We start from the raw sequence: 72,089 nt of genomic DNA, 5'->3' as shown, positions 1-72,089 counted from the left end.
TTACATGAGAACTTTCAAGTTCTGTACAGTGATGGAGACCAGGGAGTTATAAAAACAGGGACTCAGTTAGGGTAGTCTATCACCTTAATGTACAATAGAACCCAAAAGGCGTACAAAGGAGTTTGTTTTGGGGATGCTCCTTCTAAAACACACTATTAATTCACTTTCCTAACTTGCCAGGTTCTGCGTTCCAGTGATAAGTGCCCTGTTTGTGCTAGCTTAATATGTTCTCAAAACTGACGGGAATTAATTTCTGTAATTGGCATGTTTTAAATAGAGCTGCTTTGTTTTAGAAACGAAACCAGCATAAAATTCAGGAGGATAGAAACAAAAGAAGTGACAGAACAAGAGTTAGACTTGGAGATTTTAGTTTATCTTCACAATTCCCAACATGGCATTTTTGGCACACAAGAGTTAGGTAGCTCAAAGGCTGATATAAGTGTGGGAAAGTTCGTGAAATTCACACTAGTGTCTTCGACACACTGAACCTAAGTTTAAATTGTAGGTAGCTCAGTCAAGTTATAAACAATTACAAAGTTATAAAGACTTTTTTTTTCAGGCGGGGGGAGGATACCAAATGTACTTTCCAGGCGACAAAGTTGCAGTTGTTTTTTAATCTTTATTATTATTATTATTATTATTATTATTATTATTATTATTATTATTATTATTTGTAAAATGGTTTTGGGGCTTTCTAAGGTTATTCAAAGGATATATCACAACTTAATGTTTTGCATGTGCGTGATCCCTGCAGCCACATCTCACCTTAACAAGGTTCATACATTATTCTAAATGTCTGCACTCGCCTAAACAAGGTTCAAATGTTATTCTAAATGTCTGCATTCTTTATCAGTGAGCAAAACAGATGTCATGCTCGCATGTCAGGAGCTGTTTTCTTAATTAGTACATTTCCAGAAGCTCACTTTCAAGAGTTGTGCATGCCTTTCCTATCTCATGTACATCATTAAAACTGGTGGTATAGCTGCATTAACAACAATGAAAGAATAAATGGCCACCTGTGTGCTCCTGGGCAGCAAAGAGCAACGCTCATGCATTCTATCATTGATGTGCTGATCAATGGATGTGAACCCTGCCAAATGTAAAAGGGCTCTGCAAATTATTTCTGTGGCGTGTGAACTCTGTGGCATATTTGTCATGTAGCCGCCCTTGAATTGGTTTGTGATATGGCTACAGAAGCCATCAAGCTTGCTGTGTGCTGAAAACAGTCGATCACATTGGGCCCCTTCTCTTCTTTCTTGTGCAAAAATGCACAAATATGACATTATTTCGTTATTTATTCTTCTCTGTTGTGATCACCTTGGCGTGCATATTGCTGCCCATCTCATTTTTTTTGCACGGTCACTGTGCCACCACATCAGTGGCACTACTGAGATGCCCATCAGCTTCCAGGCAACAAATTCCTTGCTGACAGCTCTATTCATTTGAGTGAATGCAGCACTCTTTCAAGGCCTAATGCTTGAAAAATGAGCTGCAGTGAGGCGCAGTGATGTAGTTCTGCCTAGATTGCAACATATTTGGGCTAAGCCTGACAGTGACTGCACAATAGAGCAGGTTGGTCATCATTCAGCACCTTGCCTATCTAAGCCTCTCATCTTAACGGCAGCAGCCCTGGCTGCTTCCACACATGTGGAAAGATAGCATGAACACAGTATATACATCTGCATCTATACATGCAGCATGCACATCGTCACTGGAGCAGCCGTTTAGTGTGCGGCTAGCACAATGGAAGCACCACATTAATCCACACTCAATTTTACATTATCTCAAGCTGTGCCGTGGAAGATGAGACATGGCACGATTACTGTATCTGTGATGCCGCATGGCACGTCCTTATAGTAGTCATGCACATGTCATCTTCGACATGATGTCCCTTATGAATGAAGCATCAGCATAACCACTGCCTCGCACCATAGCATAGGGACACTAAAGAGCAATACTAAGTCATCTTAGACTGACTTACGTTGACTTTTACTGCAGAATATAAGGCCAAATGGTTTTTTTTCTTTTTTAATGTCGTACTGGTGCATCAATGTGGTAGTATGAAAGATTTCAGTGTGTTCCCTCATATTCAAGATATTCATATTCATATTCAGGGGAAGTACTTAAAAGTTCCTAAGGTTATTCTTTCGCTTCTTTACAATGATGTCATTCTTGACCAGATAAACAAGTAGACCCGAGTAGGTCTTGTCAAAATTCAAGACATCACAGTGAGCCTGGTGCTAGAACTTCACCGCAGCACTACCACTTATCTTCCAATTTTGTTTCTTCTCGGACTTGCCAAGCTGCCTCTTATGTGAACAGTGGCCCTTTTGCTATTGCAGTGCAGAATTTACTAATACAGCCTAACTTGGTAGTCCCCTTTAGCACACCTATAATGTAAAGTGTAAAATTGCTGTTACAGTTGAGCCTTATCTGAGGTGAGTTAATGGTTATGAAAACAGATACCAGAACCATGCGAACTGCCCTGTGTGCATTGGGATGGTAGATAATGACTATTTGGTTAGAGTGAATGTACTAGCCACTTTGGCTTGGACTTCTCAGGTCTAGTTACATAATATATGATATACTATGTTAGTAGAATTACAAAAAGACAAGCTTCCTTGTGGGGGCACGTGGAAGCAATAAAAGAACAAAAATTGTGCGTATGCGTAATTGACTGCTTGAAGTTTGGCATCATTTCCTTTGCCTATGTAGAGGGGCTGTATTGGAGACATGATAGCATTGTTTATTATAGAAACGAGCATGCAAACAAAGAAGACTGATAAAGAAGCAAGGAGAAGCACTGACTCGCAATTGAGGTTTTTATAGATGTTGTGTATAGTGAGATATACAACAAACATAAAAACGACAACACACTACTAGCTTCAAAATAAAAAGCACAACCATTTATGCACTTAAGAACGTCTTTTTCATTCAATGAAATGGAAGGATAACTGCTGCGCATTTCATCAAATCTGGTGTGGTACATGTCTGTAATTTTCTGCGGGGTGAAGTTGCGTATTGCTGTGATGGATGATTCCCTAAACGAACATGTGGCTGCACTGTTGATAACTGACCCCTATGTGGTTTTTCGTTGGCTTTATTTTATGCTCCTGCAATGTTACATCAATGCAACTTCGTGTTTCTCCTGTATTAGTGGGCCCATATTACAAATTTTGCCTCTAGCTCTTCAAGTGGCTGCAGATATGCGTTGCAACACTGCATTTTTTCTTAATGGAGCATTAGTTATTTACAGCAGGGCAAGATTTTTAAACTAATTTTTTTATTGCATGACAGAATTACGACTTGGAACTTGCACTGCACCACCACATTCAGTACGGGATATGGCATGTGCCTGTGGTGCTATGGTAGCTGTCTCCATTTTCTTTTATACCCCATGCATATGCTCCCTGCCAGTTTGAGCTTTCATGGAAAATCACTTTCTGGAAAGTTTATTTGTCAGAATAAGATTTTTATCATTAGTGTTTTACCTGCTGAAAGCCTCATCGCATCATGAATAACTCGAACATAAAAAGAAGGGCCTAAGGCCAGCTGGAAATACTCATTCGTTAAACAATATAAACATCACGTGCTACCTATATTAAATAATTGAAAATAGGATGTTTATATCGTAACAAACAAGTACACTAAGGACAGCATAGGGTAAATTACATGTACGTATTAATTGAAGCAGGAAGTGATAAATTAATGGAAATGAAAGTGGATGAAAAAACTACTGGCCGCAGGTGAGGCACGAAGCCACGTCTTCACATTACGCGTGCAATGCTCTTAGCATTTCAGCTACCGCAGCACCGTTTTCCCATCCGCTTTCTGGGGTACTAAGGTTTTATCTACTGGAACTAAAGCTGGGAGTGTTAGCCAGCGCACCTCAGGGCCTTGACGGCAGATGTGGAACATCCTTTTTTTCTCGCAAACCTCACATTGTGTGATGTGTACCGACGTATCAAAGCTTGGTGATGCAAATAAAATGCATTGAAGTGATTAATGTATAAGCATGCCATCGGTCGCTCTGCTGAAGAAATAAGTAATGCATGTGCCAAAACAGAGAGACTGGACATGTATATGAATAAAAATGACATCTTCAAGGTTTAGCCAGAAAAGGAAATGGTGTACAAAAATAAACAATTGTGAGTCTGCAACTTACTTCACCTGTCCCTATATCTTCCAATTACATATCTTGTGTTTATAAGTGCTGCTAGTAGCGTGCATTGCCATGAAGTGTCGTCAACTAGCCTGGCTTATGCATTTCTACTTTACTGGTTCCAAAATGCTGCAGTCTCATGGTTACGAAAACAGACACCAGAACCATGAGAATTTTCCAGTGTGCATTGGCATGGGAGATAATGATGATTTGGTTAGAGTGAATGCAATGGCCACTTGGGCTTACACTTCTTAGGTCTAGTTACAATCACTACCACAAAGTGTATGTTAATTGCAAGCACCTACTGCACATCCTTCAAGCAACTAGTAGCAGGATTCTCACACATAACTGCTACACTGTAAACAGTTTAGAATGTATGCATAAGTAAGAACAGCTGATGGTTTGGTGTGGTAATTAACATGATGAAACAGCACTGAAGATGAACACAAGAAGAAACAGATAATGCTGTGAGCTTTGGAGACTGTTGCACAGAAACAACATATCAGACAAGCAGGCACAACCATGCCGACACCTTTTGCAAGGCTAACATCGTCTTTGTATACTAATAAAACACTGACTCACACTAACACTCGCTCGCACATGCAGCATTGCACAATCTGCCATCTAGCTCACCGTATCCACAGCAAAGTTAATTTCAAAATGTTTTATCACTACCACAAAGTGTATGTTAATTGCAAACACCTACTGCACTTCCTTCAAGCAACTGATAGCAGGATTCTCACACATAACTTCTACACTGTAAACAGTTTAGAATTTATACATAAGTAGGAACAGCTGATGGTTTGGTGTTGTAATTAACATGATGAAACAGTACTGAAGACGAACACTAAAGAAGAAACAGATAATGCAGTGACTATAAACTAAAGTTTATTAGAAATGTGTGTGCCGTTTCATCATGTTACCACACAAACTTTCCAGTTGTCATTAGTTTTGCAGATTTTAAGCTGCTTGCAGTGCTAAAGTTGAATGCCACACAAAGAAACAACAAGCTTTTAAGAAACTGTAGCTCACATAAAAGGGCATTTAGAAACCTAGTTGGTGCATATGAAACATGATTTTAAAAACCTTTGCCCCCCCCCCCAAAAAAAAAGCAGACATGGCACGAAAGAAAGAGTAGACAATGGACAAGCGCTTTGAGGGTTCAGAGTTGTGACTACGTCATATGTGTTAGATGGTGCAACATTTAGGAAAAAGGCCTTCTGATATATAATTGCCATGGAAGTTTACATTGATTTTCGGTATGGATAACACTGAAAATACTACTCGATCCTACCAGCAGTGGTCACAATGCAATGAACGTGGGCAAAATGCAAAATAATGCTTGTGTATAATGCACTTTGGCTTCATGTTGGACTTCCAGGAGGGCGAAATGAATCCAGTTTCTTCCACCACACCATTATAACAGCTACATACGCACTTGTTGCTTAGGGACATCAAACCCCATGAATGAAATCTTTTTATACAAAGCATTTGGTCACTTGTATGAGCTGTTATTATTGTGCACAGTGTAATGGATGACTGTGGCATTTTTAATGATATTCAAAAGTCTGTGATGACACATGAGTATGTGTATGTTTCGTGTTATATATGTTTTGTTGCCATAGAAGCTTCTAACATGTTTTAATCCAGGCACTTTAGCCTCACCCTCACTTCACCAATGCTGCTATATAGTCGCCTGTTACTTTTACTAGTTAACTTTTGTTGAATGCACGGAGAGAACCATGACCACGAATATGTAAGCAAATTTGCAATAAATATGGTAAATAGCCGCCTTTAGAAAAATAATTGTCTCTCACTTGTGTGGATGCACAAGATCAAAAACCTCAGTTCCTTAACCATCCTGAGTTGTGTATAACGTAAGTGCTAAATTGCTATATAACAAGATAAACTAAAACAAATTAATAAAGTTATAGTAGAGTGAGTACATCCCTTCAACTCAAGGGTGGGTCCAAGGCAGCTTCACGGGGAGGGAGACGAAAATTATCAAAGACAGGGGGCGGCCTATACTGCAAGCTCACCCTCCGCTGAGAACAAAATAACTTATTAGTCACGGCTAGGTTGCGTGTGCCGCCGCCCGATTTAAAGGGTGCAGCCTTATCCACCCATCCATCCACACTTTTGTGAGCATGTCTCGGAAGTCCCCGATCGCGGGATCGAATCCCTGCCACGGCGGCCCATTTTTATGGGGGCAAAATGCTAAAACACCCGTGCACGTTAAAGAACCCCAGGTGGTCCAAATTACCGGAGTCCCTCATAATCGGCGTGCCTCATAATCAGATCGTGGTTTTGGCACGTAAAACCCCATAATTGAAGTCCCCGAGAAATGCTAGCACTTCAGCGGCATTCCTCCTAATCACCGCAGATTAATTGGGGTGAAAACGCATGGAATTACAAACGTTAAACGTGCATTAATAAGCAACTTAAAAAAAAAGAGTTAGGATTCGAACACGCGTCTTATCGAGAATGGTGATAAGGTAACCGCACCCCACGCACTCGACCACAAACACTAATTAGCCGATAGTGGTATTTAACGTTGTAATATATATATATATATATTTCTTTTTTCATCGGTTTACTTGGGTTTACAGAATCAGTCACGCTTAAACGTCTCTTTAAGGTTCTATTAGATAAGAAAGACATAACATCGACATGCCGTCGACACCAATGATCGAGTCGAGTGCCTTTTCTGCCGACGGCGCCAAGAAAAGGACTTTGCTATTCCTGCACGTCAGGTCATCGGCTGTCGTGCGAAAACTTCGAAGCATATATCATTCTAGCGAACATTGAAAGGTCTCACTGCTTTGTTTGCTTCTGCCCAAAGCGACGCGAAACAAATTTTGAGTGCTTATGTACACGCTTCAAGCACTCGGCAACCGCCCTTACATGCAGACACTTGCGATTACTGTACTACGTAATCCTCTGACCGTAATGCAAGCATACGTTCCTTGTAATTAATTTTTACCATAAGGTCATTCACAAACTATTGCTTAATTATCATGTGTGGAGCACACTTAAGCGGCAGGCGCCAGTATATACCCGTGCCCTGCTGTGAACAACCCGCGGTCTGTCACAGCAAGTCGATCAGCCCGTTCCCCGTGACAGATAAGCATATAAGCGAAGCTGTTATTAAATCTGAACGAAAGTATAGTATCGTCAAGCGAATTCTAATTAATTAACCAACGTGGTATCCGCTCTGTTGAAGGGGTCACAGCTTGCAAACGTATTTCTGGTTCCTGCGCAGTGTGCCTGTGATCAGTGCATTAGTCTTTCAAACATGCTATTTAACCTTAGCAAGTCGTACCAGAAAGTATTAAAAATTGATGAGGCGCAAATTGGCTTATTACGGACCAATGTAGCCCAGAGAAAGCCAACTTAGTAACCCATGTTGGCAAGTCCACATGAAAGTTGGTCCAATAATTCCCGCCTTGTTGAATGGACGAGCTAATATTGTTTACTGAATGTGTAATGCGGGCCAGCGTTGGATCTCTATCAGAATGGTACAGCCTATATTCGCGCCACACTGTTAATCTTAGGCCATCATTCGGCCAGGAATTAGAATGGCCCAGCCCATATTGGAACCACGCTGTTATCCTTAGGCCATCACTCGGCCAGGAAGTGCCAATACGTATCCAACGTTGGTCCGAGCTGACGTGCCGCCTGGGGTACTACACCAACCAAGTATGCCAGCGACCTTTCCTGGACCATCGGCGTGACACCCCGAGAACTGGCTAGAGGTATTTGACCGAGTGTCTACGTTCAACAACTGGAACTTAAAATACAAGCTACGACATGAATATTTTAATAGGGAGACGCCGCCAATGGTGGCTTTGCCAGAAAAGGTTGTCGGGGAGAAGGGTAAGGGGGCTGAAACATACATTTAGCCCGGCATAGCTTTGGACTGTCTCTCAACTCGTTATAAAATGTCGGCGCTTTTAGCCCACCTCACTGTTTTCGTCTGTATACAATCATCATGGTTATGATCACTAGAGACCGTATTTTAGGCAAATGCCTTTTTTTTTGTTCCTTGCGCTCCTATCGCCCCACTTTGATATATGAGCATGAATTAGAGGTTAAGAAGGGCTTTTATAGTGTTTTTATAGTGCCTATAAATGCCTCTTTTGGCGTTTGTGACTAAATGCCTATAAATGCCTATAAATGCCTATTTTCAATATCGGCGCCTATATGAACACTATTTAGCCTCAAGTTTCCCTTTCCAGTGCAGTTAGAGACCGTTAATAATGTTACTGGGCAACATTGACTGAATAGTAAAAACCAGTCAAAAGACGAAGGACAAAGAAGAGACGTGGCACACACGACGGGGTTCTATGGGGTTCAACTCTATGGGGTTCAACCTAGTCCTTGATTTATTTCAACCAACTCCCGGAAAACAACTGCTAGCAGCGTTGAAATGAGACGCGGCAGCCAGCATACGCCAACGCGCTGACATTGCGCGAGCGGGTCGTGAATGCGAAACCGCGGAGAGCCGTCAGGGGAAAGGAGAGTTAAGAGCGAAAGAAAGAAAAATGTGATATGCACGCGGCTTTTGTTTTGCTTGTAATTTACTTTTTAAGGTGTTCACCGCCGTCGGGCGTTCCTTCTCAGCGTACGAGATCATTCTCAGTGACAAGAGGCACAATTTTGAATCCGAAAATCTGGAGATGGTGGTAGTTTGCTATTGTTTCCCCAATCTTCACAATGATTCTTCGACTACGTTCCGCGTGCTCTGCAAACGTATTTCTTCAAACACGTGCACTTCAAATGGAAGAAAGTGTATTTGGCAGTGTTGGGACGTCTGGCCTGTACAATTCGGATAATGTCGGTGTATATGATAAAATTGCGAAGAGTTGTACCTAACAGTCCTCATGTAAGAATATGCTAATTTCTTAATAAATAGTAGTCTCTCGCATTTGTTATTTGTCTGTTTTTCGTGTGTCTTAATTTAATTGCGTCAGGCAGACGTAAAAGTATCGGTTTTTTTAATCAGTATTCCCAGCTTTCAAGTATTCTTTTTCATGTCTGTTTTACTATATGCGACGCTCGAGTACACTGGCCATTGAACATGAATATGAGCAGTGTGCTTATTGAATGAAGCCAATTGATCGTCATTAGTCCAGCAGTATTATGGGACAATTGCACGGCTATGTTCAACTGTTGGCGCCTTTGTGCCATCATAGACAATAACATTTCTTGTTTTCCTATCGTAGATATAGGCCGCCGCGCACGTCTTCGTTTGTAATTACTTGCATTTATGTAAAATATTATTGTGCCTATATTTACGACGCTGGAGGCCTAGAACGTTGTTTTGCCTGCCTATTTTTGCGGCCCAAAACGCGCTTTTTTAATGCCTAAAGATCCGGCCTCTAATGATCACCTTTATGAGGTGCGCTAAAGATAAAGTATTGGATACCCATATATTGAAAAAAAAATCTTATCCAATATGCCACTGTTCTCGCAGAAGGAAGCAATTTTTCACACTGCTTTAGTGCGAAAATTCACTAAAACATTACTTTTCATAGCACGAACATCAACGAATTTCATAACTATAAGTGCATTATGTATGCTCTGCTGTTCCCCGAAATAAAAGCAATTTGAATTTCAACAGGACGACCTTTACCTCCTTTATTATTTACAGTTCATGCTAGCAGGGACCTCGAACGTCTACCGAAAGAAAGCTATCCAGGGTGCAGAGCTGCAAAAAGCAAACAGCTCTCATTCAGATGCATTTTCGGAAGAAGGCGCCTCAGCTTACAAAACGTGCGTCAGCGGCGAAAAGCATTTGAGCACAGTCGATGGGACGACGACACCAACTGCATGTGAGCCATCACCAGCTTTTCGGCGATCCTGGTATGCGATGAGCAAGGCAGTAACAAGACAGATCAGAGGCGCATTGCGGAAGAAAATGGCGCATGTAAAACCGGAAGGACAGAATGCAGGAGGCAGGAAGCAAATGCTTCATCGTAGTGTCAACGTCGTCCCACGTTGCTCCTAGCGAATCATTGACCTCGAAGAACACCTAAAGGGACGTGACCAGCGATGAGTCTAGCGACTCTGGCAAGGACACGGTACACGCGTCGGCCCTGTCCGTCGCTGATGACGCCGCCGGAGCAGCTTGTGCGAACGCTGAAACTGGCAATGTAGACATCGGTAAAAGTGTCGCGCTCGCCGATCACACCGGTGTATTGCCGCAGGCGTCGGCAGTGTGCAGTAATGAATTGGGTGCGGATAAACGATCCTTCGTCATTGGTGCTACCAGAGCCAATACTTCGGCGTCGGAAACCACGACACCTAGTGTAGATGCCGTGAGCGCTGGAGTACGGCCGGCGACCGAAGGTAGAACACGGGAAGCGGCGTTTTCGGAGTCGGCGAATCTAGGTGCTATGCAGAAGATACAACTGTGCGCCAATGACCTGTTGGTAACTATGATGGGCCTTAACTTCGTCGTGGAAAAGCTTCCGTCGGCAGAAGCGTGTCAAAGATTTCAGCCTGACGTGGATCCTGAAAGTTTGGACACGAAGAAAGTTCTCGACGAGGATGCCAATGCATCCGCTATTGCTGCGAAAGAGAAAAATGCCACCTCGCATGTGACTCCAAATGCGCCAGAGAATAACAATGACGCACAACGACCTGTCTAACTCATGAAAGCGTAACGTGAAAGGAGGCCAGTTCAGCCGCTTTCAACAACAGTCAGTCATGACCTTGGTGAATGCGCCTTTGAGAGATGGAATTTGTGTGACTGGCTGGTAGGGGCAGCGCTATACGGCTACTCATAATACGATTGTCAGGCTTCGTGTATTTGTACTGTATCGAAATTATGTGCGCATACAATCAGCTTTTTAAAATAATAACAAGCTCCTTTAGCCGGAGGAGCTGTTTGCTGAAGGGAGGTACGCAATACCACCTTTATAGCCCGCAATAGCCTTCCAATGACGGAGGCATTTCTTGCTTTTGGTGCCGCATGACCATGAAGAAATGTGAGCTGCGACGTTTCAGCATCAAACTCACATAGCCCTTTGTGACAATTTATTGTACAAGTTTTCAGGTTAGGACATCTTTTCAAGAAGGATGCAGAGGTGGCATTTAGGTTACTTTCTTGGTAGAAGGTGAACTAGCCGCGCAGAATTTTAGAAATTTGACTACAACACAAACGCGTTGCATGCTCCGATAAGACTGACAATACGGTATTACCCGGCAAGTGGAGGACGCGACATAGTATTTACTTTCTGATTTCTTCATAACGCTATGCCTTTTCGCATCCTAACGTTTATAGCTCTAGCTTATCGCGTGTCGAGCAGGTGAGAGCACGAGAATTGACGTTTCGATGTTGTCATTCATTAACCACCATTACCGCATTCATTCCGGCGCTTCAGAGTTATCGACGAAAACTAGTCGGTGTGTTTGTGAAGATGAAATAAAGCCCGAGACCAATACTCTTGGTCAATTTTATGCGCGTTGTTTCGCTATGCGCGTACTTCGGCCTTGTCTGCCCCTCCTATTCATGTAAGCTTTAGCTCATTTTTTATATTTTGAAGGTTTGCACAGGGAACTTTACACGGTTATAAGTACGCTAGTTTTGTTCCACCAAAGAACTGCTTCGGTCAGGTAGTTGCGTTTTGACCGCAAAGGCTGTTTCGCTAAATGAGAGGACACCATTTGTCAAATCCTTGAACCAAGATCAGTTGGTGTGCCCGCCTTTATATCCTACAGGGTCGTTGATGGTTACATGAACGAAAGCATATGCAAACTTGCGAATCCAGATGAAGTAAATTTTATCACTTCTGCTGTTACCACACTAATTATATTTTAAAGGGGGCAGGAAATTGTCGTCCAACTATTATCAGTTATCACTGTAAGTGAAACTGGAGAGGTCAATATGGTTATACACAAGAAAATGCTCTCAGTACACATTTTAACTCAAAATTTCAGTTCGAAATCGCCGTCTTTATGCCTCTCGCACTGACATCGACCACCATTTCAGCATGGATTGTTTGTCGTCAGGCTGTGCGGAGCCACTAACCACCTCCGGTCTGTTGTCTCCAGCGATACTCTCCAAAAGCACATCGGACGCCTTGCTCCGTTTGATTTGGCACCCAACGACGCAGCACGGGCATCGAAGTTGAATCTTGCTTGCAATTCTTTCATTCGCACGATAAAAATAGGAAATTGCAGAGAACACCTGCATCAACGTTCTCGCGCCGCAAATGCGAAAATAAAACGACGCATGGCAACCGTTATGTATTTAAAGCCCTGCGATGGCTTCCGGCGCTTGCAGTACGCAAAAGCAAACCTCGGAACCGCGTGGCTGCTCAGATATTACGCAGCTCGTTCGCCCATCAGTTTTCGCAAGTGAGAGTTTGTTTGATTTTTGCTTTAAATATGGCTCATAGCCACTGTATGAAATTCGACGTTTGTTAGGTGGGGTTCGACAGAGAATCAGGAATGCGTAAAAAATACACTAGTAAATTATGTTGTAAGATACAGTGAATTAAGATAAAGTTTCAGGAATTTATCCAGGCAATCGTCCCGAAAGAAATACGAATTTCTCAATTGCTGCACAGCCAGGCTTTCGGCCTCTTTTCTTTTTCAAAGGGATAGCTTTCTTGGGGACTCTGCTCTTTTTTTTTGTACTGGTAGCATCTGGCCTCCTTGAAAGTTTCCTTTGGACGCGCGTCCCTTGCAGGCATGACGCTGATCGTGCCGTCGTCGCACCCCCTTGATCACGCTGCATATGATTGGCCATTCGGTAGTCTTCGTGCAATCAGCGTCGTGATGACGTCATTTTTCACATCGTCATCTCCAGTGTCTCCACAAGCTCGCCGTCATGCCGTGGTCATCTTAACAGTTTTGTCATTGCGTGGGCGTCATGCCGTTTCCGTCATGTCGTCATCATTACAACACCGTCGTCACACCATCGTGACCACGGTGGTTGCAGCACTGTCTTTGCAGTTACAGCTCCACTCACCCTTGCATAATCGTCTTGAAACAGTCGTCGTCATGCCATTATCTCCGCGATGGTCTTGTGTCGTTACACAGGCTCACACTACACACAAATGGACGTATCAGCAGATTCAGCACGACGTTATCGCTTTACTTGGGGAATCATCCCGCAATTGTTATTGCCGAACTTTGGTTCATTCTGACAAAACGATGAAGACGGCGTTGATATTTCTGTTGTTTAGAATTTTCTTTGTTTCATTGTTGTTCTCGTGGCATTATTCTAACTATTGTTAACAGGCTGCAACGGCAAAAAACCTACGGTAAGCCGGAGAATAGAGCTCTCCAACATCCTGAAGGGGAACCGCCGTGGCCGTATAATCCGTAGCCACTCGTTCATATTCTATTGCGTATTTCCACATGTTACTGAACGTGGACGTCACTGCTCGCCAAAGTAATTCTGCGCCGACTATGTCGAGCAATGTCGTTCCCCGATGTACCATGGAATGATACAACCTGAGCAAATAAACTATTGGGCGACCCCAACGAAGCGGCGGCAAGCACAAGACCAATATATCTGAACTGAAATCGCTCGCAGTTTGTGACATTTCTTTCCCTAAAAATTTCTAGCCACGACCCCCCTTCGTTCACAGTTCCATGCTCCCTTGCTGTGTCGCCTTGATTTTATGTAATGGGTTGGCTCTTCATCGATGAACGACTGATGGCCCAAATGACAAGCATCCGTGTTATCCTATGTAATAAGTGTGGTTAAACTAACATCATCGTTGTTGTTTTTTGTAATTAGGAATAAACACCGCTCTGTAGTGCTCCAATATTACCATGTTTGTGCTCATTCATGTATATCCTCATGTTCAAGGCCCAGTATCTTAGCTTTTGTTTCGCTAGAATGCGCATCATCTAAAAGCTTCTCATTGCTAAAGTGATAGCTCATTTAAAACCTAATTCACGATGTGCATGTTTGAATATAAACACACTCGCTAGATCGCGTGACTGGTGACTCTGGGAAATGTTTGAGTGCGAAACTCTTGAAATTGCTATTGGCGACGTAAGATAGTGTCGCCGAGGCTGATTCCTGGCAGCCTATTAATGTACGAGCCACTGCACTGATATATCTTACACATTTTTTTAACACAATACTTCCATTATTTTTCCTTTCTTTCCGTAAAATGCTGTGAAATTGCCAGTCTTCACCGTTTCTTTATATACAGTCTATTCTGGCTGTGGTGAAAACCCTAGCGAAATTCGCTTGAGGTCTTAGTACAACTTGGTGCTATAGGTTACCTGCTTATAAATGCTACCAACTCGAGGTCAACTAGATTGTGCACATCGTATGTTTATTATGTAAACATGAAGGCACAGTACATCTCAGAAGATTAATAAACTTCAGCGATATTCTTTTTTTTTCTTTCTGTTCCCCATTCGTCCACGGAAAGCCAGCTTTTGTTGTTGTGTCCTCAAATGGTGGATCATACACCCGACGGCGATTGTTCACACTTCACGTAATAAAAACTACCTAGAAGCAAAACAACTAAAATGCCTGCTATAAAAAATCTCATAAGAAGCCCACAAACAAAGACACCAAGGACAACACAGGGGAAATTACTTGTGCTGAATAATTGAATTAACGAAATGATAAATTATTGGAAATAAAAATGCATGAAAAAACAACTGGCCGCAGATGGGGAATGATCCCACGTCTTCGCATTACGCGTGCGATGCTCTTACCATTGAGCTACCGCGGTGCCGTTTTACCATCCACTTTCTGGGGTATTTATGTTTTACAACTGAAACGAGCGCTGGGAGTGTTAGCCAGCGTTCATTTACGCCAGTTACATGTTACGCTTGGCGATTGTGGGGCTGGCTTTATGCAGTACGGTCATGTTTTTACTTGGAGCATGGGCGTTAGAATACAGCTACAGGAACGTTTGCCAAGCTCCATGTAATTAATTACCTCTGCGAAACAAAACATTGCTTTGGGATTATTTCCTCTTTGAATTTGTTAATTTATTTCGCTTTCATAAGTATAAACCGTAACGAAACGACAAATTCCTAATCATATTACAGTTCACAGTAAATGTTACTGTTTCTTTTAGTCTAGGTGTTATATTACTATATTTAAATGTTTTCTCCTTCCCGATTATGCATAGGTTGCCGCTCCTGTGAAGATAATTTGATTTCAATTGTGATTGGTTTCGGTCGTTTCATTTAAAATCACAATACCACCCGATTCTTCGCTTAGCGCCCACAGTGGGTATGCGCTATTTTTGAAGAATCATTTTGTTGCGTATCATGTTTTGAAAGCGTAAGAAGAAGAAGCAGAAGATGGCGCAAGGACAGCCGAATGATGTCAAAGTGGAAAGCTTCGAGGTCCGTTTGCGCTCCGAATCATCGGCTACCATCGGGATCAAGGACGTTATGTCGTCAGAAGATAGCGAAAGCGACACCGACGTGGATAGCGAAGGCCATCACAACAGCATTTCACCTCTGGACGGCACGGACGTCGAACGGGGTAAGACTAGAGATGTCAGAAGACATCCATGTCGATACGACTAAAGAAATATTTATGTGGTAACCGGTGCAATTCTCCTTTGATTCGTCTTCATGATGGACTAGATCATATGGCAATTGAGGGCCATGATACGAGCGATGAGGGCAGGCCATCACTGTTGCTTTTTCTAGAAAGTACTACACAATTGGCTTCGCGCATACAATCAGATTACAAAGCAATCGCAAACTGTGACAATCGAAACAAGCGCGAACGAGACCAAACCAAGCGAACCGTCGTTAATCTCTGTCGTTGAGAATTGCCTGTTGGGGAGAAGGTAAAGTCGGCAGGTTGAAGAAAACGAGAAACGTTTTTTTTTACACATGTACAATTTTCAGCTCACAATGCACCATGGATGTGTGAGCCAGCTCACTCCATGTCTGAGTACTTTACATGTGTGATGTCACTACATCGCTGAGCACAAGAATATCAGCACTCACTGCACCAAAAATGTCCTCTTTTACAACAGTCGTTTTCCCTGGGTGACTAGGCGAGGGAATTTGGTGACCGCGTCTCGGCCAACCACAGGGCTCGCACTGCGCACAGCACTCCGCCCATGGCCGCGCCACCTTGATGAAAGCGGGGGGGGGGGGGGGGGGGGGGGTATTCTGACATGTCCATACCCACTACGTTGTTTTTTCTTTTGTTTGCTTGTCTACATCGTCGTCTTCTCATTTTCTGTTGCAAAGTTTTCTGACACCAAACACGACAAGCCTGTCGTTCCTTTCAACTGTCAACATAACCTGCGGTAAACCGAATATGTGGCAATAAAGACACACCTCGCTATACAGAAATATCGCTGCTCCCTCGACAAAATACCAACGTACAGACCGGACAGAACACTCTGTGAATGGAAAGTAATTAGTCAAGGTAGAGAGCCTCGGGCGGGAAAACAAAATTTTAGGCGGCGGGTCAAGCTGATATGTGTCCACGTACCAAATAAATCACCCAGTGCAAGGACACATGAAAAAAAAAGCTCTAGTATTTACGAAGATGGGTGCGCTAATGGGAACATATACCATGGCGTCTCCAGTCATTTTGCCCTGTAGTTAAACACCTTCTTCTGGCGTGTTTCACTAAGACGAATGCCTATCCCGACGACAGCAATGTTGATAAACAGCGACCCCTATTTCTCCTTACAGTAGAAAATTTCATCGTGTGGCTTTCTTGCGTTCCAGCCAGCATAAACAGCGGTTAAGTTTTATATTAAACAACGTAACTGTGCATTATATAAAAAAACAGTGCCACAGTGGACAGAGAACGAAGAAAAGGAACGAACGAACACAAAATCTGACAGCACTTGTGTTCGTTCGGTCTTTATTATTGTCCTCCATCCGCTGTTGCGCTGCTTTTATAAGAGATTAGCAACTAGTCCGGTCACATACATTGCTTACTACGCAGGCGGTGGCCCTGAGCAGGACGAGGAATGGCAGCACGCGTATGCGCGTGAGCGCGTTGCATCTGCGGGTGTCTGGTGCCTGGTGTCCCTGTGCGCTGCTGCCGTGCTCTGCCTACTGCTGCTGTTGCTGCGCAACGACAAAGGGCTCTCGGCTTTGCTGTCCCGTGCCATAGACGCAGCACTTGCGCTACGCCTAGGCGGCTACCACTGACTGCGCGCTCATGTCAGTGCGCGGCTTCTCGATAATATATATTTGATTATTTTCCCTTCCGCAAAATATGAGCGGTGAACTTGTACACCGCTGGAACAAATAAAATAGATTACGTGGTACTCCTACTGTGAACACAATACGTTTGTTTTACACATTGCATCCAAATTACAGTATTACCAAAAATTCAACGCTGGTTCCCGTTTATCTTTGGCAATGTTCTACAAGTTAAAGGAAAATTATTGCTACGCTCACATTTCAAGTAAGAGGTATGCCTGGAAACATAGCTGCTTTATGCAGTTTATAAAAAGTAAAGTTGAGTAACTTTGTGCGTTTTCGTTAATGCGGGTGTAATGACATATAAAATACGCAGATTCAATGCATTGTGGTGGTCTATGTTATGCCAAGCACTGGCCGCATTATGCATTTATAGAAATGTCTTAGTGTTTCGGTTTCACTTGTGCAGCGCTTCACTTCACTTGCGCTGTTTGACATACTAAGCGGTCATCAGAACCCGACTGACACACACCGTCTAGGTACCCGGTTTCATAAGGCCCAAATACGATGTCAACCCGCGCCCCACCCTGAGTAGTAGGACGCCTAATAGCATCTCTTGTACAACAAACAACGAATCCGCCAAACGAAAGTAAGGGAACGTCCCCACACGCACGACCCGTGCGGAACGGCATCGTTGTGCGTGTTTCGTTTCCATTGTCCTTACAAGGACTAGGGCCACTATGTAGGAATAAAAGATACATTCATTACATTGCGGGGTTTACTTCTCGGCTGAATTGGGCCGATCCGAAAGGCTGTATAACCTACAATGCATCTGAACGCACCAGTTTCCATTAGTGAAGGATGGGAAAACTACAGTATTTACGGTATTTGCTATGTGGCGCGACGCGCGCGCCTTGCGTTTACAAGTGCTAGCGTTAACGAGAGGAGCGCGTGAGGTAATTTTTCTGTCGCGGTATGCACGCGGGTGTGGCTACGTAATGCGACTGTGCCTGCCGCAAGGCGCGAAAGGCCAACTTGTGCTTTGGCTTAATTGACTATAAATGAGTAGTATTTACCATTGAACCAATCTTGGCATAGCCGAAAGGGTGGTATAATTGCATAACTTTCTTATTAATAGTCTATAACAGCACCGAAGCACACAACGCGTGGGCTTGTTTTCGAGGCTTAGTTCGCGTTGATGCGAGCGGCAGCGCAAAGATCAATTAGCTTGCTGCTGCTGTCGCACGTAACTCCAGCGTTTTGACAGCGAGTTTCCGCGGTCATCGAGAGAGATGCGTTCATATGTGCTTGCACGCTCATGACACTATGCTTGTTCATTGAGTGAGTATGCCTGTGTTCGCAAGTTTATAGGGCCTACTATTCTTACTACGTGTAGCTGTCCACTAATGTGCTATCGCAATCGATGCTTCGCCTTTCGGGCAAAACTAAGACATTTTGCAAACCACGATCACCCCCCCCCCCCCCCCCGCTGACCATTCACTTTCCACTGCTACAGCATGGAGGAACTTCAGGAGAAAACCAAGCAACTCTCCCAAATATTCTATGTCGTTGCGGGAACAAAATATCACTTGAATTATTATATGGTACCATCATGCGCTTCAGTTCATGTGAAGCGCATCTTAGGTTATGATTGAAATTCAGGATAAATTAGTATGTAATGTTCAATAACACCAAGAATGTCGATAATGCCGACAATCGCGACCGCGGCGTCCGTATTCCAATGGGGTCGAAATTCAAAACGTACGTGTCCCGCGCTTTGCGAGCACGTTCAATATCTCCTGGTGGTATAAACTAATCTGCAGTCACCCCACTACGGCGTGCTTCGTAATCAAATTGTGGTTTTGGTACGCAAAAGCCCAGAATTCAATTCATTTCAACAATGCCCACACGACAATGACCGGCCTAATCCTGTCTTGCATCGGCAAGCTGTAGTTTGCCCTGACCCTGCACAGATGCCATATAGGACACTGGCATCAGTTCGGTTAAGTCCCTTAATCACACGAGGTTTGACATTTACAAGTACAGGAACGATTGCGGGAGTCTGGCAAGTGCATTATTTTGCCTTTTTAACAAAGATTTAAGTTGTTAGTAGCTCCTGTATCTCCGATTCACTTCACCCCCATTGTTTCCGTGCGCTTAGCGCTATTCTGAGGGGGCAACCAAATGGAACGTAGCAACGGCAGGCCAAGTGAACAACGAAGAAGGAGAAGGATCGCACGGAGAAGAACGGCCACCGAACGCGTCCGACATCTGTCTCAGAAGAACGAAACGAGCCGAGAGGTAAGTACATGACTGCATGTTAATGTTTGTGGTAACGCATAACACTTTTTATGGCAAGAGGGCTTTCCGTATGACGGCAGTAACGATATCAATGTGGCCACGCCTGGTAAAACCAGTGGAATGTCTAAAGGCAGAAAAGCATTTGCATTCAGCGCTACACTGTGACGATGGATTGGAGTTCATTTACGCTGAAAAATGCCGTCCCTTTCTAGCAGCAATGTGCGTTCAAATTAATTCTAATTTACTTTGCGCTGTTGCTGAATCGTTGACACGTGGGCGTGATTTCTTTCGGTGTTCTACGCGCCTTTTCACAGGAAAGACGCACGCAAACCTGCACCTCTTGGTCCGGCTCTGACTGAGGCCATAATACGAGGTATACGACTACGAACGCTCAAGGCCGATATCGAGAAATGGCTGATTCCGGAGCACGAAGCCGTAAGTTAACCTCAATGCTTTTCCTGTCAACTTCTCCTGAATAAGGTTGATTAGTAGCAAACTCCCTACCCACATTGGTTGTTAGCCTATGCAATTTTGCAGCCTACCTTCTTGTGACATTTGCCTTGAGACTGAACCAATGTGGGAAAACACTTTCATGCGGTGATTTGACGCAATGCCACGCGTAGTACCATCTCTTGGCACTGTTTATCTCACTGTCAGCCAGAAGATGCGACCACAGGCTTTTCCTTAAACTCGAGTACTATGATAATAAAAGTTGTTTTTACGTGAAACAAGAAAACGAAAATAATTGCGGCAGAGCCCATCTCACAATTACAGTGTGCTAATGTGCTAGCACTGAATATATATAGTTACACAACGTATTGCAACTGTCCAAATGAGTTATGTATAAGTAGTGCACTGCCGCGGTACTCCTTTTTCACGCTTCCCTAAGAACACTCGGTGCCACCTTGTGCCGCCGCCGCGAAGCCTGCGCGCATCCTCCGAAATGCATGGCGCACTGGTGCGAACGAACAGGGCTCCTCTCTGGTGCTTCTTTCTTGACACGCTGCGCCGTCTAGTAGTACTGTCTTGAAGTCTGCGCGTGGCCTCCGTGATGGGAAGCTTGGCGCGCCGGCAACTGCGGACGCGGCGAAATGTTCCCTCGCTTGACCGCACACTCAGTTGGCATATGCTCAGCGACGCAATTTGGCGAAAGGTTCATTCAAGATCGGCCCATACCCACTGTGATTCATGGCACAACTCACGAAAGCGATGCGTGCAAGGTGCTCTTTGAAAAGCGGTGCATACCGAGTGCAGTTGTGGCGCAGCCTGCTAATGCATCTGGTTGGGGTCCTTGAGGAACCCTTATGAGGTAGGCTCGATTCCACTCAGTATCGAATAAAATCAAGGGATCCTTTTTGTCATCGTAGAGTGACACAGTCTCAATGGCACATACCTGGCTACGCAAGTTGGAGTCAAATATGTTTATTGAAGGCTGGCACATCCCTACTGGCACATATTACCTGAAGCAAGTTGGCATCAAAGAGGTTCATTGGAGATCGGCACAGACCGAGTGGCAGATACTTAGTACTCCAAGTCGGCTTCAAATGGTTTCTGCGAACAGCAGTGCATAACCAGACACGCACTTACAGCGACGTATGTCGGCGTGACAGAGATGCGTTGAAGAGCGGCAGGTACGTACACATTGCCACATACTTCGTGACCAAAGATGGTAAAATGGGTTGGTTTCCCACTCTCTCACCTCAGCACCGCAGGAGGACGCGCTACGTTAGATACAAGCATACATAGAAAGAAACATAGACAGATTGATACATACATACATAGCCCTCAGAAAGTGCCTGATGTACCCTAAGAATGCTAACGCCTAAAACAACCTGTACCATATCGACCAACAAATTAATACGTTACGCAGATAGTTTCGACGGTTTCTACCAAACGTTTTCAATGATAAGCAAGTCTCACTAATGAGTGACCCCTGAGCATGGAGTAAGATAAGAGAGAGAGAGAAATTTATTTACAGAAAGGCAGAGAGGTCGGCCTGAGCTGTAACTTGCTCTGGCCTGCTACTCTACACTGGGGAGAAGGGACGGGGACTAAAAGGGCTGATGGATGATAATGATAAGAGGAGGAGGTGTGTATGTACAATTTTACAACGTTGTGGCATCTCTAAAGCCGTGCGTCTAGACCAGTGGCTTGTAGAAAGACTAAAGCGGCACTGGTTATCAGGGCTGCGCTGTTTGCATTGGGTCAAGGATGTAAAAGAAACTCGTCTGATAGGGGCCTCTTATGGACTTCTGCAATTGAAGAGACCAGTTTCTGTCGTTCTTGCGCGTACGCGGGACAAACGCAAAATATATGGTCAAGTGTTTCTGGTACCTGGCAGTATTCACAATTGGGGCTAATGCCACTGCAATCAATCATATGTCTGTAACGATTCGTGAATGCGACACCAAGGCGTATCCGGTGCACGATGCTTGATTGGCTTCTTTTGAGCTTGTGAGGAATGCGGTATGTCATTTCTGGGCCCCATTTATGCACTCGCTTGTGTTGATGATCTGGTTGGGTCCAGTGCTGCAACTTAAAATTGCGTATTACGCTACGAAGTAGGGCATTTGTGTCTGTCCGTGAGAATGGAATGCGTACTTCAGTCTCATTATTTGAAGCAGCTTTCGCTTCAGCGTCTGCCTGCTCGTTCCCTATCACACCACAGTGCGAATGTATCCATTGAAAGGTGATAATATGGCGATTTCTATTTGCAAGGTCGAGAAGCTCTGCAATTTCTATAGCAATTGAATAATACAGGCCCCGCCTGAGAACACAGTCAATGGTTTGAAGAGCTGGTTTGGAATCACAGAATATCGTCCATGGGCGAGGAGGCTCCTGGGAGAGAAATCGAAGTGCCTCCCGGATAGCAGCAAGTTCTGCGGCAGTTGATGTTGTCCTATGGTCTAGTTTAAACTGCCGTGCGACGATCATATGTGGAATGACGAAGGCTGCAGTGGAGGCATATGGTGTGACAAAGGCATCCGTAAACACGTGTATGGTATCACCGTACTTTGCATAAAGGTGACACAGAGTAAGCTGCTTAAGGCCAATGGATGCAATGGACGTCTTTTTTGTAATGCCGGGAATCTGCAGAGCAACAAACGGTTTAGGCTGAACCCATGGGGGTGTTATCGGAATACAGTCGGGAGAAAATCTTGACGGTACAATATTCTGATGACGCAATAGAATCCTTGAAAAGCTGCAACCTGGCTGTATGGCAGGGAGCGATGACAAAGGATGGTGTTTGTGTCGGGTCAACACGCGGAGGTGCAGTCGAAGAGTCTCGCAGATCAAGTATACAGCAATCGGGCAAGCACGAGCTTCCGCTATAGTTCCATTGGTTGACGTGCATCGTGGGAGGCCCAAACATGTGCGCAATGCTTGAGCTTGAATGCTCTCCAGTGTGCGCACACAACTAAGTCCCATGCTTGAGAGCGCCGGCATGCTGTACCGTATATATCCTATGAATAGCGCTTGGTACAGTTGAAGTAGCGATGACTCCGAATGGCCCCATCTTGTTCCTGCAACGACGCGAAGGACGTGAACGAAACTCCTCAGCTTTGACTTCATTGCAGCGACGTGTCTTGACCAAGATAATCCCCGGTCTATGATTACGCCAAGGAACTTGTGGTGTGTTACTGCAGGTATCGCTGTTCCATTAACAATTATGGGATACCTGGTCATTCGTTTTCGCGTGAATGCAATCACGGAGCATCTTGCTGTTGAGAGAAACCTCCCTCTCTTCCGTGACCAAAGTGTGTCACTTTGAGGCCACGACTAATGATGTGCAATGAACACGCTGGATCAAGCATACGGATAACCTGTTGAACTGCCTGCATATAGTACATTAAATTTATTCATGGCTGTAGTCAATGTTAAATTCTCCCACCGACCGCGGGGGCTCCCTCAGCTCGCAAGGGGACGGGTTTCTGAAGCATTCATTGGCAGGTAGTTGTGGGAAGGTTCTATGTGTACGTATACATATACCCCCAAGAATGTACAAAGGGAACACCCTAAGTGTTATTGCAACATCAATTATATGGGCAGTACAAGCGCATTTCTACCGTCGTCGTCGCTGTGAGGTTCCGTATGAAGTCCAACGGCGATAAAATCGCCATCACGTGCATTACGCTGTGTGTGGGAGTGAAAGCGTACGAAGGTGAGCCTGCAGCTGCGGCTCAATGTAGCGCACGTGAGAGATGAAGGCAGGCCGGAAGCGCGCGGTCTTTCGTGCGCGAGGCACGGGGGCGAGGCGACGGAGAGCGAGGGGGGTGCATTCCGCTCCGTCGGCTGCTGCTCACAGCACGGCCGCGCGGGCGCCGTATCTTGAAGGGGATCTGTGATGTGGGCGAAGTGCCTGCCCGCGCCGGCTTCATATTGAAAGCGATCTGCGATGGAGACAAACTGCATGCACCGAGTGCATCACCTTCGTGTGTGCTGCGCTTTCGACGTTTAGTTCGCGTTGAAGCGAGGCGAGAGACAGCGCGAAGGTCAATTCGCCCGCTGCTATTAGCGCGCTTTCTCATTCCGGCCTTTTCGCAGCGAGGTTCCGCGGTCATGGAGCGAGATTTGTTCGTGTTTAATTGCACGCGCGTTACACCGTGCTTGTCTATTTAGTTAGTAAGCGAATCTTTACAACTTTATACGACCCGTTAAACAACTATCTTTGCTTCGTATAGCTCTCTACTAATTTGCTATCGCAATCGATGTTTCGCCTTTCGGGTGAAACTGCGACTTTTTTTGATAAGTCGTAGAGACTAAACACACATATAGTGTTCAGCGACACCAAATGTGTACTAAAAGGAGTGTACTTATGACATATTAACATATATGTGTTACGTAGTATAACATATATATGTGTTATGTGTCACGTAGTAGTGACGGTAAAGAAAACAGTCGCAAAACTGTGTATGACGAAACTGGTTGTTTATTGGGCGAACCTGCGCCCACAAAAGCAAGCTACACTCATAGCACAACGATAGCTGCGAACACAGTTGGCGATCGTCGAAAATCTGGTCAGCGGCGAAACGCGTCGGCTTTTATACCTGAGTCATCGAAGGTTCCAGATTAATCACTGATGCCCGCGGGTCTTCCAGAAAGTTCTAGACAATTCGCGTCGGTCATACAATCAGATAACATAAGCGTCGGTGAAAACAGGCAACGGAAGGAAGCATCGATAACGTTCTATAAACTTCCGATACAGGCGCGTCCTGCGCCGAGCGATAACGTTTAACATTTGTTAACCGGTGGAAAGCGGCCACCGGTGAAAGATAAACATGTAGACGTGTCAATATATAAAATGACTTATCATGTGTAATTCTTAAAGTTCAGCGTAATCTCTTGTATTGCTCAATACTACGTAAGTGGACAAAGAAAAGCAGAAATAAACCAAGTAAAATTTTGCAAATCAACCGGTAGTTAGTAATGCAGTAAAGGGCATTGTTCGGGCATAGCCCATAGTTCCTTGCATAGGTTTACTTTGTCTCTATAAATGGCTCTTTCTTGGATTTTCGCCAATAGTAAATATGGCTTTTTTAGGGTGTGCAAACCAGCGATTTGGGCCGGTATTTCGCCAAACATGTTAGTATATTTCGATGGTATCCTACCTCTGTGGTCCTAATTGGCTGATTGCCCAAGAAATGGAGCAGACACGGCCACACACAAATAAAGAACTGTGCCCTGTTCAATTGACCTTAAGATTTGGCTGTGATCCTCCACACAACTGCATGTACTCGACTGACTCGGTTATAGGTTGTTGTGGGTAATTGATCGGGTAATAACAGTGCGCGAAATCAGTGGTGTACATAAAGGGAACGGTGCGGCGAAGACAACTTAGCATCGAGAACGAATGGACGAACGCAAGAAGACAACGACAAAACCAGGCGCGCGGAATCTCATGCGTCGGTGGAACAAAATACACAGAAAGTGACCATTAATGACCTTACATGACGGTTGTTGTAGAAGAAACGGAAGGCAGAAGAATAGGGGAGAGAGAGAGGCCGTGGAACGGCGTGGTGGTGCTCGGACGCAAGGGAAAGCCGGAAAAGTCAGCGTCCGCCGGGAGCGGCAGTGAGCTATCGGGCTTAAAGTCCCTATATAAGAAAAGTACCACCATCTACTCTTCCCTCCGCCGCTTCCTCTCCTAAAGCACTTGCTTTTTTTCTTTACTTTTTGCATGCGAAAGCCAAGTCGACGGTGGCACACCTAGAAAGTCCACGTTGAAGCTTTCAGGCCGGACGCGAGCCGCCGCCGCCGCCGGCGACTGCGGCTGCGCAGAGGACTTTCAACATGGCTCTGAGGCGGAAAAAAAGAAAATATAAAGAAGTGAAAAGCGCGCGCTATCATCTTCCAATCGGAGATACAGGAGAGAGGGAAGCGGCGTTTATCAAAGGATGGCGGTACTTTTCTTATATGGGGACTTTAATCAGGCCGTGGGCTCGAGCTTCCAGACTCCCGCCGGCAGAACGTGGACTGCATAACCTCCTGAGCTATACTCCCTTTCACACATCAGGTGCAACGCTGTGAAGACTAGAGACAGCTTTTGCAGTGGCTGCGTCCGAACTTAGAAATAGTTCCGTGTTTTCTGACCAATTTCTGCTAGTGTTCTTGATATAAACTGAGTTCAAAACGTAAAAAAAAATAGAATTTGCCGTGAGAAACAAACCATGTACTCATAAGGCTGCTAAGATGTTGTTTAGATCAAACTGCTTTTCGTCGTTTTTTATTTGCTGATCGTCGCGGCAGCCTCACCTAATGCTCGCGCGAGCAAATGCCACTTGCGCGCAGCGAAGCATAGAAGGAACACGCGGAGTGATACTTTTTAGTGACCGCCACTTCTTGCGTAGCTTCCACAGCGTTGCACCTGATGTATGAAACGTAGTATAGTACAAGTTCCCTCCGCGTGACTGGAGTGAGCGGTCAGGCGGCGGTCCCGAGCTTCCAGACTCCTACCAGCAGAACCAGGACTGCCTAGCTTCCTGAGCTAGTACAAGGTCGCACCTTGTGACAATCTGGAGTTCGCTCAAGGAACGACGAGTACCTTCCGGCGTCGAGGACTCGCCTTTCTTCTCCTACAGCGACCATGTGCTCGAAATGTTGGTGAGCCGCATCGCGCTCTTATTCCAATGTCCTTGTGCATTCGGACACCTCTAAAAACTATAGGCTTTGAATTACCGTGACCATTTGACTTTATTATTCGATGTCTTGCTCTAGTTAATGAGAACTGTGTGTATTATAAGGAGTGTTAGTGTTCTTTTTTCTTTATTTATGTGTACGTTTTCTTTCCTCTTTCTGTATGTAAATATACATTCTTCTTTCACTTTTGAAATCAAACGCTCTCATCCTTCATTTGAAACGAAAACATGGATAGAGATATCATTTCACGTCACTTTCCTGAAATGAACCATGACATAGGTCAGCAAAATCAATTTGCTTACTTTTACTCGCCCACAAAATCATCTTCCTCCTTTTCGTATCACCGCAAACGCATCACTGGATTCTGGCGAGCAACATTGACGGGGACTGGTACTTCTGGCACTTCCAAGGGTTCGATGTAGAGTTCGCCGGCTTGGCGGGCACTGCGACAGTACACCTTTGTGGCGTGGATATGGGGTAGCTGATGCACGTGTCCGCGCAGATGCACGTAGAATGTTTTTAAAGAGCTGGCTGAACTGTTGCTTAGTGCGACAGAGCTGGTTGTTATCTTCACCAGCACCTCCGAAACTATCATACATACTTCCTCGAGATAGATGGCCTTGAGGATTTGAAGGCACAGCGACAGGTGTTGGTGTCACTGCAGCGTAGATCAGTGTCGTCTTTCTTCATGGATGTATATGGTACCCCCCCCCCCCCTGCAATAGCCACCTTTCCGGTGGTCGTTTTGGCGGCGTACGCGTTGAAAGCATAACCGAACGCCGTGTACAGGTGGTTGTAAGTGTCCTCCAGAAATTCCAGCGTAGATGTCTTCCTGCAGCCGACCGGGCCCGTCAGAAACTGACTAGTAGGCTCCGCTTCAGGAAGCATGGAACGGTGAATCAGCGCTAGCATGAGGGAGCTCTGTTCAGGGATAGTCAGATGCATAGCAGCGCTTACCGCTGGCCGTCAAGACGTCGTCCCAGGCGTGGACGACGAAGCAGATTCCAGCGCCCCTGAATATTCCGTGCATGATGTCGGCGTTCTCCGATTCCTCTACGTCGAGTACGGGGCCATCCACCACTGCCGTCATCCGCCACAGCCCTTTGCGGCTGCTGCAGGGGCTGCTGCATGTCGTTGAGAAGTTACCCCCAGATATCTTCGATGAAGTCGTCGTAGATATTACCCTTAAACTTCTTTATCTTCAATACGCTGGCGTAGATGTGCGTCTCGTCGAGCGTTTTATCCTATTCTAAGACATGACCTCGCGCCGGAAAGGGAGGAGTGATGAGCGTGACCATCTGCCATGCAAAATTGTCGGTGTCGTCTCGGCGATAGGCGCGGTACCTGATGATGAGGGACATGTCTGTCCGTCTGTATTGACCCTGCTGGGCGCTGAACGGGTTGTAAGGGGCAACGTCCCCGAGGCACACGTCGGAGAACTCTTGAGGGCAGCCCTCGTACTACTCTTCTGCGGGGTTTAGCTTGCACACTTCTTGGAGTCTTCTTCTTCGTCTTGAAGCACCCGCTCCGGCTTGCTGCCATGGACTCTTTGCTCCCACTGCATAGTGGGCAAAAAGAAGACGTGGCAGCTGCACTCGCGCATGCCGAGGCGAAACAGGATACACGCAGCTTCCTGACTTATCAACGGAAAGACCGGGTGATCTAACCATTAAACAATGCACTACACAGCTACCGATGTGGGCAGGAAAACGGTTAGAGACAGTGACAGACAGATAGATAATCTGTCTTCGGACACCGTGCATTCGGACACCGTGTCTTCGTTCCCATGACCTCATAACGGCTCTTGTTGGTATAAAAAGACCTCGCATTTAGATAAATAGATTGATATTCAGTGGGGAAACTAAGCTAAATCTTTGGGTGTGGTGTAATATTTGCTAGAATGTAATCGCAATAACACGTGATCCGGACTTATTTGAACTGATTTATATTCACTTTCCCGGATCAGTTTCCACTTAAACTCGAGAAGAATTTCCACTTGCGCTGGTTAGCACGGTATTTTTGGAAATAGAATTAGCGCTAATCCAAAATTGATTCTAGAATAGTTAATTGTTGGGCTAGTTTATTTTCCATAACTGAACAAGTAACTTAACGCAATAAACAACACACACATAAGCAAGGTAGACAAAAAAAAGCGCATGTCTTTGCCTCCCTTTCTTGTGTCTGTGTTTTTTATTGCGCTAAGTTACTTGTTCAGTTGTCGAAAATAGAGTACATTGCAGCGAACAGATTGGCAGCGATGGGTCAGTGTTCGGTTCTACATATGTCTTCCCTATTGTGATCGTTGTTTTCACACATGGCTATTTTGAATTAGCCTAAGAAAACCCCGTCGAAGATTAGTGGTTATAGCGCTATGGCACTGCCCTGGCATCTCGGCCTCGTCGCTCACCTTTCAATGGGGGCGAATGCAAAGAATTTGTGTACATAGTGCTAGATGCGTGCTAAAGAACCCCAGCTTGTGGTTTAGGCGTGTGAAAACCATCATCCGTATTCGCAAGCAGTTCCTTACGCTAAAAGGGTTCCTAAGAGCTTGTTGCTGCTAATCGCAATGTTGGGCATATGATTGGTGAAGGAGGCTGGTAAATGGCGAAGAGCACTTACGAACATAAAGCTTTCGGAATTCAGCGCCATAAATTTTCATGTGAAAGTATTATATGCCCCATTACGCTAAAATCCGTGGGCGTCGGCGTGACCGGAAGATGGTACCAAATTTAGATGGCCGACGGCGAAAATAGTAAAAACAGCTTTAAAAATGCTCGAATTGACATCACATTTCTCAGGGAGGTTCCTGTAAACAAATAAGTCAATGGCTTTGATAAGAAATTTTGTACATATCTTTCCGGATGGGAATCAAACCCGGGCCTCCGGGGTACGCGACGAACACGTTTCTTTGATGCCACGGTTTACTAAAGGTGTGCATAGTCGGTGCGTCATTGCACACGTCACGTCGCAGCCATCTGACTGGCTAAAGCTGTGGCCTAGGGCGTGCGTCACTGGGCATGTGACGGCGCAGCCAATGGGGAGGAGGTGGCGCCACATCGTGAGCGTATAAAATGAGCGTGTTCATAACGATTCCAGGTCTACCAACGGTATCATGCTTTCTCATTCCCCCACATAAGCAGTCTTAAGTGTCGCTGTCGAACTCTTTATCATAGGCTCAAATGACGCCAACCCGGGCCTGGCATGGATACAGCCATACCAACGCTCACACCCCACTCGGACGCCCTGTAGCTCACTCGGGCTCATACTCTGGGTGACTCTGAGTCTGAGTAAACCTAAACGAGAGGACGGATAAATTTGCAAACCTATGAACTGGGTAAACCGACGAAGTTAGGTGGATTGATCGTTCTTGTACTACGTGCCCGGGACCGCTGTCGTGTAGTCGGGGGTCTGAGCAGCTACGAAGGTTCTATGTCTGTTGCCGTGCCAGGTGCCGGGTGAAAGAAAGGTCCAGACAAACGTCCCAGCGATGAGAAAATCACCTTTCCTGTACAAATATACATCTTGAGGTTCACAAGAAAAGGGCTCCATGTACCACGGAGCACACAACATGTCAGAGACACACCATCTGACAACATGACACACCATCTCATCACCCCAACACAACATTAAAGCTGCACATTTAAGCCGTTGATTTCCCTCTTCCGTTCGACGAGGGAATCGAATGACCTTCTCTCAGCGAATTGGAATCGTTGCAGCACAGTTCTGCAAATCCCACTCATGGTGTCGCGCCACTCCATCGGACTCCGCCTTTGCTGTCCAACCTTCGACACGCCATAGATGCAATGATAGGCAATTGCATGTTAAACCGTGGTCGACGCAGTTCCAACGGAAGTCGTCGGCATTAACATTTTGCATAAATTCATGGGCTCGCCGAAAGGCCCACCTTGCAGCGATTCCCGCCTTGAGAGTGGCTACCCCTTGCCAAGAATGCGACGGTTTGTGGTTACCTCGAAGGGAGGTCTTTTGCCTTCGCGTCATTACCCGACGCCGGTCCCCGTCGTCGTCCAGGCGGGCGCTGGTGCTTCGCAGGGTGATCACAAAGAATTACCTTCCCACTTGGAGACGCAGATATTCGATGACTAACTGTAATTTGGGCACCCAGAAGTCGTCTCGTTCATTAGCTCTGGGTCGTAGAACAGACGAATATGCGACACGTAGTCGCTCTCAATTATCTTGAGCGGACACTGGTTTTGTCACCAGCTATTGGCGTCGAAAAATTTGGAGGACGCTTAAGCTTTGCCTTTAAGACTGAAACGCGATAGCATTCAAAGATTCCTGACTGCTTGTCAGCGTTCCTGGCAACAGTAGCTTTATTTTTTTTCTCCAACTTCGCATAGGCGATCGCCATATGGATGGTGTTTTTGCAAGGAACCAACCAGGGTGACCCCTGTATGAATAGTAGAAATGCTGAAAAGTGGGTTTGTGTTTGATTTTCCGAGTAAGAGAAATATGTTTTCTCACATGTTAAAATTACAATCCGACGCTATCACGTCTGTAGGTGGTGTTTAATTTATACCTTACGAATTTTCTGACGCATGGTATTTGGGAAATTCAATTATTTCACTAACGCCTCTGCACCATGAGGAGGGCCTGCGTGGTCGGTGGTTCGGGAATATTTTCTTGGCCACGGATGCCGTCGACGGATTTTCTGTGGCACGGGGCCTTTAACGCTGTTGCTGTAGAGTACGTTGAAACGAGGATGGCATTTCCGAGCTGCACGCTCGCCGGTGAAGCACCTTTGTCCAGAAGGAACGTTAGGCATAACAACGCCCAACGTTGTTTTGTGGGATCTTCCGCACGATGCAGGCAACCACATGTCTCATCGCCAAGAGTTACGTAACTGCTCGCCTGTACTGGCGTGGCAGGGAGGATTTGTCTCTTAAGCTACCTTGCTTGCTACCCTGGACAGTATTGCACAGGGCCACTTTGCTTGAAGACGCGTACGTGTGAGCAAGGACATACGTGTTCAAAGCCCGACTTTGCGATAAATGATGTTCGTGTTCGAGGGCACCTCTGGAAATACCGTGATGTATTGTAATGCATGCTAGGCATGGATGGTCATGACAGCCATTGAAAAGAGAGAGAGAGAAAGAGACAATGAAATATGAGGCCTAGTACATAGCCGAGTTGAGAGTGTGTTTGTTTTCCTTACAAATGCATTTCGAGTGTAGTATCTGTTAAGGGACTCTCAAGGCAAATATGAAGTCAAGCTAAGGTGATAGAATAATGCGCGAGAAGGTCGAAGGCGTCAACATTAACGAGAACAGAGCTTTAGTAATCGAGGAATTGAAGTTAATGAAGGACACAATTTTAGACTCCCCTGGGACAGTCAAGTACGTCTCCGATTATGTCGCGACTGCTCGTTATAACTGTTACGAGTAGTCAATCACTCTGAATAAAACAAAATATTGCATTTTACTGAAAGACGGAAGTACATGGTGCTTGTCTACATCTATTTGCCTCATAAAAAATGTCGGAGCTTCGCCCGAAAGGCGAAGGGTCAATGGCGATAGCAAATTAGTAGAGAGCTATATGTAGTAAGGATAGTAGTTTTATCGGCTTTATAAACTTGGACACATTCGCTTACTAACCGAATTAACAAGCATGGTATCAGCGTGCACAAGCAAACATGAATACATCACAATCGATGACCGCTCAGAACCGCTGTCAAAACGCTGGCGTGAGCAAGCGTGCCTGCAGCAGCGAGCGAATGTTCGTGCGGTCTATCGCTTCAACGGAAACTGAGCGGCGAAAGGACAACGAATACAAAGGTAGGAGCCGTGTTGCAGATCGCTTTCAAGATATGGTGCTCGCGACCGTCCGCCGCCGCGCAATGTACAAGTACGCAGTTGCTCACAGAGCAGAAGCCGCACCCCCTCCCTCCCACACTGCCTTCCCACTTCCCTCCTTTCGCCTGAGAGATTCCAGTTCCCCTTGCGCCCGGTCGCAAAATACGCATTTGGTGCCGCAGAACAATGTCGTCCCCCTCCCTCCCATCCCCTCACAGCCTTTCGCGCAACGGAAGACATTGCCTTTGCTCTCCGCCGTGCGTTCGTTCCCCGTTCACTCGCACATACAGCATACAGCGTGCGGCGACGCATTTATCGCCCTTGGACTTTATACGGAACCTCACGGCGACGGCGACGACGACGGCAGAAATCCGCGTGGATTGTCCATATAATTGCTATCGCAATAATACAGGCTACTGATGATGATGATGATGATGATGATGCACTCTGCGGCGCGGGCGCGCCCTTTTCGAATGCCACCGGGTCGGCGGCCCGCCGGCGACGGCTGCAGTCCAGCCGCTGCTTGCGGCGTCGTTGTTCGTATACTCACTGCTCCTCGCGAGTACGCAGGACGCGCGGCCGTGCCATGGCAACGTAGAGTGAAAATGACCTACTCCCCACAGACACGTGGTTTCGGGGTTGCGCGCGATTCCAACTCTTGTCACCACAGCTAACAGTTTCCAGTTTGCCCGGGTCCAGTCAAGCTGTCAAAAAACAGGTTTTTGCCCAGGTATACCTACCATAAATGTGTATATTTCTGGAAAACAAAACTGAAATGAATGATTCGATGTGTCAGTATACCTACGTCACGTACACCTGACGCTTCGAGGTCAAAGAACCTGACTCTGCCTCTCCATGCTCATTATACTTCATAGAGGGCGCCAGGGGTTTCTCTTTAATGGTTCAAAATGCTTCAATACGCATTATTGCTTCCACTGCTCCTTAGAGGGCACTGGGGGTTTCTGCACACAAACGGTTCTGCATACAAACGGACAAATCCCCAAGGCATATACAGTTTCGCTGTAAAAAGTTTGTGGTGTTTCACGTCGTGAACGCAGCGTGACGCGCAAGTGACCCTCGGGGCGCATAGTCTGTGCGCATCGCAGAGCGCTTTCAAGATAGGGCTCTCGCGGCTACGCCATACGCAGCAGCTGCCGGAGAGCAGTAACTACTCCCGTTTTCACTGGCGCGCACTTAGCTTGCGCGTAAAAATGTTCCAAGTACACGCAAGATCACCAACTCACTTGATTCCAATGTTTAATGGCGCAGTTTTATCTCCCATGGCCTGCAATACGACGGAACAGTGCACAGTCATGGAGGCAAATGCGACGTGTGCTGATCACCTGTGCGTCTGCCCGTCCCTGCAGCCACTTGCCGAAGCTGGACACTGCGACACTATCGGTGAGTTTCCGCGTCACTCCATTTAACTAGAACCAATAGCCGCCTTGTGCGGAACATTTCTTATGGCGAAATAAACTATCAAGTCGAATATAGAAGTGAAGCTTTGTTTGCACCCTCCCCCCACCTTGCGTGGGTTGTCTTACCCGAGCACACCGCAACGCACGGCTTGGTTCACTATTCTTCGTGTTCATTTCACATCTCCGTTACGTCACTAAAATCACAATCCGGTCTATGACCGCTTGCTTGTCGTCGCTGCATTGATAGCCTGTCAGTCTACCAAACGTTATTTTTCAGCGCTTTTCTTCAACCACCCTTCATCGCACCCGCAGCGTGCACTTCTCGCTATACCGGCCATCTGTACCAAGTATCTGCACGCGTGCGCGAACCACTACTTTCCCATCATGGTACTCTTTTCGAACAGTCACATACTGGAATGGCCTTCCCGAAGAAATTGTTGACATCACCGGCCCATCTTTATTTTGCAACGCCTGACCGGACACCTGGAACGTAACTGTGTATAACATTAGCTTACTGTGTTTTATGTAGCACTTTTTGTATTTTGTATATTAGAATGGTTCACTGTAATCGATATCATGCCCTTGCTATCTAACTTAACAATGTACAACAACGGTCACCTGTGTTGTATAAGTGACACTTTTTTCTAGTTGTGCTTTACTTAACGTGGTTCATTCTTATTTTTAGGTAAGTTACCGTGTAACCACTCTTATGTTATACCACCTCTTGGGGGGCTTTAAAGGGTCCATCACCAGGCCACATAGCAAATTTTGGTTATACGTTGCAAGTTTTTACATGCTCTCTAGGGAGCGTTCTAGAGCAAGAATTTTAACAGCGAAGTTGTTCCATCTAACCGTAAAAAGTGGTGCCTGCTGTCGCAGAACCTCGCCGAGCTATGACGTCGCTGGGTTCCCAAGCAACCACCTCACGGAGCTGCATGTGCCTCGCATCCTCTGCGTGCCGTGCACAAGTAGCCTTGACATGGGACGTTAAAGAGAAGGAAGGGGAGCATGCTGGGGAGAGGGAAAGAGAAAATAAGAGCTAGATAGAGAAAGAAATAGGTGACCCGTAAAACGAGCAATCGCAGGGAATTGTGGGGCGCGCCGTCTGCTAGCAGCTTCCGGTTCGACGGACGACGCGGCGGCATCGGCGGCAGGCCCGGCGCACGTGTTTTTCTACGCGGTTTCAACTGTCAGTCGAGCGAAGCTTTCCGTCCGCTTTGTCGACCAGCAATGTCGTACCATTCATGTAGCTGATTTCTAGGTTTCAGTTTACTCTGCAGCTGGGCGCGACAAAGACGAGCCAAGAAAGGCAAGGATGCGCTTTTATTCATAAACGAACTCTGGTTTTCGTTACGGCAGCCTTTTTTGTTTCTGCCAGGTTCAGCTCTACGACATTTGCCGTTGCTTGGGTGCACCCTCACTGACTGCTCTGCTTGCGGGTCAGTCGGATAGGTGAAAAGGTTATCGTTGTCCGATAATTTATCAAGCGTATAGAAGCATTACTTAGAAAATCGGGTGCTGAGGCGATGGCTACAGCGGTGCATGTTGTTCTGTGATCGTAGCTAAAACCAGATATCGTCGGTATAACGGCGCAGCTGGCGCTGAAAATGATAACTTTGCGCGCTGTCAACGGCATTTCTCGGTCGAAACTCTAGGTTCATTTGAAGTGGTACGTAGTTAGACGTTGTCGCTTTTTTGTCAACAATGGCCGTATCGTCGTCATATTACGGCTGCGCATTGTCTCTATCGGTGCTGAAGAATCTGAGGAGGGTTAGTTGGTTACGAGTATTAGGTATGTATCTCGCTGTATCCCGCTCCATAGAGTAGAACCTCGTTTCATAATACCTCCATATGTGCATGCGAGTACTGAAATAGTTCTGGTTGCCTGAGTCAATGTTAGAGAAAGAAATAACTTGGGGAATCATTCCGTGTCGGCCCTTACAAAGCTAATCATCGCCTGATAAGTGACACTGCACGTTCATTTCTTTTTGTTCATGGATGGTCTCTGCCTTGTTACAGTTTTGAAAGTGGCAGCCCTTCCTCTGATGCTTGTGCACAGCTGACTCAGCAAGGCTTGCTGCAAGACAGTAGTTAAATGCGTTCACCTTTAACGCTTGAATTTGAGCAGCCAACGGCTGAACAGCCGACGATGGTTTTGCTAGGCACCTGCAACCGGGTAATCTTCGAGTGGAACAAAGCCGGACTGCAAGCGCAAGTGGCTCAGTCAGCTAAGGCGTTTGCGCTGCTGAGTACGAGCTCGCGGGATCGAATCCCGGCCGCGGGGACCGCATTTCGATGGAGGCGAAATTCGAAAACGCCTGGGTGTTTGCGTTGTAGAGCATGTTAAAGAACCCCAGGTGATCAAAATTAATCCGGAGCCCTCAACTACGGCGTGCCTCATAATCAGAACTGGTTTTGGCACGTAAAACCCCAGAAAGAAGAACGGACTGCAAACGCATCAATGAAATTCAACGGCGAAACCGTGGCGGCGGCTGCGATGACTCGAACCGGAAGCAGCTAGCAGACGGCCCATCCCACAATCCCTCGCTATTTTACGGGTCACCTATTGTAGCAGCACCAACGAGGCAACGCGCAGAGCTGCTGCCGATGCCGCCAGCGTTGCCTAGCCGCGCATGCGCCGAAGCAGTAGCGATGATGTCACCTCGCGTTGCCTTGTAACCGCTGGCGCAATAGCGCGCTCACTTCGCCCGACACAGACACGGCTCCGCGAGCACCCGCCAGCTGCGCGCTACTGAGAATGCGCGTGACGTCATCCCGGCGTGTCGTCTGCTGCGTGCCGCCCGTACACTGTGCATAGCTTTCAGCCAGTGTGCATGCACTTCGCCTCGGAGCTTGCCATAAAAGGGGCTGCGCCTAGTCGTGTCAACTTTCGCTAGATACCGAGCGGCTATCCTCCAACGTGTTCGGCGTCGCCAAACAACAGCGTTCTTGGCACTGTGCGAACCTTGGTTAGCCTGCCTGCGTTTGTGGCATGCCAGGAACGATGTCGCTCGTAGGCGCGGACGCGTCCAGCGCTAGCCACGCGAAATGTCGCGAAAGGAAAGGTACCGCCGGAAATGATCGCTCGAGAGCACCTTCCCTACATGCGTAGTTAAGTTAAACCAAGTTAAGGCCTAGCAGCAACCAAGTTAATACCTAGCAGTAGCAGTCAGTAAGACTTGAAGATCGACAGTTTCGCTGTGCGTAAGCTTTGCACGACCGAGTGCAAACTTGCCCGTTTTTATTTTTCAAATTCGTTCATTATTATCCGAGATGGATATATTTCAGCGTCGCAAACCCTGATTTCAGAAGGAGACCGTCACCGCCAACATAACGCTCTCTCCGCTTGTCCCCGTGTAATAGCCGCTAGCAAAAGTCCTTGCTGGCGTTCTCCCATACCGGGCTGGAGGATCGCGTGACGCATACGTCACGGGCTCCGCCTTCTTTTATTTTCTCTCGCTTTTTTGCTGCGCGGCGCACATTCTCTGACGGTCTCTCGCGTTTGCCTCGTTTCCAGTGTTGCCAGGTCCGACGAGGCGGCGTAGCCAAAAGCTGGTGAAGTTGTAGCCCAAATGTAGCCAAACACCAATAAAGTGCAAAAAATTTCGCAGCCAAATATAGCCATTTTTATTTGCAGTTTTATTTGTGTATACATTTTCACATTCGACTACGGCAATCCTTTTTTGCGCAACCCGTCGTAATAAAATGTCCGTGCCGCCGTGATGGTCGGCCATTGACATCAACAAAAGTGGCATCATCATTGCACAAAATACTTTTTGGTTTCACATTCGACTACGGCAATCCTTTTTTGCCCAACCCACCCGTCGTAACAAAGTGTCCGTGCCGCCATGACGGTCGGCCAATGACATCAACAACAGCCACATCATGCTTGCACAAAACACTTTTTGGTTGGGCCCGAAAGCTCTTAAGTTCTAGCGAATCGCTGCAGAGGGCGAAATCAGTGCTTTTATTTTATGACAGATAGTACTAAGTTATTATTTTTAGTTATTTACAGTAATATTAAAAACGAACTGTGCTTTTGAGCTGTCGTGAATGCAAAATAATGTATAGCATCATTTATCTCACGTCATCTCTGCCTACGGCGTAGAGTTCAGCTGTCCAGCGATCTGCGACGGCGACGTGCGCACGGCTTCTTTTTTTATGAGCTCAAACAAGTATTTCGTGCTATGATGTCTCGTGTTATGAATTTGTCTCATCGTCTTACCTTGTTTTCTCGTTTTCTTTTTTCAATTAGCATGGCTCGGCTTAGCTGGTACATGCTCTATATACTGTCCATTAACATCAACCTGGCCGCCATCTTAGGTCTCTAGCACGGCAAGAATATGCGTTAAAATAAATTGACAGAAAACAGACCCTCCCTCACTGTCTGAATCAGTGTAAGCGAAGCTTTAAAAGATTACTGCGCAAAACGGCACACCCAGTGTAAGAAGCACGCAGTCGTATGCGGCGACCAGCACGTCCCGAACGTAACTCGCTCGAAATAGGTAAAAGCCGCGACGGCGCACAAAGAGCAAAGGTAAACAACAAATTTATAACAGTGGTTATGCTGTGAAAACCGGTTACTGACGAAAAGAAAACCATGTTGATGTGCTAATAAAGTTTTAGAATAGGGGCCCCCAAAGTTTTGGGCCCCAAAGAGCTTTGCGGGTGTTAGCGTTGGGGCAAGCAGGAGTGAAGAGCTTTTAGAATAGGCGTTTTTCGTCTGCGGATAGCGTGTTGTCGCTTGCAGCGTCACTACGGCGTCAAAAAAAGCTGTTATAAATATTAAAATAAATATACCATTTGAATGAGAAGAAGAGTAATTTAGATTTTGCGTTTTCGCGCTTAATTACAATTTAGAACTTATTCTATTAGCAGCAAGCAACTTGTAGCGCTTAGTTTAGCCAAGTCAATACGTGATAGGCCTACGAGCCATGAAATCGACAATTCAATTCGGAATCAGTGGCGTCTAATGAATCAATCTTCACCACACATGTTAGCTGACAGAAAGCGATAACCACAATCACTTTTCCTAGCTTACGAACATCACGCGTTACCACGAATCAAAATTCTGGGGTTTTACGTGCCAAAACCACGATATGATTGGGAGGCATGACGCAGTGGGGAACTCCGGATTAATTTTGGCCACCTCGGGTTCTTTAACGTGCACCTGAATCTAGGTACACGGGTGTTGCTGCCTTTCGCCTTGATCGAATATGCCGGCCGCCGTGGCCGGGAATCAAACCCGTGTCCTCGAGCCAGCAGCGTGACACCTCACCTGTTAAGCTAACACGGTGGGTGAAGTTCATGTGACGTGGTGCACTGATGTCATCGTGGCAAACACGTTTCGATATTAGCAGAATGAGTATCTGCATCCGTGACGTTACGAGAAAGCCATCTAAATGTAAACGCACCAGAACCCACCTTCGGCTCGGGGTCTTGCTCCCATTCTTTTTTATACGTTCTCGCATACTTGGCCTACTTCCCCATGTTTGGATTCTCCTCTCTGAGGAGGATCCGATCTTACGTCCAACCTTTCGAAATGAATCTCAAATGTAAACGCGAACAAAAAGTCATCTAGCAGGAGAAGGAAAATGGCAGTAAAGCTTCGCGCGAGAAACGTGGAGTAGGTCGAAAGCTGTGCCTGGCGCGATACTTCACCCAGAAGACATGGCCATGAACACACTGGAGCGTGTCATCCACCCGTGCTTCCCTTCTTTCATGTCGGCGCCACGATCGCCCGACGGCCCCGATCCTGTGTTATTTCTGTCCCTTCCAGAGCATACCCATGTTAGTACTGGGTACTGTGAAAAACCCACTACTCCCAGGTTCATCCCGATGCCCGGGGATCGGGTGCATAATGGTCAAGTGGGGTGTAAGTTTCAGTGCATCAAAGATCAAATCCACCGGCTCAGACAGCGGCGCAGAGAGGGAAGGGAAGAAGAGGGGGGGGGGGGGGTCATTTTCGCGTACGCACGCATGCCCAGCCGCGCGGCCGGCTCAGGCAGCTAAAACATAGCCTTCGAGATTTGCTTCTACCCGATCAGAGCCACCTCAGGAGCGTGAATTGGGTGCCACGTATAGCCCAAACAAAGCCAAGTCGCAGATTTTTCGTAGCCCAAATATAGCCACATAGCCAACTCGTCCACGTCGACTGCCAAAAATTTTTTCCTTAGCCCAAGTTGGCTATAAATAGCCAAACCTGGCAACACTGCTCGTTTCGCGCACCGCACGATTTTGCGCGCTGTGCACAAGAACACCTGACTAGCGGCATAAATCGGCGCTACACGAACACAGAGGCAGAAGCAAGCGGAACACAGAGCATAATCGCGCGCTGGAACACGGTAGACAATGACATAGTTTAATTGTTTGCGCGCGCGGCTGCACGATGTGGTAACAAGTAGACGAAACGGAACTACAGCTCTCTTGCTGAGGTGCTAAGTAAAACAAAGACACGTAGACATTTGGTTTCTGTGTGTTATTATTTCTCTAAACTTTAATTCGTCTATTGAAACAACCGATTACACAAATACCAGATGTTGCCTTAAATTATTCTCCAAGAGCCGCGTGTCAATATAAGCGACGTCACAGCATATACATGTGCGTAGGCGCACTTGCTGACGAACGTCATCCCCCCCCCCCCCCCTGTCTTGGATTGCGGCGCCCGCGAGGGGAAGGGCAAACGGCGTTTAGTCTGAAATTTGAGCTCTTTCCACGGCGCGTAGGGATGTCATTTTTAGCAGACACGATCCTGAGTGCACGTTCTATGCACTGCGCTTGTCAGCTCACAATTTCCAGACCTGGTGAGAGGCACTTTACGGTAATAAACGGAACTAAACAGTGAATGGGGCCATTCGTTATGTGCCATCCGGTATCCGCATTGCGTAAAACGTGAGGAAGAACACAGGACACGTTCACATCCACCAGATTTCATTATCCGCTGCAATGCACTTAAATGCGACGCGTTCTATGAATACACCGAGCAGAAGTAAAATTACCAGCAAAATTCACAGGAGGGAACCACTGATTTCCATTGTAGACCAATTTTTGATTTCCGCGTACTTGTAAGCAGGAATGGCCAAAGGATAACTAGGGGAATATTTGATGGGAGTGAGATAGTGTGATGTGGCAATATGTGCTTAAGTGTGCCATCGATTGTTCTCATCGACAAAATGTTTCAATAGGTAAACACTGCACGTGTCTTCAATATGACGTAGAAAAATTAGTTTCTCGCTGTTGTTTTATGTGGCTAGCAATTTCTTTAGTTTTCGTGTTCTCATTGATCAGTTAATATATTACCGTCTTTTATGCAAACAATCGAATTAGTTTGAAATCAGCGTGGTTCATGTTGTTTCTGACTTTCGTCTGTGTTCCGTTTAGCATTTTAAGTTCTTCCACGATTCCCCGCGTTCTAGACCAAATGATCACATTAATAAGCTATGTGAAACAATCCGCGTGATTTATAGGCTACTAATATGTATAGGTCACGTTTTGTGGCCAGTAAGTGCAGTACACTGTTGAAGGAATAACGGTATCGAGTTCACTCGTGTAGCTTTGTGTGAATGCCATGTCCCTGATGTCACTCATCATACGTGCTGCGCCAGCTTGAGCGCTTACTTCAGCATAAGATGAATAATGGTTTACATTACCGTAGACTTGTAAAAAGCTTGTCGAATTATGCCGCATGTGTAGAAATGCTGCAACTCGCAGGTTACGCTTGGAAAGAGCGTAGCATCGCTAGTAATGCAGTCAGCGTATAATTACACTTACATGACGTATCTTCGTAATTAGGTTAAACAGAGGTGTTCCGCAAGAACTAAAGCGTATATATGTATACGCCCCTTGTCGTTTCTGCAGATTCCAGCCTGCCACTGGCACTTGGAACAAACTGCACCGACAACGCCCAATGTTCGCACTTTGCGGCTTGCATGCAAGGGCAGTGCAGTTGTCCCCCAAATTACGAGCCATCCGACGAGCGCCACTGCCACGCCGCTAGACTAGATGGTGCGTATGTCACGCAGCGTTGTAGCTTGAAAAATCCATTTTTTTCCCATAGTACACTTGAGGCTCGTTCTCTCAGTCGCCGCCGTGGTCGCTGTGCTGTCCTGGATATGACAGTGCAGTCGCGGCCTGCGCTTTGTGTGTTAGAAATGATATAATGTCATACGGGTGCGTGGGCGAGCATGCGAGGCTTGGCGAATGTGACATTGCGGACGAGCCGAGAAGGCTGCTAGCTTGATGCGCGCCGTGTTTTCGCGCGCTTATTGTTCAAACTTACGTAATCTGTTGAGTTTATTTGGAAAGCGTGGCACAATGAAATGGTAATGGAAACAGCAGCATGGAACGTTCACAAGCACACGCGCCATTGGCGAATCTGCTGAAAATGACGGCGTCCTGGCCGAAAGAGCTCGGTGTTATTGAGCGAAATTTCTTGAGGTGTGTCTCCGCGTGTCATAATGTGTGTTTTGTTAGTAAGGGAATGTTTGTACAATCTACACTGCCCATAAAATTACGAATCTCCTTTCATGTACTGTTGCAATACATTGTTATCTACCACTGTCAGTGACTTCGCCCTTTGTTCGGAACTGCGACTTTGTTTAGCGCATTGTGGGCTTTCGCGGCGGAGCATGTAGCTTTGAGCACCAAGGTGAAGAGGGATGAATGGTGGTCCAGTCTAACCACTCTGCACCTCGTGCTTGCACCTGGCGAAAAACATAACCCCAATATGGGTTATTGATTGTAACCATAACCTGTAAGCACCAAGATGAGAGCTGTGAAACAATTAGCTGTGTCTTACTACAGAACTGACAGGTATGAAACCACTGCAGGAAACAAGCTGCATATCAATTCCTTGCTTCAGTGCTGCTCTCAGAATTGCTGCTTCCTCCCTCGTTCATTCATCGCTATGTCGGCAACATAGGAGAAGCTTGAAGAATCTTGATGTCAGCTAAACAGCCGAAAACTGTGCAATAAGGCCGAGGAACATCGCGTTTGAATATCACTATAATTTAGGTGCGTGCGTAGCCGCTGGCATTTATCATCTAGAGTGTGCAGCATGAATAAAGAAATTGAACATTAGTTTGTGCGAAAATTGTCCTTAGTCTATTTTGTATCATGCGGGCCGGTCACTCAGCGGAGTTAGTAAAATGTGTGTTCACACGTGGCAGCATTCTTCCCAAAAACAGAGACATTGATTGCACTGGCACATCGATGCTAACGCCTAGAGGGATAGTTTCGGCAACAGATAAAAAAAGAAACAAATTCACCTCCACAATATATATCTATATGTACTGTTTCTTGGCTTCTTATGACATATAGATATATATATATATGAAGAGAGGTTATGCCGGGATCCTCCGGTAGTTGAACAGGAATTTGTAGGTTGAGGACGCACGTACGAAAGAAACGATACTTTATTTCCAACGTTTCGGCCGGGGCCTTCGTCAGGGAATTCATGAATTGGTAAGGTGGTGTACTTAAATACCTAGATGGTATTGGGGGGGGAGGGGGGGGGGGGAGTCCTTACGTCGCACTGTTGCTGTAAGGTACCCGTGTCGAATCAGCCTTGCAAATGTCAAACGTGATTAGAAAAAAAGGAGAAAAAAAGTATAAATAATAAAGAAATATACAAAAACAAATTTTACGCCACGGTATGGTTGTAAGAAAATGTTTGTACAACGAAGTCTGCAGAGCAGCCAATATCACCAAGTATATACAAAAGATCAGGGTTTACAACAAGATGCCACATCAAACAACCTTGACAGGGAATGACACACAACCTTTACAGATATTCATATATATATATATATATATATATATATACTATGAGAAATCAAACAAGAACACCAAGGGCAGCATAGGGGAAATTACTTGTACTTATTATTTGAAATAAAAAAGTGATAAATTCAGTGTGTTTGCTGCCTCTTTTACTTACAGCTCTATCAATGACATCGTGGATAGCTGTCTTGATCCTGACTTCAGGATTTCTTGTTATGCTTTTGCTTGCAGTCTACGTCTTCATGATAGGACAAAGGTGAGGAAACCATCTCTCTTTACTTTCAGTCTTGATAAGGTATTTAAATGACTACGAACAAAAAACTTTTTGCCTCACGTTATTTCTTTCTGACGTCGCTACAGACTTCCTAATCGAGATATGTTGGTTCATTTCTTTGAATGCACAATAAGTCATGAGTTATGCCAACCTTCACAATTGACGCAACGAGTTCAGAACGCGCGACGATGCTAGCCGTATAATCCGGATTACAGGTCGACTCTCTATGTTTAGGTGAAATAAAAAGAGGGAAAAAAAAGAATACCGAAAACCCTCGAAACGCATTTTTTTTTCGAAACCGCACCACGCTCACCCACCATTGAAGCTGTAGTCTCATTCGTCAGAAGTAGCACTACTGTCCTCGGAAGACACCGTTTATGGCTGGCCGCCTCTCACAGTGTGTCGTAGCAGCACAAAGTCCGCAAGTGTGTATTCAAGCTGCGGTAGAGCCGCACAACGCCCACGAAATGACGTTTTGCTCGGGTTGCACTTCAGCAGCGTTCCTTTTCGGTTTCTCCAATACCGCACGCTTCTTTCCCAAAAGCAAATACTGGCGCTGAGCGGCTACGTTGCCGTTTGATTCGCCGAAGTCCACAACTTTGTCTTAAATGCAGCTAAAAACTGCCTTCTCGTGCCGCTACTCGTCCTTCAACGTGCGAAAAAAAAAATCAAAATAGTAAACAAATCAGACGCGACGTTGATCGGAACTGAAAAGTCGGAACGGATGGGATGCAGGCATAGAGATTCTCACTATATGTTGAGACACTCTATGGATGCACGAACACACAGGCGACACAGCGAGAAGGAATAAAAATAACTCTGTAAACGCAGGTTACTAGAAGACGACTCACATTCGGCTAAAGACCGCTATATAAGACGGGGGGTCACTATAGCTTGTTTTTTTTTTTTTTTTTTTGATGCACCAATCTCAACTTATATTACGGTTTATACGGTACTTCGCGTAGGATGTGCTTAGGGGAGTTGTGCTTACGGGAGTTCCTCTGCACGTCAGGAAATTTGAAGGTGGGTCTCGCGTGATATCACTGATGCGCATGCCGGTGCAGTGGTTGAAGCTACATAGTGATTGTATGCTCGAAAACTTTGGACAACTGGATAATGAGGGAGAGAAAATTAAAAAAAATAATCCGCCTCCGCTCCATCCTGTGAATGTGGGCGTACAGCGAAGCTGGTGCGGCCGTTAAAGGACGTTACACAAACGTTACCACCAGAAACGACATACATCACGTGCGCATGCACGTGCGCGGAAGTGCAGCATAGATTAGACAGTTTTAGCAGAGCGACGCTAACGCTCCGCTCCGCCCAGATTTCACGCTCTGAGATACTGCAGGGAACTGCGGCGATTTCGCATTTGATAAGCGCGTCCTGCCGAGACGCGAGCGACACGCTATCAACTCGGCTGCAAAACGACGAAGAGGCCAAGTACTTAGACACGCTGTCACGCTCCGCTCAGTCGGCTTTGTAGCGGAGCCAGGGATGCGATCTTCGTTCCGCTGACGGTATGAACGTTGTGCGCAAGCGCACTAGCGTTCCCGCTAAGCGTTTGTGTGGCATTTGCTAGCATATGTCAATTGAGCGGAGCGGACAGCAAGCGCTCAGCTAAAACACTCTATTCTCATACTTCCCATGGCGGCCGCCAAGCGCAAGTGCCTTATTGAACTGTATTAATGTTTGAAAGTAAATTGCGTCAGAAAATACGTAAAGTACGACCTACACACAAGCTGCAGACATGATAGTTTTGGATTGTTATTCGAATATGCGAGAAAACGTAAATCCGTTACGCGGAAACTGACAGACATTTTCCAGCTACCGTTAGAGGTCTGTCTGAGTGGCCGCGGCGGCTAGGTGGCGGTCTGGTTACCAAAGCATTCATCCTCATTCTTGTAGGCCCTCCGCCTAGCACAAGTGCGTTATTGAAGTAGCTGTATTTTTCGAAGTAAAATGTGTCAGCGCATTCGTGAAGTACGACTCACACACAACCTACGGAGAGGATAGGATGGGATTGTAATTCGAATGTACGAGACAACGTAATTCTGTTATACAGATTAACAGCTTCGCCGTAAAAAGGGGCTGCACGTTATATGATAGTTGCGAAAGCAGACGACAAGGCTTATCTCTTGTCGTCTGGGCAGAAGTTCAGAGTGAGGGAGGAAAGAATGGCCCATGCAGTGAGCGTACAAATGTTCGCGAGGTGGTCGTAGCGTGGATTACGACTAATCCACCAGAATGACTTACGTGCTCAATATAGCGCTCACAAAAATGGCAAAGCACCGCATGTTTAAAGTGCTGTGCTTATCGTTTGTGTAAATATGAAATAGGAGCGAGCCATATAACGAGCTTTGTAATCTCCAAGACTATCTCGATGTTACGGAATTCGCTAGTTTACATTTAGCACGACTAACGTTATAATATGAAATTACGTGGATCAGTGGCACTCCTAGTTAGTCAAGCAGATGATTTTATTATTTAGAATAATGTCACGACCAGGAGTGAAGCATCACTGCTACCTTGAATACCTTTTTTTCGGTGTCGTAATATTTTTCTTCACCTTTAAAGGCCTCCGCTGGAATGCTACACAGAGGTAGAGCCATAATATGAATCGAAATTGTCCTTTTTGGACAAGAATTAGAATATTTTATAAAAATAGCACTTGAAAAAACTTCGGCATTAAACTAGAAAAAAATACATAAATTTATGAAGGCGCCATTTTACAGAGTAATTTATTAAAACACAGCAAAACAAATAAGCTAAAATGGTAGCTACTAAACAAATATAATACCTATAGCTATAGTACCAAAGGTGCGTAGTCATCAATTTATTAAATTCTTTAGCGATAGTAATGCTTTCAAAGGATTATTCCGTCTGGGACACTTTTTCAGGCTTCGATAAGAGTAAGGAGAAGACTGGTTAAATGCGTTGGTTTTCTCAGTATTATGTAGTTTTCTCATCGTGTAGGCTGCTACGACTGGCCTGTGTGATGAACAATTTGTGGCAAAGATTGCACACGCCGAGCCGCCTGCAACCATTGACAGAAAAGTCGCAGTTTCGCCCGAAATGTGAAGCATCGATTGCGAGAGCAGAAAAGTGGACAGCTATACGAAGTAAGGATACAGTCGATCCCAGATATATCAAAGCCACATATAACGAATAATGTGTATAACGAACAGCTGTAAAATCCCCTTGAAAATTTTTTATAATATCTGCATTTTATATATCGAATTACCTATATATGGAACTTTTTTGTAATCCTCTTCAGATTCGATATATCCGAGTTCAACGGTAGTAGTTTTAACATTCGGCGCGCGGTGACGATTTTCTCGCCGTCTAAGTTTATACGGAAACTCACGGCTACGGCCACGGCAGAAGTACGCCTGGAGGGTCCATATAATTGCTGTCGCAATAAAACGCCTTGGAGTCCCGCAATGGCGAAAATACGTTAGCCTTTAAGCGAGCGTTCTAGCCTTATTCCCCACAGTGCCCAAGACGCCATGATGTTTGCGTGCGTTCGCCAGTGCCGTCTCCTTTCAGGAGAGAGGGTTAAGCTTCGTCTGCGCCTTCGTTCCTTCTCCTCCACCTTGGCTGGGAAGCCGCTGGCGGTGTATGTGTGTGTGTGCGCACGGGCGTTAGCAGTGCCTTTCCTTGTCCTGCGCCAGTGGCGGTTAGAAAACTGTTGAACAGACTGGCATGTTCCGAACGGTGGCCGCAAACGTGGAGAGCCTTCGCTCTCTCCTCCTTAGCGAGGGCATTCCGAAGACTATAAACGACGCCTCTGCCAACGGACTTCGCCGCTTAAACCTTTAGCACAAGGTAGAGAGTGCGTCGCTCTTTGTTAGGAAGCTTGTAGAGCTGACCACTCCGTAGCGATGAAATTAAAAGTTATTGTTTCTCGTTACGCTGATCGTCTCGCGCCTCTGGTGGGCCCCTCCATGTTGCATGGTAATGCTCAAGAACGCTAGGCCCACGCTACTTCCACTGGTACAGTCGAAACAGTGTTAGCAAGGCTAAATACTAGCAGACATTATCTCAAAGTTTCAAGGAGTGAAGAAACGGTACACTTTGATCTGATTAGGAAGTTAATGATTTTAAGGTGCACATTGCAGCATACAACGGAATTTGCTTTGGGTTTCTTTATTTGGTCTCGTCACTCCGAATGTAGTGAAGATTGGCGTATACAACCAGTCGGTTTGATGTACCGATTACCCGTATCGAGTGCATGTGCGTAACTTTACCGTGTGTTTTGTGTGTTTCGCACAACGCGTCGTTGTGTGTAAGGCAGCCAGAAAGATCACACGGAGAGGGTTGTGGCAGCTGTATTACGCTAATATTGCGCAATGTGCTCATTTTCTTAGTAAGATTTCTAGTTCAACCTACGCTCCATACGGACCACCAGCATCCCTAGAAGAGAGTTGCATAGCTCGTAATACTACTGAGCGGCGTCCAGTTCGTTGATGCGATCACGAAAAGGGTTCAGACGAGCTATTGGCAGAAACGAAATGGTATGACACTGTTACGGTGCTCAAGAGTAAAATGCTAATAGACAAACTAGCACTTGTAAACCGAAGAAAGAACAGGTTGCCCCTGAACGCCAAGTGTCTCTCAGCCATCACGTTTTGAGTGAAGTACCACGGAGCTCCTAATCTCGCATCGGACCTTGCAGAGCAGAATAAGTCTAAGAAACCTTCTGGAGGAAGAGAACAGGTTCCGTCAATCTAAATGAAAATACATTATTTAACTTTACTGAAGCCACAAGGCATGGTTGGTGGTAGCTCAAAGCAGTCATAAGCTTAGCTTTTCACCTGAAATTGCTTGTTCCAGAGGTGCTCGTCATATGTAGCTCAATCAGTCGACTCGACCTCCCCCCCCTCATCGCCCCCACCCTGCCATAATCCGTGATGTCAGACTATGCAACCAGACCAAATGTTCACGTTCTCGGAACAAGCCGTGTTGTTAAGGAAGCTTCGCGACCATTTCATACCATCATGCCGATCTGTTTCTCCGGTTGGTTGCCACCGTGGCATATCCAGGCGTGCGGCGCACACAAGTATCATGATGACGTACTGCCCGGCGAATTCATCTCGCCCACCCAGCCTGCTCCTGGTGCCGGCCACCAGCATCGACACGGCGGCTGCACAATACGACGACGGCCGCATCAGCACGGGCTTCGGCACGGACAGGCAACATCCGATGAGAGATTGGCCCTACCCTGGAGCAAGAGACTCGTGGCTGGTACGCAACACTTTACATCACCCCTTTCTCAAAGAATGTGAGATTGCTTATGAGCGAAACAGCAACATTCACGGCTGCCGAAGCTCGGGTTAGATGGTTATTTGCACGCCTTCACTCTTAATCCGGACATATTTGCACATCAGCACTCTGCTCACCAGGGAACTCGAGGTCTCGAAGTAGGGTCTTATAGTGGCAACGGCATCATTTACGTGGGGACAGTAAGGAGCAATAACCCCGTACATCGCCAACATCCCTGTGCATATTGTTTGCAGGTTAAGGTAAGCTTCCAGTCATTGAAGTAAAGTCGACTTCATGCACCGCTGTCTGATCAAGAAGCTGAGTGCAGCTTTGGGGGAAAATAATTTGGGATTTTAAGCGCCATAACCGTGACGTTATTATTAGGGACGCCTCCGGATTATTTTTGACCATCTGGAGTTTTGTAACATGCGCCTTAATTTATGCACCCGGGCGTTTCTACATTTTGTCCCCATCAAAATGCGCTGCCTTAGCCAGGATAGAACCTGTGACCTTGAGCTCACCAGCACAATTCCATAGCCACTGTGCCACCACTTCGGGTTTTCACCTTTAAGAACTGAATATCAATCAAAACATGTAATGAGAAACTTTAATAAATAATTTGAACCACGCGCCATGGCGTTTCTTTAAAGGAGCGAGTGTTGTACTGATCAGGCGATGAACGGGCCTTGTTAGTGGCTGTTGATACTTTCTTCTTGTGCCATTTACGAACAAACTGGGACAGTGAAACACGAACAAATGAATGGTGAGCAACTTACAACTTGTTTATTATTGTCAGATCACGCATATACAGGTGTCCGAGGTATCGTTAGTCGAGCTGCGAAAAGAAAAATAAAAGACGAAAAAAACACGGTGCTAGTTACGATCATAAGCCCTACAGTGTTCCGTTGTCAAAGGCCTGACGTTCGAAAATGACAAGTCTTTAATCGTATTTCGCACCGCGTCTTTTTTTTTTTTTTGGACAGCTTGACTAACATTAGCTGGGACAACCTATATACATTGTAAGGATGAGACTGAAATACAAGTGTAAAAGAAAGAAAGAAATGCAGGGTTGGGCGGACACACCTACGTCGCTGATGCTGAGAGACATCACTGGTCTGAGAGATATCACGTTTTCATGGCGCATTCTGCACAAAAAAATATATCCTCTTCGTTAAGCTGCACGGCAAAGGGTTGCGGCGCTGGGCTAGTTGGCATTGTATCTTGCAGTCGACAAACAACATGAGAAAGGACTGAGAAACACGCAAGGTCATGCTGTGGATCCCAGTCCTGGTTTTTCGGGCTGTTATACCATACAAGAAACAAATTATATGGACAGCATGCTGACACTGCTCTCTCTCTCTCTTTCTCGCGCGCGCGTCTGTGCGTGTGTCTGTGCGTTTGTGCGTGCGTGCGTGCGTGCGTGCGCAAGCGTAAACCACCTGTGACCAACCGCAACGCTTACTGGCTCAGGAGCATTATTACAACAAGCGGGAATTACTTACGCAAGAACATGCAATTTGCATCATGCTGAGTAACAATTCCTTAACAAAACGGCCTAAATTATCATCTTGAATATTGCGAAATTTAAACCAAGAACTAGTGAAGTCCTATATATATATATGTGTGCAAAGTAGCTGATTTGTCGAGCAGGAAAAGTCCGCATATAACGATAATCCGTCCGAACAGGCGATCGTCATGTAGCCATAATTATTAGAAAATGCGTGAGATATGGCAGATTGCAAAATCTACTGAATATAAGCTTCCTGGGTTTCATACCAGAAAAGCCAAAAAGCAGGACCATATAGAATGGACAGGAAAAATCAGAGTTGTATATGCTCGTCTCACGTTTCCCTCGCAGATCTTGTTATTTTTGCTTTTTCTTTTCACCCTGAAGGGGTGCTATATGCGCGACGTACGTGTCTACGCAGTGCCCTGTGCTTTAGGACCGATAATATTACCACTTCACAGTACAAAAACTACTACACGTCCGGATGTGTTCAAAGGTATTTTTGTTACGGAGGGACTTCATCGCCTATTGCGAGATATCATAACTCTTTGCAGTTATCAAATATTTCTCTGAATCGTTCGATGTCTCATTACCTATCATAGCTCCGCTGCAAGCGACAGCGTGGCTAAGGCTCACATCACGTTCATAAATACTGGGCCAGAACTTAGCCCCGCCAACTCTTCAAATATGCGACAGTATACTTAGAACGTGAGTTACAGCCGACCTTACACACTATCGGTTCTCAAAGTGACGTTTCTATGCTCTGTATCTGTGACAAACTCGCGACGTCGTATACACTGTGATGAGCTCGCGTATGCTCAACACACTACACCGCGAGGTTTTCTTTAGATACCCGCCAAGGTAGGTACAGTTCGACTATAATGCGGTAAAGAAATGCGTGGCGATGGTGTCAGCTAACATCTATCTTGCAGCACAGGAGTCCAATGATCTAACCAAGCTCGCAGGCATGCTTTTCTCGAGCCAAGTCGCTCTTTGAAGTATCTGCCGCGCGTGCCACGTGAGAGCTTATCGCATTCTTCCCTCTTGACAGCTAGCGCCTTGAGTTGAGACCATGTGTTCGACGACACTGTGTTCGGGATGAGCCCCATTTTTCGTCAGACGGATAGCCGCAGAAGTGGATGAAGTCCGTATATAATCCTATCGCAATAAACACCTTCGTTCTCAGACCACTCCTCCTCTGGCGTCGATGTGGCCAGCGTGGAAGCTGTGCTCCCGTGATATCTCGTGCCATGCCGCGACGATTGTAGCGCCACTCTTTCCTGTAGTGTCACTCGCCCACAATATCCAGTACCACGACTACTGGAATAAAACGAGTCAGTGTCAGGGCTGCTCGAATAAAACGCACGACTGTGCGTTTTGATTGAGTAGCCGTATCAGAGAATGACAGGTTCTGATGACTAAACAAATATCAAGTAAGCGCACTTCTCGTTCATAATAAAATATGGTGTTCGAAAAACGTGTTCAATAGACGAAAAAGGTGAAAACTGAATTTCTTTCTCAACCGAAACATACCTTCTGCACCTTCCTCTAAATACACCTGGCGAAAATCTGAATGTGGAGGCCACGAGATTTAGGGGAACAAAAACCTTTCTCTAATTGACATGTTCTTCCCTTTCCAACAGCCTATAGGGTAGACATGGAATCATTCACGGGGGCACGGACCAGAAATAAAAACAAGTAATGAAAAATGTGTGCCTCTCCAGCTCCAAAAAGCAAACAAATATAATAATAATAATAATAATAATAATAATAATAATATAATAATAATAATAATAATAATAATAATAATAATAACAAAGTGGCACGCTGTCTGTACCCTCATAGGTAAGAAAACACCCATTTGTTCACAAAACTGCTGGATTTTCACGGCTGAGGAAACATATCGCAAATACTTATTTTGGTGTAGTGCTCCAGATTTCTAGAGCTTTTTTGACGCCCTCAGGTAAAAAAAGTAAGCGTACCAACATATACGTAAGCTCAAAAGAACGGCGCACCTTAACATTTATATGGTTAGGCAACTACAGGGCAATACCTCGTGAACGATCGACACAGTCGTATACGCTCGTCGCCCGCAAAGAAATGGTGCATCAGATACGAGAAAAAGGATCAGACAACTACAATGAGCGAACTTAACTTTCGCAAAGTATTTTCAGTAGTCTTAAAACAGGCGAATGCATTTTTTCTGCATGCGAACAAAAGGCATTTAATGCATGCAAACAGTTTGAGGACAGTTAGCTTGTCATAAGGAGTCAATCAACTAAGCAATTTTACTTTGAAGTAAAGCAAATAAATAAATGTCTTATATAGCGTTTATACCGCACATCTCGTTGATGAGCTGTGAGAGGGACGCAGTTCATCCAAACATCAATAAAGAGAGCAGTGAAAAGTGGAAGACTCGCTGTTATTATCTCAAGAGAAGCGACACAAGGGCATCTGATTATTCCAAGTGGAACATAAGAACTCAATCACGGAAAAAGTGAGTAATGATGTGGACTTTGTTAATATTCCATGAGAAGGCAAAGGCACTCTTGTTTTTCGGTTTGATGTATTTTATTTTTCGCTAAACTGGAGCTAGACAAAGTTTGTCTGATCTCGCGAGCTGGCGTAACACATTGTCTTCCTAGATAACAACCCGTTTAGAAAGCAACTGCATGCAATGCTTTCTGCAGGAAGCCCTGGATCTGCACGCGCAGGACGCACCGGAGGGAAGTGAGCCTCACTACTCGCTGAGTTTGCCGATCAATCCATTCACGTTGCAAGGAAATAGCGAAGAGAAGCGTTGTGCAAGCGAGTCACTCCTCCAAAGCCCCCACACGCCAACCCTGCCCTCAAGTCGGGAATCCGGCAGCCACGAAAGCAGCGCATCGGAAAAGGTGCTCTGGCCTTTTTATTTTGCACGCAGATGAAATTCTCATTTACGAATCACTTTTACTGTATAGGTTAAATACCACAATACTGTATGAGCGTGACCGCTGCTCGGAAAATATATTCACGGGATGTTTTTTTTTATTCCCCTTATAAATGACACTAGCAAATGTCCAACCAAAATTTTATCTAAAATAGGGTAACAAAAAGTAGCACATAAGAAGTGTGTAAAGTTATCGGCAAAAAATAAAGAAACGATTTAATATAACGTACAACTTAGTACGCTTGTTCCTCGCAGTGTTTTCCCATGCGCCAGACAATGCACGAATCAACCCTATAGAGTGAGTAATGACAGAGGCGAAATATGTTCACGAAGCCGAAAAACGACGGCTTTTTACCCAAGCGTACGCGCTATTGTTTACTGGAATACATCACTTAGTCTCGGGAACCACATCGAAGGCCTTAATTATGTTAGAAACCAAAGGACGTTGAGAAAGCACTGCCACGGTACTGCGTTCCAAGGGTTTGTCTTTAAATAGACAGTATTGCAGCTGAAAGCAAAAAAAAGTCGCAGTTTCACCCGAAAGGCGAAGCATCGATTGCGATAGCATATTAGTGGACTGATGTACAATGTAAGGATAGTAGTTTTATCGGCCATACGAGTTCGTAAACATAGACACACAAGCTAAATTAACAAGCATGGTGCACGCGTCCACATACAAACATGAACGCATCTGACTCTATGACCGCGGAAACTCGCTGTCAAGCGCTGGATTGAGTCCGCACTGTAGCAGCAAGCGAATTAACATTCGTGCCTGCGCTCGCATCAACGCGATCTCAGCCGCGAAACACAGCAAGGGCGGACTCTGCCCCCGCCGCAGATGGATTTCAAGATACAGCCGCGCGGGCGGGCACTCGCGACGCTGACAGCATACTGCGCGCGGCGACGGTTTTATCGCTTTTCGACTTTATAGGGCGACGGCAGACGGCAGAAATGCGCTTGGAGTATCCATATAGTTGTTGTCGCAATAAAATCCCGTTTACAGCTGCTCAGAGTGAGCCGCACTGGCCTATAAGCACTTCCTGCATACATGCATGCATAATAACTGACAATAATACATGCTCAATAATTTAGGCATCATTCTATTTGTACGGATAGCTGAATGGCATAACTCCGCAGAACATTTCTGCTTCATTACAGTGAGTATTGAGCACGAGGTTGGAATCCGGCTCGCGGCGGCCGTATTCTAATGGAGATGACAACCACGAACACTGATGTGTTTAGATGAATGTGCACATTATTGAACCGCAGATGGTGAAACTTAATCTGGAAGCTTGCACTACTCGATATTTCTCCCATCCACAGTATTTTGGACATTCGGCTGAAGAGTCAATGGTTCACTACTGCAATAATATTATCAACTACATGAGCTCAGTCAATTTGGCCGCCTATTGTACAGCTCCTTGCATTTCTTTATAGACCATTTCGGCAGACAGTGCAGTTCCTCACGGACAATTCCTGCTGTAGCACTGACGGCTCTTTGTTACTCAGAGCGAATGCAAAGAGGTATAATCGCAGTTGGCGGTTAACACGAGTAAAAAGCAACATACGGGGGTAGTACTAGCAGAATACCCAGCTCTCGTATCCTTGCGTGCCTGGAAGGAGGCCTAGGAATTTAGGAGCAGTTGGCTCGGAAGTGGATGGGAGGTGGGGATGCGAGAAGTAAAGTGCCTCAAAAGTCGTACCACGTAAGTAAATCAGTTTCCCCGATTCTAAAACAAGGTTCGGTCAATCAATCACTTCAACAATCAATCAAAAATATCAGTTAATCTGCTACAGTTGGTAGGACTGCAGAAAAAGCTATATACTTCCTGGCAACTTGACGAGGCCCGCAGCCACTGAAACGAGGGCTTTGTTTACTTTGATATAAAACTAATAGCGTCCACATAAGGGCGGATTTTGTATAAAGCGTCTCGTTTCGTTTCAACGTACAGGCGAAGAAGCGGGAGGGAAGCACGCACTCTTCGCGTCCGCACACCAGAAGGAAGCTGCGGTACTTGCGTCGCACATCCAGCGTGGAGCGGCACTCTGTACCGGGTCCGAAAAAGGGACGCTCCGACGGTCCCCAGGCAGTAGCAGCGCTCCTGCAATACACCACCTGCGAGACTCCTACATCCGTGAGCAGCGGCAGCAGCTTCAGAGAGCAGCTGACCATTTCCAGCGTGGCGTGGGGAAGCATCGGCAACTCGCTCGACAGCCTGCTCTCGATTCCCGTTGTGGCCAGAGTTCACACTCGCTCTCGGATGACCGAAACCACGTCCGAATCTAAAAAGGAGCTGTACCTATCTGTCGAAAAGTTCTAATCTTGGGGCAAAGGAAACGTGGAAGAGAGATAAGAGCCAAAGTTCTTCTGAGATTACTACTTATGCACAGACAAACTCATGATTACACAACATTTCTATTCTGAATGTTTCGCTATTTAAATAAATGATAATAACCCTGGAGCCTCAGGATTGCATTCTATTGGGGGTACTTCTTTTGAAGTGCTTCATAGAAGTCCTAGAAAACTGGTTCATCCGCGATCAATTTTATGCGATAGAGCTGGACATACTCGCATTGTAAAGCTCTCTTTGATTAAATTTACTTGGCGAAGTGCACAGGATTGCAGAGCCGTGTCCGTTTATTCGTACTTTTTCCTGTCCAATGTATTCGTAGGTAACGCATGCTCAAGTCAAGAGCGTGGCAAATAATAAAAATGTAACGCAGTTGCTTTTTATATAGTCGTTGCAGGGTTAGTAATTGCAAATCGATCTGGTCTATTTTATTAAGATAGAAGTTCTATGGACACTCTGCCGACGGCAGAAATGCGCTTGGAGTGTCCGCCCCCCCTCCCCCTCTCGAGCACATATGCTGGGTGTTCTTTTTTTTTCGACCAATATTGCAACATGGGCCAAGCCACACACCGCGGAGCACTGCCATATTGAAAGCAAGCTTGGTGCTCTAACTACATGACCACGGACGATTCCCCTCCCCACCCGTGGAAAGGCGAAATTGACTCGTGCAAGCCAGCGCTTCGAACAGTTAACGACGAAGAAAAAGCTACACGAGGCGTTCGTCCCCGAAATTTGCTGCGCGTCGCTCGTGGTACCAGGCGTTGTGTTCCGTTTCTACAAGGTCAAGTACTTGGTGTTTTGTTAATAAACACGTTTTAATGCTCAATAAAAGTACCACTTGCTCTGCGTGTCAGGCGCGTCGCATGAAATCATTGTTAGGAGCGTCAGATAGCTTCAATGTACTTATAAAAACATTTAGTGTGCGCATGTTTGCATGCTTGCTTTCTTCCTATATTATGGCGCATACCCACTACGGAGGATTGGCCAATAATGTCGGCGGTAAGCGGCTGGCGCTAGCATGGGAAACTTTAGAGAAATGTGTTTGTTGCAATTTGTTGAAATTCTACAATGAATCATTGTAGACAAACTAATGTTAGAAAAATGTTTTTTTAGAGGAAGACGTGTGCTTTTCGAAAGGAGTGCAAACTGGAAGGTAACAAGTATTAATGAATGGAAATTAGAATTTTGTAAAATAATAAATCAGTAATTTAACCACGTATTCCCCTTGTGTCTCGAAGGAACTCACCGACGGCCATGCATACGTTCCTCATTGTAGATGGCCCAAAGGAGAGAATGTTTTCAATGTTTACAGCAATGCCTAATTTTCGAATGGGAATTTCGAAGTACTTTTTTCTGGATTGCAAAATGGCGGCTGGTTAATAAATATGATCAATGGTATCAGTTTCTTCACAGACATAGCATAAAAGGAGGGGGGGGGGCAGCGCCCGACCAGACCTGTCTAAACAAACATTTAGAGGTGCAATACGGCATTGTAATCATGTGAGGGTGATTTCATATTTACGTGTCGGACACCATTGATTGTCCAAAGGAAAAAGCATATCGCTGAAGTCTGTTATTTGGAATGTCTGTTTTGAAGAGTATTTTAAAGGAGAACATTGTCTAAATCTAGCCGCGGTGATAAACGCTGAAGTTGGCAGAACAGAGAAGACTGCTCCATTTAGGCATCTAAGCGCAAGTGCCGGCCATTTCATTTATAAACAAACCTCGTGAAGCTGGTACCCATATTAAGCGCACCAGACGTAATGTCGCAGGGATGAGTGATTCTAGTAAATTCAAAGCTGTACTGTCTGAGGTTGAGGTAAGTTTTGCGGACAATAACAACGAATTGATTATTATTACAGCAGTTGAAGAACTTACCGGACGTTTTTGAAGAGTTTAAGTGATTGCTAATACTTCTGCCTGAAATATGGGTGTAAAATCAGGAAGTCGCATCGCATAAGACCAGGATAGCACATCAGCAAAAATGCCTACACCCGCTTTTTCTTCGTACATTGATGTATTCGTCGCTATTACAATATGAATTTTTAATTGCGTTATATTATCTTGTAATAGGCCGCATAAATAACTAGTGGACAGAAGTTTAGCATTGGAAGGACATATGTCATCAAATTCAATCTTCAAAGTATTTACGTGCTCTTTTTAGGGAATGACTTCGCGTACCGTATAGCAGACGGTGCAGGAAAGAGAAGTTAAGATACATGTTCCAGCACGTCACTGTATGCGTCACAAATGGCGGCACTAATGTCCCAAGGATACTTGTTTTACGGTTTATAACAGCGAGACTCTTTGGTGGTTTTCTCTTAGTCCCCAGTTTAAAGGGCAGAATTAAAGTAGAAGAACGGCAATATAAACACGGCCTTGCTCAATAGAAGTTGTCGTTGTATCATATCGAGTATGTGCTTCCTACCCACAATGGGGGATTAACCCAAAAATTATTCCACTTTATAATAAACGATAAGTTTCCGAATATCTATGGTCTTCGCGATGTGGACCGTAAGGTTATCTGTTAAAATAACGTCAGTAAAGTCAGATCGAATGAATAACAATTATCTTCAAGTACCCAAAAAAGATATCAGGTGAAAATCGGATGGAAGAAAGAAAACATCAAAGTATGGACATTTACTTAAATCTAGCGTCGAAAACATTAAACATGTACACGGATAAATATGTAACGCATAAATATGCCTGTTAATGTGTACGTCACTAAATTACGTGCTAGCCCCACCGAGGCTTACAAATGGCATATTCGAGTGGTCGTTTCAGAGCACTCTGGCCGTGCTACAAAAGTGGTCAAAAACAGCTTTAAAGCTGTATTACGACAAAAACCGGGTATGAAAGTGATGATCCTGCTTCGTTATCATCAGAGGAACCCGTTTATGCGAACGGTAACGCTTAGTAACTGTTTTACATGACCTTCGTAGCGCTACCAGAGCGCGTTGACACGACCAACCGAATATGCCAAAAGCTACCGCTTCGAAAGATATTTTCACGTAGTACTGACGGTGTAGAAAACAGTCGTAAAACTGTGAATGACGAAACTGACCTTATTGGGCGAACCTGCGCCCACAAAAGCAAGTTACACACGAAGCACAACGATTGCGGCGATTACAGTCGGCGATCGTCGAAATCTGATCAGCGGCGAAACGCGTCGGCTTTTATACGCGAGTCTTCCAGGAAGTACTCGACAATTCGCGCCACTCATACAATCAGATTACATAAGTGTCGGAGACAACAGACAACGGATAGAATCATCGATAACCTTTGAGAAACTTCCGATCCAGGGACTTTATTCCATGCAGGTGCGTCCTGCGCCTAGCGATAACGTTTAACATTTGTTAGCCGGTGGGAAGTGGTCACAGGTGAAAGATAAACAAGTACACGTCTGAATATCAACCCATGGTTGGTTCTACGGAGAGCTTTATGGATCAAAGCTTCGTTGCTCAATGGGTAGGGTGTGGCCCAGATATTTCGTAAAACTCTTTATTTATGGAACCGGCTTCATTCCGAATCTTGGTCCGAATTCACTAATTGCGCCATTCGTACGCAATTTCTTAGCCAATACGTTCTTACGCGAAAATCAGGGTGCTATGGAAATGGTAGCACATTTAACTTCGGGCGTCTATGTGAGCGAGGAGGAAGCAAAGCTCGGATTAAAGGGCAAGGAATAAAAGAAGCGCGGTCAACTGACAGCATGATCGCGCATCATGCATCTGTATTTGGGGTTGTATTCTTACGGCAAATCACTGCATGCAGTCATTTGCCGTAACAATAGACAGTTTTAGTTTAGCGTGGTTACCGGAATAGCGGGCGTACCGGAATAGCGGGATCGAAATGCGCATGCGCAGAACGCTAAACGAGCCATACCGTTTACCGTGCGCACGCTATTTCTCAGAGTTAACGTTACCGTGTTAGCGTGTTTACGTAGTGTACGTAAAACATGGCGGCGGTCCCGGCCGCCCGCTTCGAACTGAATTTGGATTTGCTATTGAATAATTCACTTTGTTGGTAGGAAATGACTGCGTAAATGGCTTTCGCTTACCTTCAGGCAGGATCGACAATATGTTTTTATGGATAATTTAGCGGAGTTTTCGAGATCGCTTCTCGTTTCGAACGCGCCTAAGCCTAACGAAAGAAATTTTCTCCTAGATGTGACCGCCACCTGTCGATAAAGTCGGGAGATAGGCGCGACGACGGCATATGGCCTCTGAGATGGGAGGATTTCGGAGGCTATGGTAGACAGCTTGTACTGCTTGTCTGTTTCGTTGCAGATCGACGGGCATGTGAAGTAAAAATACAACGCGCTCCTGGCTTCCATTGCTCTGCTTATCGCACTTTCCGGACGCACACACACATATCTTAGTTGCCCTATGTATGCGAAATTCAAAGCGTAATGGAATAGCGTCCCGCACGTAGCTACGCTATCACGCTATACTAAAACTATCTTTCTGCAAAGTTCGTTTGCGGAACGGTAACGCTATTTCCCGTAACCCCGCTATTACGCTAACGCTAAACTAAAACTGTCTAATGTAGCCTCAAGAATATAGCCTCAACTTCCTTTTCCGAGTGTCGGCTTCTTCTTCTTTCTTGGGTTTTACGTTCCAAAACCAGTTCTCATTAAGAGGTACGCCGTAGTGGAGGGCTCCGGATTAAGTTTGACCACCTGGAGTTCTTTAACGTGCACAACAACGCAAGCACACCGGCGTTATTGCATTTAGTCTCCATCGAAATGCTGCCGCCACGGCCGGGATTCGATCCCGCGATCTCGTGCTCAGCAGCGCAATGCCTTAGCTGACTGAGTCACCGCGGCGGGTCAAGCGTCGGCTACAGCGCCAAGTGCAACCGCGATCGCCAGTTCACCGCAGGTCCGTCAAAGGAATGGCTGTGAAAGTTTCACTGATGGGCAGTGAAAGGACTGATGGGCACATGGTGACATATTTGGCGCAGAAAGAGGCGCTCACGCGGAGCAATTGCCGGCCATGTCTGCCAGGGTAATGCCGCCTGTAGCATCACCACTACCACCACCACCACCACCACCACCATATTACACAGCGTATAAATGTCTTTATATCGATACCACTTAGGAAAGGAAAAAAATCAGAGAGCTGCATAATCAATTGTTCATACCACTTTCAAGGCAAGGCCACCAGCATCCGTACGTTCATCGGTATAGTATGTGATGGCACTGTACACGGTTGTATGCGGATCTAATATCGCGCATAGGCTCAGTATCAGCTTCCTCGGCAGCCGGAACCGTCTATAAAGTGCTGCTCAAGAAGTCGTCGAGCGCCAAACGGCGGCAAAAAGCGTGGTCCCTTCGCATAGAATCCCTGTCGAAGGCAAGGAGAGCTATGAAAGCAGCCCTAAAAGAGAAATGCAGAAAGAAGCCGTGGCTGCCGACACTCCCAATACACAATGAAATAAAACTCCGCTTAGTGTCATCCGCACGTGCATGTTTCACTACCTGTCACACTATAACATGGTATCAGCGTTCATCGCTTCTTAGTGGCTTCCCCTGAGCTGATAAAACAGTAGGATACCTCGCACCAAGTGAGGAGTTCGTTTTGCAGGTTCAGGCGGCCGCATTCCAACATAGGCGCAATGCACAAAGACGCGTAAACTTAAATTTTGGAGCCTGTTAATAAATCATATATTTTGGTGATGTTAATGCCCGGAGCCCCTAACTACTCGAGTGTTGTGGCCTCTGGTCAGTCGGCCTCAACAGCGCGTTCCAACGCTTGCCCGCCTCAGCTCGAGCGGCGCAGATAGACAGAATTATGTTCGTAAGACTGCTATATCGCCCTATCGTAGAAATTACTTCTTACGTTGGTAGCTCCGACGACTGTTTAGGTTTTGTGAATCGACCCCCGCTTACAATTAGAGCAAGTACTGAGTTTGCGAGTTTGCACATTTGCTACATTTACATACGCACCTTTTTTTTCCAACTACAGCACTCGTCCTTGCAGCAGCGGGCATCACAAGCTTGCTCACCTTACGAGCAGCTTTAGCTTTGTGGATATGCTTTTTCGTGAGATTCTCCTTACGGAAAAAACTATGGTGGATATTCTTTTTTTTACTATGAAGTGAAGAATTAATGAAATTCACTGTGGCATCAATGGGAAATGAAGATATATAATAGGTTTGCGTAGAAGATCTCTACCTAACTAGTGCAAGGCGCAAACACAAGTGTACATGGTGGGGTATAGCTCGGAATTTGCAAAAGGCAACGTTTCTCAATTGATGGATGTAATTGTTCAAAGCTTCAACTTCTGGCTGTAGTAACACAGCTAGGGAACCCAGAAAAAACGGCTTGTAGTCTTAATTAATTATTAAAGACTACAAGCCGTTTTTTTCTGGGCTCCCTAGCTGTTTTACTACGCCCTTGTCTTGTCTAGTGAAGATGTGAGTTGAAGTTAAGATCATTCTCGTTCCGCTGAAGAAAAAAAGTTCTCAAGCATCATACTTTCCCGACTATAGGGATCGAAGCCTAACTTAAAGCAGAATTCCGCATTTATTGTGAAATTATAAAAGTGGTGATATCATTACACCTAACGCATTTCGACAGAGGAAGCAAGGAGATAAAATGCAACACAGTGATATTGTATAGATGATAAACAGTAACCTTACTTGGCTCAATAACGCGCAAACGTAGGCTTCTATTTACTATTCTTTGACATATTGGAACAGCAAGCGATTCCTAATAAGAAGGCACGAGAAACTGCTTAGCAAATAGGCGTAACTCAGGTACTTTCGTATTCTACCAGACCTGCAAATAATATGCTTTGTTGTACGTTGTCTCAGCGCTTCGCGCAGCATTCAAGACGTTTTATAGCAACATCGGATGATTCCCAATCACATCTGATGCCATCGCTATTCTTCAATGCTTTAATGCAATACACAACAAGAACATGCGCTATTAGGGGAAAACACAGTGTGGAAACGCAGTGGCACCTCAACGATATTATGTTGTACTGACGGTGAACAACCGTAGTGGCGCAATGCAAGTAATGAAACTAACTGTTTATTAGGCGAGCATGTGCCCAGAAAAGTAAGTAACACTCGGCAAAATATTAGCCGAGAGCACACTCGTCGGTTGTCGAAAATGTGGTCTGCGTGTCAAGCACGTCCGCTTGTAGGCAGCACTAGTTGAAGATCCCAGCGCAATCACTGGTGCTCGCATACCTTCCAGACAGTACAGCCCTATTCGCGGCGCGCACACAATCTTGTGTAGGACATGTAGGACAGATAGAATCAACGACGATCAGCAATTACTTCCAGTTTTAGCTGTTGAAGTGTGGTCTTTTTAAACAGGATAAACAATTACACAAGGCACTATAACGTTACTTCCAATCCCTGCATTTTTGCATTGTTTGTTTTATATTACAGGGGACCTTTATGTTTCCGCTTATTGTTTATTCGAGAAAGTTCCAAATCATGCAGGCGCATGTAGCGATCGGCAATTACTTCCAGTTTTTGCTGGTGAAATTTGGTCTTTTTAAAAATAATAAATAATTACACAAGGCAATATAACGTTACTTCCAATCCATGCATTTTTGCATTGTTTGCTTTATATTACAGGGGACCTTTACGTTTCCGCTTATTGTTCTATTCTTGACAGTGGGTATCTGCCAAAGCCGCAACATCATTATCATCAGCAACATCGTTATTGACACCTTCCTAATGCAATGGAGAAGTCAGGAAGACAGGCTTACCTGGAGTCGGCCTCGAACGCGGAGCAGGAAGGACCCAGAGTTTTCGCGCACAACGTGGCAACTTCGTTGGGCGAGCGAGCTAGGAAGCACCAGCGGCAACCAACGCATGAGCAAGGGACTGACACCGAACTCGAGGCACTTCACAAGGACCTGATCGGTGCCCGACAGTGCTACCAAGGCCTGCCCAAGCCGGATACTGCCGAATATGGCCGCGAGGTTCACAGGGACACCTCCGGTGAGGATAATGTGCATAAAATTGACCACTGCGCTAGTGATCATTATCCTCGTGCCACAAAATTACGGTGTCCTTCGAAGCAACAAAAAGTGCTTGAAACACCAAAATCGCAGGTCTTCGAAGGAAACTTAAACTTGAAGTTCCAGACGAATGAATCGAATTCAATGCCTGACGTACTTAGCCCAGAGTGTGGCTTCAACAGTGGCGTGTTAGCGACACAGGTGAACCGTGAAATAGACCAGATTGCAATGCATGAATACAATGATGAAGAAGAAAGAGAGAGCCAAACTGATGAATTGCTTGTAGTGCAACACGATAAGACAGTGGAGGTGAATGTTCGTCGTGGAATTAGCCAAGTGGAAGCTACGGACAAACGCATCCGTACAGCGAAAAACGACGCAGGGTTCGAACACGTTTCGAATGATACTATCGGTGATGCTTTGGGCCTTTCCAAATCACGACTGAGCTATAAGCATGAAATCGAGAACGCCAATGCGCCTGTCATGACTGCTTTGCCAAGGATGCTTAGGCTAAAGAAAATTTTCGTTTCACCTGAACGGCCACGCCGCGGTGTTCATGTCACCGACGACGATCTGATGGACAGCATCGCAAGTGCTGCCACTCAGATATCGGTTCTCACTGCAGTGAACAAGGATCTGCAGGCACATATCAGCACCACAGAACAGAAGGTCAACAAGTATCGAGACAAAAATGCAGTGTTAGCCAACGAACTGCGCCGGATTCATGCACAGAAGGGGCGACTGGAGGACCAGCTGGCGGCGGCGCGGGTTAACTCAAAATTGCAGACGTCCAGAATGCAATTCACCGGAGAAGAAGGAAAAGTTCTTCGAAAGAAAATTCAGGAGGGGGAGGAAGCATTTACAATGAAACTTCGATCAACTAAAGATCAAATTGAAGGACGACTTGCGCGCTCCCAGGGGGCTTTAGAGAAAGCGAAGGGTGAAAACCAGGCTGCATTGCGCGAAATCCGGCACTTGCAGAGGCGCATCGACGACACTTCAAAGGAGGCTGACGCAGAAAGAAAGCGCGGACGCGAGTTTGAAGAAGAGAAGGACAAAATGAATGAGCAGATAAAGAAGCTGGAGGCCCGTCTGCACGACGCAAAGCGGGAGTGCTCGCTTGAGAAATCGCGCCGGTTGGATGTGAAGCGTCAAGTCGAAGACGCCCTTGAGCGCCGTGAGAAGCTCAAGAGAGAACTTCTTGCTGCTTGCAGTGAGCTCAGCTCATCAAATAGCACCACTGGAAGGTTTACTGGACTTAGGAATGACCCACGCAACATGATGGTGTACGCTCCGAACTCGGGCGCTCCTTGAGAGCAGGGGTCGCTACGACGTGTGGCTAGCGTTGCGTAGGCTATAAATATGGAGACGAGGTCGCTGGCGTGTATCACACGTGATTTGCTTATTGTGGATTTTTGTTTCCTCTGTGGTTCCTATATCAAAGCTGTGGACTAAGTGTGTCCAGTATTTTCTTTTAGTTACTTTTTTTCGGGGGGGGGGGGATCAGTGAAATGCATTAGTACTGGAATAAATGTGTATGTTGGAAGTGGCCGCTGCAAAACCGTGCACACAACACCAAAAAAATTAGTCACGCTGCTCCTGTCGATGAAATGGAGGTCAGCGAAGCTTGTCGTGTGTTTATTCGGTGTTCCTCCGAACGAATTGCACTGACGAGAATCACATTGTGCTCGAACCACAACCGGTCACACGCACTGCAGCTGGCTCTGAAGTTCCGGTTGAGAAACTCGCGTTGAAACCTGGCTGTCCCGATAGGGAAGTTGGTGCTATCATTGCCGAGGCGTGCACCACCGTTGTCGGGTTCCTGGAGGGCTAGACGACGCGGACGTTTGGCCTCGACATTGCGATCCCACAACTCGTGGTCGGCAGCTCTTCGCTGACGTATGGCCTCAACGTCGCGCTTCCTCAACATCACGCTCCCTCAACTCGAGTTTCGCGGCTCTTCGCTGACGTTACGCCTGAGCTTCGGAAACCCTCACGCTGGAATCGGCACGTCGACGATGAGCCCTTTCCTGAGCGCGTTCATTCTGGATGGATTTCCATGAAATTTCTTCAAAAGTAAATCTGTCCGTTACGTAAGACAACGAATGGCTCATACCCCCCTAAGCAATTACTCGAACCCCCGTAAACGCGGCCTCCCCATTACGACGACAGGAGAGAAGTTAAATTCTACGCTGGAATGATTAGGAAGGTCGATCCAAATGGTCGCGAAGGTTGGGGCGAAAAGCGATTAAGGGTGGTTATGGGAGCAGCGATTGAGCGCGACTATGTTTGGAGGGAACAAACATTGCGAAAGAAAAAAGCGTTTTTTGATTAAAGCGATACACAGTTAGATTCATTCAACGAAAATAAAATTTCTACTCAATTTTATATACGCATAACGAGAAAACAACAACTCTACTTGACTTGATCATTATCAATAAATACTTTTCAGCGCCCACCGTAAGAGCACCCACCGATAGCGGCGGACGTTGATGCCGCTAACACTTGCAATTATATGCAGCTCTTCAAGTGGTCAGAAAGAGGCACTCGTAAAGTTCACCTCTTACAATACGCCCCCTCACATCTTGTGTTGCTTTGCTTGCCGACGTTTCTCTGAAAGTGGTGACGCTTGTAGTTTCATTCTTTCTTAACCTGTTCAGTCGAAAGCAGTGAGTTGCGACCGCCAGATAATTGTTCACTTTAGTTGTTTTCATGGGACAGCGCTGGCCGACGGGCTTGGCGTCCGACGAAAGGACGAGTACTCTACGCCCAAAGCGTTCGTCGGCCTCCAGACAAAGTATGTTCTGCGCAAGGGTGCGGTTTCGACACCCGTATGGCCAAACTTCTCCTGCATCGGTTTCCGCGCTGAAAGCTCGAAACACCATCACGTCGAATGGCGGGGCATGTGAATATACAGCTCTAATGGCAGGCCCCCAAAAACAAACTTCGCGCCTTTGAGAACAAAATGACGTCACTTCTGTTTTTAACGGACATGGCGTCACAATATTTTTTCTTCCGCCGGAAGCGTTCCCTCCTCACACAGATGGCGCTAAGCCCCATGAACCGCCGATGAACCGCCATGTTTTGAACATATGGGCTTGTATGGAAGCTTCGCTACCATGTGATTAGCAGCAACGCAGCCAGCTGTGGAAGCAGACGACGACGAACGCGGGAGCAGTGGCACGAGCGCGTGTCGAGCAGGAGCGCGTGCCATCCACCTGTGCAGCTCGGAGAGCAGCTGTTTCTTTTATTTAGTGTTACATGGTTGGCGCAGGCTAACGTATACAAGCTTCGCTTGAAAACGTTGACAGAAGGTGTACAATTGCTTTCTTTTGCTGAACCTTGCTACCAAATATAGCCCGTTTAACAACATTACCTACAATTCTTTCTACTACGTTGGGTTCTGTTCCAAGGGAGCATTTATGGTGTCTGGATCTTCTGTGCTGTTTCTATTGCAACTGGTAGCACGAATCAAGGATATAATTTCCCGTTTCTGGCCTCCGCCTCCTCCTTCTACCCAAAGGTGTGCCCTTGCCTTGGTGTCAGATACACAAGAAAAATACACTTCTACGTGTAATAGTGTCGGCTAGGTTCCCAGGCGCCTTATTTTCGGTCCATAACTTTCCGAGATACGTTGGCTTTCGGATGAGGTATAATCTGGTGCGGAACCCCACTTAGGTAACCGGCATTCTGTTCCTTGTCGGAGCCAATCACCATGCAATGAAAATGAGAACCGCGAATCGATCCTTGGGCCATGTGAAATCCATTAAATAAAAGTAGCGTTGCAAAGAGGGTTGGCAGCGACTGAAGAATTTTATCAAACAGCGTATCTGGTCAAGGGTGGAGAAAACAAGGCGACCATGATCAAACAGGAGATGTGGCGGTGCATGCATTGTTGGATGTCAACAGAGGCTGCTTAGTGCGGGCTCAAAGGAAGAGACAGGCAGTGACGATAATGTTGGGGGAAGGAAACTATTTAAATGTGGTGCATATAAAAACAATAAACGAATAAAGTGCTAAAATAAATACATAAATGCGACTATCAAACATAAATAATGATGATGGCAGCAGCGGCATAGGTCAAGGTGCCTGATGAATCGCTACACTATATTAACTGCGTACGCGTTGGGATCAAACCAGCTAACTCGCGTTTGCCTGATCAGGCTTCATGGAACCTTTTTCACGAAACTTCTCTTTTTTGTGGCTGCACGGTCAACTGATTTGTTTACTGAAATTCCCGCGCTCTTTATTATACCTGAAAAAGAATGACGATAAGTTAACACGGGTAATTCTTGAAGCATTGGGGTTAAGTCGAGCGGGAGTGCAATGGCCAAGCACACCATCAGCGCCTCGACAAGAAAAAAAGTAGCTTTATTGCGTGAAGCCCCAGGAAGACAAACGTGAAAAAATAAAATAAATAAAAAAGGATTAGATTATGGCGACGGCATAAAAAGCGCGGGAATTTCTATAAAGAAATCAGTTGACTGTGCAGCCACGTCCACCTTTGTTCGTTCCTTTCTGAGTTTGTTCTACACAAATTTCTGTTTATAGAATCCTTGACACAGTGACTTAGATGAAAAAAGTCTCGTAGATAAATCGTAAAATGTGGGCCGCATTTTTCGCTTCAGTGGCTCCGGCAATCGCGATGTCTTTATACGTGTTCTCTCCTCTGTGAGTAAAGGCTGCGCCAGATGTCACAGATTTGCTTTAAAAAAGGGCACGTCTAGATAGCGGCGCATTTCAGATATAACCCACATGTGCACCTCGACAGAACGCTAAAACCAGCATGCGCTCGAAATTTCCTGTCACATCGTTATTTCTGCTGTCACTGGTTTTATTTTTTTCACAGCGGGGTATCGTTTTTCGTTACCTAGGGCGCTATAACGTAAAATGATTCCAAACTGTCTTGATTCCAATTTCTGCAGTCAGCCTCCACGATTTGTCAAGGCATTTTCGGGCCCCTCCCAACTTCGCCTGTCTGTCACGCGACGTCACAAAAACCGCGATAGCTCTCCATCTGATATAACGTGTACACACTGATTATGCATGACTAAACCGCACAAAAGAAAAATAATCATTCCTGATTCGGCGCCTTTTCACCATTAGCCATCTGCTATTCGTCCAATATTTCCTGGCTACGCCAACTTCGCCTGTCTGTCAAGCGACCTCAGAAAACCGCGAAAACTCAACACGTCAAAAAGACGTGTACGCGAAAAAATGCATTATTATGCCGAACAAAACTGAAAATGTTTCTGAATAGCCAAGGACTGCCCCGTACCGAAAGGAACAGAAGATGTCTGCCCGCCGATCGCTCAGGTCCTCGCTACTCGCACCTGCCGGTAAGCATGTGGTTATTTGCGCATTATAAACCTTTTGCGATGCAGTAAAACGTTATCCAGCCCTTTAGGCATGCATACGATATCTCTCTGCCAACTCTTCCTTGCTGAGGATCCGTTTCAGCAGCATTCTTATCCTTCCGTTGCACGCGGTCGCGATTTTCTACCAGCCACCGCAAGCTAAGTAAGGCGAAGTGGACCAATCGAAGAAGCCGGCACCACCCTCTTCATGCGGGTATCTATTTTCACTGTGCTGGCTCGGCCCTATGGAAACGCTCTCCACTAGAGTGTGCTGCTCGCCTTTTGTCAGCCAATTAGATAAGAAAAACCGCAGAGTGTAGACAATATGTTATTGGTTTTGAAAGCGAACAAATGTGACCTCCTATAAATGAGGAGAGTGTTTGATTAGGTTGTTCAGACAACGCTGCGGGTCACCGCCCGATGCTTGCGTCTAAGGTTACGTAAATTTGACGTCAGGAGTTTGGAATCAAAACAGTTTAGAATCATTTTACGTTATAGCACCCCTAGACTTCAACACGGTTTGATCTTCAATATAAGCCTCCATACTGCACATATGGTAATCAGTACACCTAGTGTCCCAGGATAAAAAAAGCCTAATTATCTAAATATGTTGATTAATGTGCAATGAAAAGTACAAGACGGCATCCTGTATAAAATCTATTAGGCAACAGTCGTACTTGAAAACAGTTTGGTGGAAAAAAGTAATACTTTTTCAGGTCTACATTGCTTACCACATGCGAACTTCAGAACGTGCCTTTCTGCGTCATGATAAACATAATTCCTAGGATAACAATGGCGTACATGGTTCGTTTTCCAAGCTGTGTTCACGTATAAAAATAAATTTGTTCGTGGCTTTTGTCGTTTTTGTGACAATTTTGGTGGAAATTCGGAAAGAGCGGATTTAAGAAAATTGTTTTGCTCGTAAAGGAATGTTTTCCAAAGCTATTTTGCTATTTTTGGCAAGCTTGGTGAAAATAGTATTGTGTACGTCAAGAAAGTGGAAATCGTGTTTGCTTCATTTTTTCAGATTGTACCAAATTTAATGCAACCAGGTCACAAAAGGCGACAAAAACCACATCTTGTGCGCTGTTCCGACGCTACACGGCACGGAAGGCAATTTGAACAAGACCATCAGATCCTTACATTTCTTTTGCTATGATTTCTAGGGGGCTGATTGGGCTAAATGAAGATCCATTATCGTAAGTTTACATCTTAAAGGCAACATGAGCACAACCGCCTAATCAATGGGCAATTTGTTGGGATTCCTAGGCCTCCGCTCAAGCGCTACAGTTTGCATTACGTCATGGCTCTCATGAGCAGACAGTATATGCTTCCGAGAATGGAAATCACATTAAATTTCAGTGGCTGCCGAGCCACCGTGGAATTACCCGTAGCCACATAACAGATGAAGCCGCCCACTCGGCACACCAGCAATATAAGTGCGTTTGAATACGGTTGTTGAAAACTCACACAGCGCGGACATTAAGCACTTGGTCGCTACATCCCACTTCGACATTCGACATTCACTGGATTTGACAAACTCACGATTGTATTTCCTGTACGCTGAATTGCCACTTTTGGTGTATTGCCTCTAGTTCAGCGTCGCATTCGCGAGCGGTGATTCATTCCTCATAAGAATGACCAACAGTCACGCATGCTTCTGTTGACGATATGATGAAACTATGCGGAATATTCGGGGCCACTAACCAACCGACTCTCAACGGTATGCTCTGCATGCAAGTTTCAGCCGGCTAGACGAAAGACCATCCTCGGAAGCAAAGACACTGCTACTTTCGCCACAAACCTCTAGTGTGCACAACGCCACCACAGTGCTAATACCGTTCATGAAGACACCAAGGCTAACGAATGCTTGTGCATACCTAGAAACGAGGTTGTTCACTCACGTACCTAGTCATAGGCGCTCGATGAATGTCATCTGCGGGTGCGCGCACGTTGGATATTCTTCTCCTTCTTATATTTTATTCCCCTCTTCCTCTTCACGTGCAGGTTAGCCAACGGAGCGCAGCTTTAGTTAAATAAGCTCCATTTCGTTCTTAGCTCTCGTTCTGTCTCTCCTACTGTGAACTCACCGCAAACGTTTAAGCATTATTGAATCGCAGACTAGCTCAGTGGCCGGAGGCGCAACAATAGCGGGCACGAAAGCGTACGTACAACTGCCCAAAACCAATATGCTTTTACAACGTTCACAGTCGCGTCGCAGTCTTTCCAACTATGTGGTTTGCAAGAAACGAGGCTGAAACGGCTTAACAGTTAACGATGCGCCTCTTCCTGAGAAGAGGGTTAAATTTGTATTGACTACAAAGGTAGCTATGTGGGACCACAAATACGTAAGCGAGAACTCAAACACGAATATGGTGACTATATAGTAGTGAGCAAGTCCCGTATTGATATCAATTCAAGTTGCAGAGCCACAATATGTATCTTCATGGCTGACAGAGCTTATCCTCGCAGATGTATACCCTAGTAATCGGGCACCGCCTATTCCTTCAATTGCACTCGTAGCAGCTCTACCATAGTACGAAAAACCTGTATACTTTTCCTTTTGTCTCCGTACAGAGTTCCCCTGCAGATAAACGTCTTCTTCCTGTGACCAGAGATGCATCTCAATCACACATGAATTGCACGAATTTAAAAGCAGAGGCGAAAATGCTCCGTAAGCGGACGCTGCAACTGTGA

At 45.8% G+C, this 72,089-nt stretch overlaps 2 protein-coding genes across 2 annotated transcripts; both read left to right on the top strand.

Annotated features, from left to right (window-relative positions):
* The first annotated feature begins 33,807 nt into the window (after positions 1-33,807).
* LOC119443902 (uncharacterized) lies at positions 33,808-56,163 on the top strand. Its single transcript, XM_037708497.2, has 6 exons — positions 33,808-33,933; positions 41,808-41,954; positions 43,887-43,983; positions 49,044-49,245; positions 53,461-53,664; positions 55,652-56,163. Exons 1-6 carry the CDS (start codon positions 33,813-33,815, stop codon positions 56,018-56,020), a joined length of 1,140 nt encoding a protein of 379 aa, XP_037564425.2. The 5' UTR covers positions 33,808-33,812; the 3' UTR covers positions 56,021-56,163.
* A 7,590-nt stretch (positions 56,164-63,753) lies between these two features.
* LOC119444542 (myosin heavy chain) lies at positions 63,754-65,349 on the top strand. The gene is made up of 2 exons (XM_037708921.1): positions 63,754-64,015; positions 64,661-65,349. The coding sequence occupies exons 1-2, from the start codon at positions 63,754-63,756 to the stop codon at positions 65,347-65,349; spliced, it is 951 nt and encodes a 316-aa protein (XP_037564849.1).
* Positions 65,350-72,089: the final 6,740 nt, after the last annotated feature.

The sequence above is a fragment of the Dermacentor silvarum genome, chromosome 3 (assembly GCF_013339745.2).
Source record: "Dermacentor silvarum isolate Dsil-2018 chromosome 3, BIME_Dsil_1.4, whole genome shotgun sequence".
Taxonomy (NCBI): Eukaryota; Metazoa; Arthropoda; class Arachnida; order Ixodida; family Ixodidae; genus Dermacentor; species Dermacentor silvarum.
The sequence above is the reverse complement of the archived record's forward strand: the minus strand, read 5'-3'. Positions and strand labels throughout refer to the sequence as shown.

Bases quoted from the DNA above. Each gene is read 5' to 3' on its own strand.
- LOC119443902 (XM_037708497.2), top strand. From the start codon at position 33,813: ATGGCCTGCAATACGACGGAACAGTGCACAGTCATGGAGGCAAATGCG. The intron at 41,955-43,886 runs GTGCGTATGTCA...TTTTACTTACAG, and splicing joins CCACGCCGCTAGACTAGATG to CTCTATCAATGACATCGTGG. The intron at 43,984-49,043 runs GTGAGGAAACCA...TGGCATATCCAG, and splicing joins GTCTTCATGATAGGACAAAG to GCGTGCGGCGCACACAAGTA.
- LOC119444542 (XM_037708921.1), top strand. From the start codon at position 63,754: ATGGAGAAGTCAGGAAGACAGGCTTACCTGGAGTCGGCCTCGAACGCG. The intron at 64,016-64,660 runs GTGAGGATAATG...TTCTCACTGCAG, and splicing joins GGTTCACAGGGACACCTCCG to TGAACAAGGATCTGCAGGCA.